Raw genomic sequence first — 69,634 nt, 5'->3', positions numbered from 1 at the left:
GGCCCCTGGGGACAGCTGCAGCACAGGGAGGCACCATACTGTCTGGGGACTAAACCATGCAGTCAGATTTTCTCTGCTTGCAGGACAGCGTGCACAGCCTTCAGGGAGCAACCTGGCCCCTGCGTGCCCCTCCTCTGAGAAGCCCTCGTGAACCCCTTGGAAGACAGCGTTATTATACGGGACCCCACCCTATTGGCTGACGGGCTTACTCACGTGACCCAAGATAGACCAATCAGGTTCTATCTTGGCAAATCAACTCAGAACGAGTCTTCGCTGGCACGTGACCTACGTACCAAGGTGTAGCCGTCTGTCCCGAGAAACAGGGAACCGGACAGGTGGCCCTTGGCCCTAAGAACTCAAGATCGGCCTGCTGGTTTCCCAGGTCTCCGTTCTGGTCCCCAGCAAGCCGGGCAGCTTTGCTTTCCTTCTCTCCATATACCAAAGGCCTTCTTACCCTTTAGAGCCAAGCGTGGGTGGGCGCCCCTTCCTTCGCCCACTCCAGCTCGTATTTGCCCGCGACACTTGCCCCGTCTCTGCAGAGGAAACCCTGCGGCCCCTTCCGCGGCTGATTTACCGGTCTAGCTCAGGCTGACCCCCGAGGCCTTCCGGGAAGCATCTGCAGGGCTGCTCTCGTCACTGCCCTGGGGGCCGCCGTGCGTGGGGACCAGTTCGCAGGAAGCCCTGGAGTCTGGGTCAACGCGTGCCTCGGCTCCGGCTGGAGAGGACCAGGCGGGGGGGTGGGAGGAGCTAGGCCCTGCTTAGGGCTCTTGTTTGGTTTTCCTTTTGCGAAATGGAAATTGTTTTACTTATTATAAACACAAATTCAGACGTGTGGTTGTACGCAGACACAGAAGAGTTTAAAGAAAAAAGTCTACTTCACGTCCGATCTGTCACCCAGTAAATCACACACACACAAAGGCTTTCCTCGCACACCCCCACGCCCCCGGAAAGGAAGTCAGACTGTATATACAGCTGGAACCTGCTTTTTTTTTTTTTTAAGAGGCCATCTTTCCTAAAATATAGCTTTATTGGACTGTGATTGACATGCAATCAACTGTACATATTTAAAGTGTATGGGTTTCAGCATATGTACATATGTGTACCCCCATCACCACATTCACAACGACAAGCTGATCTATCACTCCTGAAAGTTTCCTTATGTCGTTTTGGAATCCCTCCTGCCACCCCCTCCCCCAAACACACACACACACACACACAAACACACACACACACACACACACACACACACACACCAGCAAACCCTGATCCTGCTTTTTGGTCCTACAGATTAGTTTGTATTTTCTAGAATGTTATATAAATGGAATCACACACTTTTCTTTTTTTGTCTGGCTTCTTTTATTTTGAGATTCATCCCTATTGTGTGGATTGGTAGTTCCTTTCTTTTTACTGGTAAGTAGTGTCCCATCGTGTGAATATACCAGTTTGTTTATCCATGCACCTGGTGATGGACCTTTGGGTTTGTTTCCAGTTTGGGGCTGTTAGAGATAAAGCTGCTGTAAACATTTATGTATCCGTTTTTGTATGGACCTGTGCTATTATTTCTCTTGGGTAAATACCTTGGAGTGGAACGGCTGAATCACATGGTAAGTGTATGTTTAACTTTTTAAGAAACTAGCTGTTGTCTAAAATCATTATCCTGTCCCACAAGCACTGTATGTGATTTCCAGTGACTCTACTTCTTTGGTAGTGTTTGATATGGTCACTCTTTTTCATTTCAGGCATTCTAGTAGGTGTGTAGTGGCAGTAACGAGGGCTTTATTTTGTAATCCCTGGTGACTATGGAGTGGAACTTCCTTCATGGGCTTCTTTGAAGCTGTCTTTGTATACGGGTAAATGGAGATCTACATTATTCTTAATGACTATGTAGTACTCTCACACTGGATCCATTTTCTATTTCATCAAGACCCTACTGGTGGGCATCTTGGTTGGCTTTGATGTTTTGCTGTTCCACATAATGCCTTGGTACACCTTGTATATGCATTGCTGCATGTTTGTCTATTTCCATCATGCGGCATTGATGGGTAAAAGGAAAGCGTGCTTTTAAGGCATTTGAAATACATTGATAAATAGCTCCCCTGGAAATCAGCGCCCGTTACAGCCCGCCCCATCGGCAGCATGGAGGAAACAGTCCCTGCTTCTAATTCAGGCAGACGTCTCCAGAGCAATGACTTGCAGGGTTTGAGGAAGTCTTTCAAGTATGACCCCATGACTTGTGGCCACAAGCCAGAAATAAGGGCTGATCGGCCACAAGCCAGAAATAAGGGCTGATCGGCCACAGGACTCCCTTGCCGTGCCCTTGGAAAATCATTAAGATGGTCTTGGGAGGGGTGGCTGTTCGTGGACCGTCTGAGAAGGAGGGGGAAAGCTCCGTCAGGCTTGGGTTTGAGCGCAGCAATATTCATTCCTGACCTATGACCTTGGGACAGCCATTTGATCTTTCTTACCACGGATCTCTCAGATGTGGAGTAAAACAAATGATACCAACCCCCGGGAATGTGAAAGCCCTTTACAAACTCAAAAACATTCACAGAGGTGTGTTGTGAGGAGACTTTGTTTCCTCTCCAGAAATGGGGCGGCACACACTTCCCTCTGGGTTCCTACCTGAATGATGGCTTCCTGGTGAGGAAGGGCCGGACCTGGAGAGGGAGGAAGAATGTGGTGGGCAGAACAATGACTCCCCCTATCAGAGATGTCCACATCTACATCCAGGGATTAGGGTGAATGTGTTAGGTTATGTAGCAAAGGGGATTAAACTGGGAGGTGGGATTAAGATTGCTAATCAGCTGACCTTAAAATAGGGAGATTATCCAGGATTATCTAGGTGGGCTCAATGTAATTACAAGGGTCCCTCAGCGTGAAAAAGACTGAAGGAAAAACAGATGGCAGCATGGGAAGGACCATGTTATGTGGTTGGCTTTGAAGATGGAGGAAGGGGCCATGAAGCAGGAAGCTTCTAGAATTTGGAAAAGATAAGGAAATGGATTCTTTCCTAGAGCCTCCTGAGGAATGCAGTCCTGGAGACACCTTTGATTTTAGCCCATTGAGATTCAGTTCAGACTTCTAACCTCCAGAACTGTAAAATAAAAAGGTTTATGTTGTTTTAGGCTGCTAAGTTTATGGCGAGTTGTTACCGCAGCCATAGGAAACTAATCCAGGAGGACAGGTGGGCTCCATGGGGAGCAGAATGCCTGGAGAAGGGATTGGAGTGCCCCCACTTCCCAAATTCCTCAGTGGGGAGTGACACCAGCAAATGCATAGCAGCAGGGGCGCCTGGGTGGCTCAGTGGGTTAAAGCCTCTGCCTTCAGCTCAGGTCATGGTCCCAGGGTCCTGGGATCGAGCCCCGCATCGGGCTCTCTGCTTGGCAGGGAGCCTGCTTCCTCCTCTCTCTCTGCCTGCCTCTCTGCCTAGTTGTGATTTCTCTCTGTCAAAGAAATAAAAAAAAATTAAAAAAAGAATCTATTTCAAAAATGCATAGCAGCAGGCTTCCTTGTGTCCTCTGGGGAACATCGAACAGTATTTCTTGCTTTGGTGGGGATTCGTGGCAGGTGACAGAGAGGTGACCCTGAACAGGAGGCCTTGAAGACCAGGCTGTAGGTATTCTGAAGGTAATGTGGGGCTGTTGAGGGTTTCAGTCAGGGCAAGGAGATGATGAGAACTTGCTAGGAATGGGGTGAAACAGGGAGCACTGGGCTTGGAGTCGGAGAGCTAGGTTCAAATACCAGCATTGCCTCCCCAGGCAAGCTTGGGGCAAGTTACTAATGATTTCTAGATTGGGATTCCATTTCCTAAAAACACCAGGGCTATTTTTGGAGTCCTTTCCAGTCAAAGAACACAGCTGGCCCAGACTAGTCAGGGCCTCTTGGGATCAAAGGGAATTCCCTGGCCTATTACCCAGAGGATATAGAAAGTTTAAAATAATAATGATGATGATGATGATGATGATGATGATGATAAAGCAACATGGATTGAGCACTAACTATATTAAGAACTTTACATAATGAGGACGCCTGGGTGGTTCAGTGGGTTAAGCCTCTGCCTTCGGCTCAGGTCATGATCTCAGGGTCCTGGGATCGAGTCCCACATCGGGCTCTCTGCTCAGCAGGGAGCCTGCTTCCTCCTCTCTCTCTGCCTGCCTCTCCACTTACTTGTGATCTCTGTCAAATAAGTAAATAAAAATCTTTAAAAAAAAAAAAAAAGGTGAACCCGGAAGGCTCCTCTCTTTGCAAGAGGGGGGGGCTGGCGCCAGGACCCATCTGAGCCAAAGGTTCACTGCAAGAAGGGGTCAAGGCTGGAGGAACTTGGGCTTACCATGAGGCAGGTCTGCTGGGGAAGCGTCTTCAAGGGCAGCACTCAGAGCGGATGTGCTGAGCACAGCTGCCTCAGCACAAGAGGAAGGAACTGGCGGGAGGCAGTGGGGGAAGGGGGTGTGGGCTGGGGCCCCAGGTTCTGCTGCCTGCAGCCACAGCAGATGCTCCCCACGGTCCGGACCTCCACCACCCCCCAGCCCCGCCACTTCTGTAATACTCTCACACGCTCACTCTTATCTGCTTCTCTTTAGCTGACTTTTCAAGCTGGATCACGCCAGGTCTGGACCAAGGTTGGAGGCCTCACCCAGTTAGCCACCGCAAGCTGGAGTATACACTGCTGCGATCACTTTGGAGGGTGACTTGAGCAGTATCTGTGCAAACTTCCAAATGTGTACCCTTTGACCCAGCGGCTCTACTTCTGGGAATTTATCCTAAAGACACTCTAATGTCCGTTGGCGGTGACCGTCACACAAGGAGGTAGCTCTGTTTGTCACGGCCAAGAACGTCCATCAGTAGGAGACCAGTAAGAAAACTGTGCTTCATGGACTCCCCCCATGGAAAGTTATGCAGTCACCAAAAAGAGGTCCTCATCCGTAGGAACAGACGTAGGAGGACGGTCGTGATATATGCGTGTATTAGGATTTTTTTTTAGTTGTCTATATTTCTTAATATAGTGTCTATTTTTTAAGTGTCTATATTTCACAGTCTATATTTCCACTATCTATAGCTGAGTAACACGCCCTCCAGAAACTGGCCATTTGCACCGAGCATCAGCAGGACTCACGCATGGGGCTGCCTTCACTTGGGAGCTTGGCTGGGCTGAAGCTTCCAAGATGGCCTGTCCTCCACCAGGGCCTCCAGGCCGCTAACCATTCTGCAGTCTGGCTGAGCTGCCGGACAGCATGGTGGCTGGATCCGGGGAGTATTTCAAGAGGCTAAGGTTCCAGGTGCGAGTACTTACCAAGCCCCAGCTTGCATCATGCTTGCTCACGTCCCCTTGCCCAAGGCAAGTCACGTGGCCAGGTCCAAAGTCACTGTGAGAGGGGCTATGCCAGGGCACGGATGCTGGGAGGTAAAATGCATTGGGGGCCATCCCAGTAACTATCCAGCATGATACATGGAATTAGATAATATTTTATTAAGAAACTATGTATGTCCTCACTAAAATGTCATCTCATGTATGTGCTGGATAATACACGCGTGTATGTGTGTGTGCTTACATGTCTGTATGTGCACTGGCGTACGCTGAAGGTTCAAGAAAATGCTGCCAGTGTTTAACTTTCAGGAGTAGCAATGGGCAGATAAAGGGGGACCTTTTGGTTTTTCCTTTATACTTTCCTAATTTGAATATTTTAAAAGTGAGATGTATTGTTTTTTTCCTTAAAGATTTCATTTATTTGAGAGAGAGAGAGAGCAAGAGCAGAGGGAGGGGCGGAGGCAGAGGGAGAAGCAGACTCCCCACTGAGCAGGGAGCCTGATGCAGGACTCGATCCCAGGACCCTGGGAGCCTGACCTGAGCTGAAAGCAGACACTTAACTGACTGAGCCACTCAGGCGCCCTGAGATGTATTACTTTTGCAGTGAAATGTGTGTGAACGTGCTGTGAAAATCTTTGCGGTCTCCAGCAGCTTTCAGCCAACTCTTGCCAGAGCAGCGCTGGCTAGCTTGGTTGGCCGATGCTGATACTCCCTTCCATTGTTCTCTTTTGTTCTGCTGAACGTCTTCCCAGCCAACTTTCTCACAAATCCTCAGTTATTATCTCAGGACAAGTTCTGAGGAAAGGAACTGCTGAGTTGAAGGTTAGGAACATCTGAAGGATGTAATACCTTCTGCCAGGTTGGCCTGCTGACGGACAGAATGGGATTCTCCCATTCCACCAGCCGGCTCGGGGCGCACAGTGGGGGCCTGTCTGGTGTCCACCCTCCTAAGAACCCAGTACCCATTTCACAGACAAGAGAACTGAGACCCTGGCCCGAGGCCCACACAATCATAGGCAGTCCAGGAGGACCAACTCGAGCAGGGGCTCCTTTGCTTCCCATCCCACCTCCAAGCTCCCTGCCAGGCCCTGTCTCCCCTCCATCCTCCCCCTCCAGGGAAAGACCAACCTCCTCAGGACAGTGAATGATCTGAACCCTGTTCGCCCGCCTATCCACCCGCCCTTGCCACTTCCTGCCCTCACCCTCTGGCTTCCACCTGGATTAACCTGTTTTCAGTTCCCCGAAGGACTAGAATGCTGCCTCATCTCTGAACATTTGTACATGTTGTCCCCTCTGCCTAAAACATCCCCTTGTCATAATCCCCCCTCCCCCACTTCCTCCTGGAAGCCTTCCCTGATCACCTGAGGGGAAGTTCAGTAACATGGTCACATGGGGACTGCCAGAGTTTCCGTTCGTTCAGGTCTTCGTGTGTCCGTGTATTCACCAAATGGTTACAAAAACGTTTATCTGTGCCAGGCTGCACAGCGGGGATACCAGAGTGAACGAACCTTCCCTGCCCCGGCCCAGCTCACATCCCAGTCTGATCGGGGGAGGAGAGGGAACTGGGAGTGGGCAGATGGTGGCAGTCCACGTGTGAACAGTGCTGGGCTGGGCATGGACCACAGGCAGGTGGGAGCCCAGTGTTCCTCCAGCTAGAATCACAGAAACACCCATCTAAAAAGGGAAAATCCCTCAGAGCTCCAGAGGTGACATAGATGATTTCAATTCCTCTGTTTCCTAAATATGTATGAACTTGAATTTGATAACCATAGCAGCCCCCATTTATTGAGCCCCTGCTTTGTGCACCTGACCTGTATTAACTCACTGAGGTCCCCTTGGGGGAGTATTACTGTCCCCATTTTACAGAAGAGGAAACTGAGGCTCAGAGAGATGAGTTCCTTGCCCGCGGTCATCCAGCTGGGAAGTGGCGGAGCCGGGATTTAGACACACACAGTCAGGCTCCCAAAGCCCTTATGCTTGGCCACTACACCACACAGCTACAAATTAAGCACAAACCATTCTACAAGAACAACACTGAAACGGCTGCCCAAACTGTGTGTGACATGGTTGTTGACAGGCGATGATGTTTTGTGGGAATGAGGTTGCCCCCTGAGCAGGGCGGAGTTCAGCCCGTGTGTTCCCCATGGGGCCTTGGCCTGTCTACTACTATTCTCTTTCCAAACCACAGAGAAATCATCAGCTTTTGTCCTCTACTCAGCATAACAGCACCTTTTCTCGGTTTTACTTGAATTTTTGGAACACAAACTACTTTCACATTGTCCCAGAATTGTTGAAATATTAGAGAGGTATTAGATAAGTAGATGATAGAAATCTAGACACACTTCCTACCCTTCTTCTCTAGAAGTCAGCGTTAGGAGCTTCTTGTGTGTCTTTCCAGAGAGTGCATATTCTGTTTTCTCTCATGAAGAAGAGGAAAGGCTCGCACCACATTCGAGGCTCTGCTCCTTGCTAGTTCCACTTAACAGAGGATCTCGGAGATCACTTCATACAGACAGGGAAAGGGCTTCCTCATTCCTGTTCACGTTCTATGAACGCATGTTGTGTCCCGGCCTGTCCTCCGCTCGTGCACGTGAGGGCTGTTCTTGACCTTCGCAGTTCCCCTGCTGCCATTAGTCACGGCAGGAAGCAGCCTCGAAGATGGCCCCCAGTGATGTCCCTCTCCTGGACTCAGGCTTCGCTGTCATCCCCTCCCCCGAGAGCGGGCAGGGTCCAGGATCAGCTTCTGATGAAGAGACCTAGTGAAAGTCACAGGATGGCTAAGGCAGCCTAGAAGCAGTGACAGTCTAGCAGCAACAGGCCCCTAAGACCCAGCACCCCATGGGGCCCCCAAGTGGCTCAGTTGGTTAAGCATCTGCCTTCCGCTCAGATCATAATCCCAGTGGGATTGAACCCTGCGCTGGGCTTCCTGCTCAGTGGGGTGTCTGTTTCTCCCTCTCTGTTGCTGCTCCCCCGCTTGTGTTCTCTCTCTCTGTCAAATAAATAAATATTATCTTTAAAAACAAAAACAAAAACCCAGTGCCCAGGTCTGGGTTCCTAAATACTATTCCCCAATACAAGACATTGAACGCTCCTTCAAGAAATGTCTGATTCCAAAGTTAAGACAGGAAACATATGAGCCTGGGGCACGTTGTGGTGCCAGGAAAGCAAGGAAAGGCTCGAAAACCCCAAAGAACAGGGGCAAGTCAAAGGGACACAGGAGCCATCCTGAAAGATTTCCCAGCGGCCAAAGCGGGAACGATTTCAGCAACAAAATGCACAACGTAGTATTGTATTATAGCTCAAAGTATAAAATAAACACGCATGAGTCCACACCGACATAAGGAAATGATTGAACAAACACGTCCATGGGAGAGAAGAGACAGATTGTCCCCACAGAAGAATTCCAAATAATTTACGATATTCCTCCCAGGACGTAGACTTTCCTTCTGCACCCCTTCCAGGATGGGTGGGCTCACCAACTCGTTTCCAGAGAATAAAGTGAGGGAAAGGAAAACGTTATCCCCTTACAGTGAAGAAACCTATCCCACACTACCTTAATCAAGAGGTGAAAGTAAATAATCAAGAGGTGAAAAAAAAAAGAAGAAGATTCATCTTACAGGTGATGTCACATAGGTACCATGTGCCCCCAATATAATGGAAGGAGGAGGGCACTTCATCCCATTCTGTGGTATCCTACCCCTACCTTCGTAACCTTAACACAATCTGAGAAAGACAGACAAACCCAAACTGAGGGACATTCTACAAGATCCTTGGTCTTTGTTCTGCAAAACTCAAAGTCATGAAGAGCAGGCGAAGACTGGGAAACTGTCAGAGACTGGAAAAAAAAATCAAGGGGACAGTCAGATCCTGGTACAGAGAAAAGATATTAGTACAGAGTTGTGTGAAACACAGACGTTGGACTCCAGTCTGTCATGACGTAGCCGACCGGTTTCACTTGACAAAATGTTCCGTGGTAAATGAAGATGGTAACATTCAGGAAAACTGGGCAGGGTGGGCAAGTACAGAAGCCCTCTGCATTCTCTTTGAAGTTTTTCTGTGAATCATAACATTATTCCAAAAATGTTTTAAAGCTTATTAAGAAACAAGTGATGGGATGTCACTTCCGACATTAGGTACCAGAAGACGCCATCTTGCATCCTGCTTGTGTCCTCTGGATTTCTTACTTGCTGGCTCTGATGAAGATCCTGCCGTGTTGTGAGCTGCCCCGTGGCAAGGCCCACAAGGCAAGGAGCTGAGGAAGGCCTCTGGCCAACAGCCGTGGAGGAACCGAACGCTGCCGGCGATCAGGTGAGTGAGCTTGGAGGCAAATCCTTCCCCATTTGAGCCTTGAGATGGGTCCCCAGCCCCGGCTGACACGTTGATTGCAGTTCCGTGAGAGACCTTAAGCTTAAGGCTCCTGACCCCCAGACACTGTGGGATGGTAAATGTTTGTTGTTTGGGGCGCCTGGGTGGCTCAGTAGGTTGAAGCCTCTGCCTTCGGCTCAGGTCATGATCCCAGGGTCCTGGGATCGAGCCCCACATCGGGCTCTCCACTCAGCGGGGAGCCTGCTTCCTCCTCTCTCTCTCTGCCTACCTCTCTGCCTACTTGTGATCTGTCTGTTAAATAAATAAATAAAATCTTTAAAAAAAATGTTTGTTGTTTGGCGGTGCTGAGTTTGGGCAGTTAATACATTAGACGTCAATAAATAACTAATATATTTACCCTCTCTGTTATTTTCTTACTGGCCTATGGTCCTTGACATAGCCCTACTTGGCTCAGCCACAAGCAGAATGCTGACTCGGCCCAGGCTCTATGTGGTCCAGTACGGAGGATGACACTTTTAGTGGAATATTGAGATAGTTCAAAACTTGCAAATGCTCAGGACTGCAGTTTGGAAAATATCACTCCCTTGCTTCAATCCTCCAAGAGCGTCTCACTGTTCTTCAAGTAGAATCCAAACTCCTTACTGTGGCTTACAAGGCCCTCAGGGTGTCCCCCACCCACAGTCTGAGCTCACTTTCCATATTTCCCCTTACCCTTGTTTTCTAGACCCCCTGATCATACCAGCCTCCCTGTCCCAGCCTGTGCCTGCCTCAGGGCATTTGCACATGCCATGTTTTCTGCCTGGTATGTCTCTCCCTGCATCTTCCCATTGCTGCTGGCTCCTAATCATTCAGGCCTCAGTTCAAATGTCACCAACTGCTAGACACTGACCCTGATCACCCACATGGAGTAAGGATTAGAAATACTGCCTTTGAGGGTGCCTGGCTCACTCAACAAACACTGATCTCGGGACTCCTGATCTTGGGTTCATGAGTTCGAGCCCCACATTGGGCAAAGAACTTACTCAAAACAAAACAAAAAAAGAAACACTGGCTTTGGAGTCAGGCAGACCTGCCTACACTCTCTTTCTAGCCTTACACCTTAGGAGCTATGTAACCTTGGGTAAATGATGTTACTTCTCTGAGCCCCATCTAGGGGCTCCTCGAAGAGTAGCTTGGAGGGTCCCACACCCCCCTGCGGGGCAGGCCTTTAGCACAATGCTTGGTGTAGGGCGCAGCCCAGGAAACACCAGTCATTCTACCTCTTGACCTTGGCACAGCTGGCTTGCAAATTCACACAGATGCACACGGCAATTTGCAAACAACTCCTGGGGCTCTGTGACCCTGGGTTCATCCTCAGACAGCTCCACCCTAGGTGATGGGGCCCTGCCCTTGGGAGGGGGCGGCGGGAGGGGCAGAAGTCGAAGGCTGTGTTCCTGACTGGCAGACCACACTGGACAGGCTGAGCCATGCTCAGCAGAGTTAACATTTCCAGAATGTGCTGCATCAGCGCTGCCTTCCTCTGGGTGGCCAGCAGCATCTGGAGGAGCCTGACGGCCTGGCCTTGACATTCCTGCGGCTAAGGCTCTCAGCTAGGGGGCGTCTGGCTGGCGCTGTCAGTAGAGTGTGACTCTTGACCTCAGGGTTATGAGTTCAAGCCCCCACACTGGGTGTAGAGATGCCTTAAAATAAAATCCTGGGGGGAAAGAAGGCTCTCAGGTAGGAGAACACAATGACATGGATGGCCAGCCAGGGGCGCGGGGTGGCAGGTGGGCAGGGGTAGATAGACGGCCCTGAGGTCCTCAAGCAGGAACCATGACCAGAGGGTGATGGAATTTTGGGCAAATGGAATGTGAGCAAATGTGACTGAGCATCATTTCAGACCTGTCCCACCAAAAGCCTGTCAATCCATCCTCTACCCTCTCACTTCGGGTCTGCCGGCTGGAGGTCTACCTGCGCCTTGGGCCTGGATCAGCCAAGGAAGCCCCATGTTAAGACAAGGCAAGAGCAAAGTCCCCATCGGCCAGATCCCGGATGGTGCAGGGAGGAGAGTCCTTCCCACCCTTCCCTTCAGCTGCCGACTGAACGTCACAAGATGAAGAAATTAACTCCTAATCTGTTAAACACTGAGATTTCAAGGACTATTGGCTATTTAAACCAATTTATTATGCTTTTCGGGGTGCCTGGGTGGCTCAGTGGGTTGAGCCTCTGCCTTAGGCTTGGGTCATGATCTCAGGATGCTGAGATCGAGTCCCGCATTGGGCTCTCCGATCAGTGGGGAGCCTGCTTCCCCCCCCCGCCCACCGCCTCTGCCTGCCTCTCTGCCTACTTGTGGTCTCTGTCTGCCTCTGTCAAATAAATAAATAAATAAATAAATATTAAAAAAATAAAATCTGCAGGGTTAGATATTCCTCCTCTCTGCCACCCTCTCTGCCTACTTGTGATCTCTCTCTCTGTCAAATAAATAAATTTTTAAAAATCTTAATTATGCTTAATATGCTTTTCTATCAGGCCCATCTTAGGTAAATCTTTAAAAAGTTACTGTATTTTTCCACTGGCTTACCAAAGTAAGACATGGTAAAAAGTTCAAACATCACAGAAATGAACGAAGGTCCCCTGTGCCCCCCCCTTCAAGGAGAGATAACTACAATTAATAGTGAGACATAGTCTTCTAGATTTTTTTTTCTTTTTGCCACGCCATCACGGCATCTTTTTATGCAAAAAGCAGCATTTGATAGATACCACTCTGCAAGATTTCCTTTCGCTGAGCAGCATACCTTGGCTATCTTTCCATGTTTGGATAGAGGGATTTATCTTACTCTTTTTTTTTTTTTAAGATTCCATATCTTATTCTTTTTAACATCGGTCTGACATTCCAGAACACATTTATAAATGTATTTAATGGGGCCCTGGATTCCTTATTTACTGCCGTTTAACAAATTACCCTGAAAGTTAGCAGCTGCGAACAACAAACATTTATCACGGGAGAGATTCTGAGGGTCAGGATTCCGGGAATAGTTCAGCTGGGCCCCTCTGGCTCCGGGTCCCCGGGGTCGCAGAAAGCCATTGGCTAAGGCCACTGTCTTCCGAAGGGACCAGAGAATCAGCATCCGGGATCATTCCTGTGACGGTCACAGGGCTCGGTGCCTCACTGCCTGTAGCAGGAGACGCCGGTTCCGTGGGCCTCTCCATAGGCTGTCTGAGTGTCCCCAGGATATGACAGCTGCTTCCCCAGAGTGAGTAATGAGAGAGCGCAAGATGGAAGCGGCAGTCTTTCATAACCCACTCTCAGATGGGACATTCACAACGGCTGGCCACTCCGCCACTGGTCACTCAGACCAATGCTGGTACGTGTGCGAAGGGCTTCCCAAGACCATGAGTACCAGGCACAGAGGAGCACTGGGCTCTCTCGGGGGCTGCCACCGTCGGTGCCCACAGGGGAACGAGGCAATCTCCCCTTTCCTTCGTTGCAAATCCTGCTGCAGTGAACATCCTTGCTCACCTCCCCGTGCACCCTTGTGGGAGGGAGGTCTTCTGCCAGATGAGCTCGCCTGGGCAATCTATGGGCCTCGCTCACTGAGTTCTCACTGCACTGCAGTGAGATATATGCGGCTGTGGTGCCCACTTTGCAGGTGAAAAAAACAGGATCATAGGGACCCCTTGGCGGGATCCCATGAAGATGCTTGGCACCCTCAGGAACAGAGAAGTCTTAGTAGGAACTTTCTAGATGGGCTTTTCTGATGGGAGAAGAGGGTCAGTGAAGCTGACCGTGAACCACAGCAACATCAGTCTCCCCTGGAAACTACTTTAGGTAAATGAAAGGTGGGTCAGGGCCACTGCCCCCATCATACAGACGAGAAAACTGAGGTGCAGAATCACAGGGACTTGCCTCCAGTTGCACAGCTGGTCAGTGGCACAATCAGGGATCACATCCATGTCCCCTGACTTCCAGGCTCTCCTCCCAGACTCTCCCACGAGGCACAGTCCCAGGCGTGGAACACAGATCAGCTCATCCAATCTCCAAAGAACCCTATGAAGTCAGCATTATTCTTCCTCTCATTTGACAGAAAAGGAAAGCGGGGCTCTGACCCATGAGGCGTGGAAATGCTGCAAAAGTCACAGGCAAGCCATGGCCATATGCAGGCTGGGGGCTGGGGAGAGAGGAAGGAAAGAGGAGGCAGGGTTGTACATGAGAGATTAGCTCCTGATGCCGCACTATCGAAAACTCATCTCTTTGAGGCAGAACCGGAGACAGGATGTGGGTTTCCCTTTAAGGGGCTGGTGCCCCAGATAGGCATGAACGATCAGATGTAAACACTGGGGAAGAAGCAGTATTGCTAGGCGGGGGACGGCATGGGCTCTGGGGTCAGATAGGCTCCTGGCTGTGTGACTACAGATGCATGGCTTGATCTCTCTGGGCCTTTGTTAGAAGGGCGGGTGAGACAGTCTGTAAATGGGGAGGCAAAGCCCATGGACCACATGGCTGGCTTTACCCGCCACACCCTCTTCCATCAAAATAAGTACCGACAGCCCTTTCCCCTAGCCACCCCAAACAAAGACACCATTACGTAAAATAGTGAGCTCACTGGGTGAATAGAGCTTCCAAACAAGCAGGGAGCCTGCTTCTCCCTCTCCAGCTCCCCCGTGCTTGTGTTCCCTCTCTCGCTATCTCTCTCTATCATAAATAAATAAAATCTTGAAAAAAGAATAAAGATTTTATCTGTTTATTTGAGAGAGAGCGAGAGAGAGCATGGAGTGGGGAGGGTCAGAGGGAGAAGCAGACTCCCTGCCGAGAAGGAAGCCCGATGTGGTACTTCCTTCTGGGACTCCAGGATCATGACCTGAGCTGAAGGCAATCACCCAACCGACCGAGCCAGCCACGCACCCGGATTGAGCTCTTTCAAACTAATCAAAACAGAGGTGACCTACCCAGGAATCAGACAGCCTCTAGTTTTTGACTTGTGTCTATCACTCGCTGGGTGACATTAAGGAAGTCACTTAACCTCTCTGAGCCCTTATTTCCTCTTCTCAAAAATTTGAGTTATAAGGCAGGGTTGTTTAGAATACTAAAAAATAGGGACAGGAAGCACAGTGCTTGACCCACAAGAGGAGCTCGATAAACAAGAGCTGTTCCAACCGGCTCATATTTTCTTTTAAATAATTATTTTATGAAAAGAATGCCAGGCTGGCTTAGTCAGTAGAGCATGAGATTCTTGATCCTGGGGTCAGGAGTTTGAGCCCTACGCTGGGTATAGAAATTACCCGAAAATACAGACATAAATACACAAATGAATGAAAGGAAAAAGAACGTCATACTGCAGGGAACCCAAGACATCACCCTTTGCAACGTGCACCATTTCTTATGCACCATCAAGAGAAAACACTGCCAGTTAAAGCTGCCAGGAGCGCGCTGAGTGTAAGAAGATGTACCTTGATTTTAAATATGTTAAAATGTGAATAAATGGGCATCGGCCTCGAAGAGATACAGCATGCACACAGAAAGCAAAATCAGCATGAGCCGAAGGGGGATAAGACACAGCGGTTTCCTGTCTGCCGCTCCCTCTCTCCCCAAAACAACCACTACTGACTCTCTCAGATGGTTTTTTTTCCAGCACTTACACATCTCCTATTTCTACGTCACAAGTACATATGGCTCTTTTGATACATTAATTTTAACCACTATCTACCATCTACCCTGTCTCCCTGTCTACCCTATGCTACCTACGGACCACCTGTTGGGATGGAGGACTTAGTCCCTCCTGCATCACCCCTCCCCCCATTTCCTCTCCTCTACCGTCTGTTGTGGAAGTAACATTGCAGTTACAGGTTATATCACACCATACTTCGGATTTGTACACTTCTTTTTTTTTTTTTTAGTTTACTTATTTATTTAAGTCATCTCTATACCCAACATGGGGCTCGAACTCACAACCCCGAGATGAAGAGTCATGCACGCTTCCGACTGAGCTAGCCAGATGCCCCAGATTTGTATGCTTTTTTTTACACAACTCACCCAATAGATTTAGTTTTTGCCTGTTGTGAACAATGCTGCTATGAACATTCCTGAACAAGCCTTTGGGCAGACATATGTGTTCATTCCTTTTGGGTAGATACCTAAGAGTGGATTTTCTGGGTGTGTAGGAATGTAGGTTTAATTTTATAAGTTTGTTTTCTAAAGTGGTGTTCCAGGGAACCTGGGTGGCTCAGTTAGTTAAGCATCTACATTCAGGTCATGATCCCGGGGTCCTGGGACCCCTGTGTTGGGCTCCATGTTCAGCAGGGAGTCTGCTTCTCCCTCTGCCTCTCCCTGCCCCCACCCCCCAGCTTGGGCTCTCTCTCCTTCTCTTTCTCTCAAAGGTCCTTAAGCTCAGCAGGAAGCCTGCTTCTCCCTCTCCCACTCCCCCTGCTTGTGTTCCCTCTCTCTCTCTCTGTCAAATAATAAATAAAATAAAGTGGTATTCCATTTTACGTTTCTATCAGCAGGATATGAGAGTCCCAGTTATTCCACACCCTCACCAACACTTGGAATTTTCGGTCTTTTTAAGTGTGGACCATCAAGTGGGCATTAGAGGTCTATCTCATTGTCGATTTAATTTGTTCTTCCCTTACGACGAATGATGTTAAGTGAAGATGCTTATTGGTCATTCGTATATCTTCTTTTGTGAGGTAGCTGTTCAAATATTTTGCCCATTTTTTTAAAGATTTTATTTATTTATTAGACAGAGATCACAAGTAGGCAGAGAGGCAGGCAGAGAGAGAGGAGGAAGCAGGCTCCCTGCTAGGCAGAGAGCCTGATGTGGGGCTCGATCCCAGGACCCTGGGATCATGACCTGAGCCGAAGGCAGAGGCTTAACCCACTGAGCCACCCAGGCACACTTATTTTGCCCATTTTTAAGTTGAGCTGTACGTCTTATTATCGAGTTGTAAACGTTGTTTGTATATTCTCGTTGCAAGTTCTTTGTCAGGGATAGGTATTGGAAATATTTTTCTCCCAGTGTGTATCTTTCCTGTTCACTCTCTTGACAATGACTTTTGAAGAGCAAATTTTACATTTGGATAGAGTCTAATTTATTAAGCGCTCCTTTTTATACTTTGAGCTTTCTGTGTCCCTTTTGAGAAATTAAAAAAAAAATCTCTTTACTGTGGTTTTAGTAGGGAGACAAATTAGGCATGTATGATGGATCCATCATCTTGCCAAAGAACCTCTCCTCGCTCCTTTCTTTGGTGGGAAACTCACTCCCACCTGGCTTTGTATTCCCGTCTATCACAGGACATCAGACGGACATGGTAGAAGCAGCAAGCAGATCGAGCTTTCACTCCTGGATCCAACCACTCACAGTGTTGTTGTTGTTGGTTTTTTTTTGTTTTTTGTTTTTTTTTTTTAAGAGTTTATTTATTTATTTGACAGACAGAGCTCACAAGTAGGCAGAGAGGCAGGCAGAGAGAGAGGAGGAAGCAGGCTCCCTGCGGAGTAGAGAGCCTTATGCGGGGCTCGATCCCAGGACCCTGAGATCATGACCTGAGCCGAAGGCAGCGGCTTAATCCACTGAGCCACCCAGGCGCCCCCCACTCACAGTTTTATAGCCTTGGGAAAGTCACTGAATCTTTTGTCCCAATCCAGGGAGAAGGGGAAACATCATGACCTCAGGGGAAAGTGGCAAGGTCACACAAGGTGAGAGCTGTCCCTGGGTTTTGGCAGGTAAGCCAGTGGCAGCCTTTCAGCCACCGCAGACCTTTACTGTCTGGTCAGGTCTGGCAGGCTCTCAACATCCTCACTGCAGGGGAGGGAAACCGAGGCCACAAAGGGAAGCGGAACCAAAAATCACATAACTTGTCCAGGCAGGGCAGGGTCCCCAATTTCTGTTGGTTCCTAATCTCTCTCCACACCCAGAGCTTCCTCTGGGCTAGATGGGCTGGTAGAACTGGCTATGTTCTCTCCCCGGGGTAGCAAAAGAGCCTGCTCCTTGCCAGAACAGGACACTCCTGAGGTCTCCCTCCAGCCTAGAACTCTCTGGGCTGCGCCTGACTGTGGTTCTCTAGCGCCACCTATAGGGCACATGGATATAACCACTTACCGCTCGGCTTCTCAGAGCCCAGATTCCTCCAAGTTCGGGCTGGGAGGGCGCCTGGGAGCAGAGCGCCCCCAGTGGCCGCCCGGAGACCTGCGCCCTCCTCTGGTCTCTCGGGGAATTGCCCCACAATCCCACCAAGGTAGGAGCCGGCGATATTGAAACAAATCTGAGACGGCTTCAGTAGGAAGATTCAGCATTGATTTCTGTGCCACTATAAAAGAAAAAAAGCACTAATAAGTAAAATATGACAATGCATTTATCCCTTCGAAATTCATTTTCTATTTATTGATGGCACTCTTTTAAACTTAGGCTTTTTTTGGGGCGCCTGGGTGGCTCAGTGGTTTAAGCCTCTGCCTTCGGCTCAGGTCATGATCTCAGGGTCCTGGGATCGAGTCCCGCATCGGGCTCTCTGCTTGGCAGGGAGCCTGCTTCCTCCTCTCTCTTTCTCTGCCTGCCTCTCTGCCTACTTGTGATCTCTCTCTGTCAAATAAATAAATAAATAAAATCTTTAAAAAAAAATAAATAAACTTAGGCTTTTTTAAAAATCACATATCTAACATTGTGCATACATACGATCCAAATAATTTAGTGAAGATATTCCTGAGACTTTTGCACAGGCAGAGTCTGACTTTTCTGCATCACCTTTTCCTTCAGAGTCATTGAGGTCTGTGTTGTTTCAGACATTATTGTCCTTGGTCGTTAAGAGCCTGGGCAACACCGGTTTTCTCCAGGGTATGCTACTCCTGTCTCAGGATGTCCTTGCAAGCGCCAAGTTTTGATGCATAGGCATAGGTATTGATGAATATGTCATAGTTGCTACCTTTTCCCTTGCCGTTGTAAAATATATTCAGACTTCGGAGATGTTTAAATGTGTGGGGGAGCTCATCTTAGAATGGATGAAGTCTGGTGTTCGCATGTTCAACAAAATTATAGGGGTCCCTACCCCATGCCCAGGCCTGTGCAAGGGGCCCAAACAAGACTGTCTCATTTCTGCTCTCAGGGAGCTCGTGATGTTACTGAGAGACAGAAATCAGACAAATAATCATGCAGACATAATTGTTTAATGACCACAGTTGTGTTATGAAAGGGATAAGCAGCAGGAGTGACTGTGTCTGGGGTCAGAGAGGGCTTCCCTGAGGAAGTGGCATCCGAATTTTGATAAAAGAATAGGACCCAGCTGGGAAGAGAGGCCAAAGACATGCAAGGCAGAGGCAGCAGCGTGTGTAAAGGCCCTGGGGTCAAGAGGAGGAGTTTCGGGGGCTCCAGTATGGCTGCAGTGTGACAAATGATGGGGAGAGTCATGGGAACTGGAACTGAGAGGTGGGAAGGGGCAGATCATGAGGGCCTTTTCCCAAAACACAATAGGAAGCTGTTGTAGGGCTTTAAGTCGAGATAGAAACTGAGGTTCAAAGAGGCTAGTCACAGAAAGTGTTAGAGACAGAAACGAACTCAGGTCTGGCTGGTTCTGGCACCCATGATTTCACTCCTGCTGGAGGGGCCAAAGGGGACTATCTGCTCTACCTCCTCACTGTCCGGCTGAGAAGACGGGGGCCTAGGAAGGGAAATAGGCTGCCTCTACCTGAGTGGCACAGTAGGACAGGGACTAATCTAGAACCCAGATCTCCAGCCCCCAGCTTCCTTCTCACACCCAGCTCTTCCTGTCCTGACCCAGCTTTAGCCGAGCCCCACCTTCTCCCACCCCCGGGGAAACTGCTGGTGGTTGGAGAGCAAAGGTCTGTCTCTTCTTCGGCCCCAAGGAGCTGCGTCAACCAAGTGTCCCCGTCTCCTGGGTTGTGCTGGCGGTGGTTGGTTAGAACCTGAATCCTGGAGCTTCCAAGGCTGTGCCAGCTCTCCGTAGACCCAGACTCCTGATGCAATCGAGTGAAACCTGCATTGCACTTTCCTCTGGCCACTCTGCCAGGGATGGGTCAAACTCCAGTCCTGCTGACCTCCCACCCAGGCTTGACAGCAAAAGGGCTCTGAGCACATGGGGGCACAGTTCCAAGATACGGGGCCGACCAGCCAGGCATGTCTGCAGCCCCACCTGTCAGTACAAACCCCGGACAGAAGATCCTGGGACAACTTAGTGCTTTTGATTTTTTTATTTTCTTCCAGGAAAAATTCCTGGAACTGAACTTCCCAAGTCAAAGAAACCTGCATTTAAAGATGTGGTGAATGATCAACAACTAGTCCGCCTAGGATTTGGCACCAGTTTCCACTCTTTGTAACAGAGAAGAAGAGTGTTGTCCATCATCCATCGCCAGGAAAGCCTGAGAGCTCTCTTTTTGATTTTTGCATGTCGGAGAGCTGAGCCCCTCTCGTTACTGTTTGAATTTGCACTGTTTGTCATTGAAGAGAGGTTCTCAGACTCCATGTTCTCAAAGTAACCTATGGCATGTGTTATGAGAAGAGGAAAAGGCATGCACAGAGTGAGAGACAATATTTGCAAAAACTGAGTTAGCAAAGGACTTGTATCTGGATATACAAAGAATTCTAGGGGTGCTTGGGTGGTTCAGTTAGTTAAGCCTTCAGCTCAGGTCATGATCCCAGAGTCCTGGGATTGAGCCTTGCATCAGGCTTCTGGCTCAGTGGGGAGCCTGCTTCTCCCTCTCCCACTCCCCCTGCTTGTGCTCTCTCTCTCTCTTTCTCTGTCAAATAAATACAATCTTTTAAAAAAAGAATTCCAAACACTTATTAATAAGAAGACTATTTAAATAGAATAGATACCCCATAAAAGAAGATCTACAGATGGCAAGTAACCACACCATTGGTCTTCCTTCATGCAAATGAAAACCGCAACGAGATACCACTTCACACAAACTAGAATGGTTAAAATGAAAATGCCACCAAATGTTGGCAAGAATATGGAGCGCTGGAAACTGTCAGACACTGTTTGTGGGAATGTAAAATGAGGCATTCGCTTTGAAAAACAGCTTGGCAGCTTCTTAAACCATGAAACACACACCAACCATATGATCCAGCCGTTCCACTCCTAGATATTTATCCAAGGCAACGAAAGCATGTGTATCTACAAAGACTTGTACACAAGGGTCCCCGGCAGCTTTCTTTGTGATACTTGAATATCGGAAACAACTGAATGTCCATTGGTATGTGATTAGATAGATCAATTACTGTATAACCTAGTCAGCAGTAAAAGAGAAAGCTCTGGATAAACACATCGATAGGGATACATGCCCAAATAATTAGACTGAGTGAAAAAAAGCCAGATAAAGGGAGAGTGCATGCTGCATGATTTCATTTAGGTAAAATTCTGGAAAATGCACACCATCTACAGTGGCAGAAAACTGACCAAGGGTTGCCTGGGGAAGTGGTGGGAGGGAGCAGGGAAGAAAGGATGATTATAAAGAGGAACCAAGAGACTTGGTGGTGATGGGGATTTTCATGGCAATTCTCATTGTCTCAATTATGGTGATAGTTTCACAAATACACATGCATACTCATCAAATTGTTAGCTCAGTGGAAAGAGCATTGTGACTTTTGGTCTCAGGGTCCTGAATTCGAGCCCCAGATTTGGCGTAGAGATTACTAAAAAAAAAAAAAAAAAATTAAAAATTAAATGAATTAATTAAAGATAAACTTTAAAAATTGTTAAATATATGGAATTCATTGTCTATCAGTTATACCTCAAAAAATCTCTAAAAAAAAAAAAAAAACAGGGGCGCCTGGGTGGCTCAGTGCCTTCCGCTCAGGTCATGATCCCAGGGTCCTGGGAACGAACCCCGCATGGGCTCTCTGCTCAGCAGGGAGTCTGCTTTCCCCTCTCTCTCTCTGCCTGCCTCTCTGCCTGCTTGTGATCTCTGTCTATCAAATAAATAAATAAAATCTTTAAAAAAAAATACAGATAATTGGGCCCTATCAGACCTACCTAGTGATCACAGATTGCGCATAGGGGGAGTCCAGGAATCTGCATTTTAAACAGATTCCAGATCATTTTTTTCCAGGTCTTTTCAATGCACACCAAAGTGTGAAAGGCACCGACTGCTACAGCAAAATCCTTCCGCCACCTATACCTCACATTACCAAGACCTCTCCTACAGGAAAGACTCCTTGAAGAGGACCTCTTTGATGAGAAACTGCTGCATATGGAGAGAGGGTGTCCTGAATCATAAAATGTTGGTCATTTTACAGATAAGGAAACTGAGACCTTGAGAAGTAAGCGAATTCTCATGTAAGGGTCTCTTGGCTCCAAGTAATAGACATCACCCGAGTTAGTTACCCAGGAAGTCGAAGGGGCTATAAAAACACAGGGGCCCCGCAGGCAATGGGCAAGGGGAACTCACGGAGCCCAGATCAAGAGGAGGAACAGTACGAAACATCGGTAATTTAGGTCAGACTCTCCGACTTGACTCTTCGGGCTCCTTCCCTCCTTCCTCTCCCTCTGCTGAGCACCCTTTTCTAGAGCTTGGAGTGGGAGGTGGAGTGAGGCTCAAACAGCCACAAAGACTGATTGGGTCCCTAAGTCTCAATTCCAAATTTAGGGGAAAGCAAGCTGATTGGCTCGGTTTGGACCACGCCGGGATTGCGTGGTTCAGCCGGGGCGGAAGGAGAGCAGAAACCAAGAGCAGGGGTCGGCAGGTGTTCGCAAACTGGAGACTTAATAAGAACCACCTGGGAGCTTGTTAAGACACCTCACCTGCCCCACTCCCGGCTGACACCCCAAGATCTGTTTCAGTTGGTCGGGATGGGGGCTCAGAAATGTGCATTAACAGCGAATGAATGAATGAAGTTCCTCGGGTCAGAACTTGAGAAACAGCTAGTCTAGGCAGAAGCGCTGAAGGTATTTTGACCTACAGTCTGAATCCCAGACCTTTAGGGTGGGACCCCGAAGGGCTCTTAGCTGCTTTTGACAAACGACAGAAGCAAAACTGGAGATTTGCTTATACTGTGCCTGGAGCCTGGAAGGTAGATGCGGTTTCAGGAACTGCTGGATCAAAGTACTGAAGCCCCAGCTGAAATCCTTCTCCAACGGCTGCTTACCCTTTCTGGGATTGGTTTCATTCATAGGTAGGCTGTCTCCATGGGGTGACCTCCCCAGGGCAGACTCTCATAGGTCCAGTTGGGTCACGTTCACACCCTTACCCAACCACTGTGGCAGAGGGACGCATTGCTCTAGGGGACCGGACCGGGGCCGCAAGCTTTACGGCTGAAGCCAGAACTGGGATCCCTCCCTCATATTGCCCGAACTCAGAGTAGAAGAGGATTGGTTCATCAGAACCAGACCAGAGTGCCCCAGCCAGAAGGAGCCCTGGGTGCCGAGCAGGCCCTGAAACCAGCCAGAAGAGATCGTGGATGTCTCTTGACCCAACCTCCCATCCGGAGGGACCCTCTTGGAGGCCTGCCTGGAAACTGTTTCTGCCAGTCTCGCCCTCGGCAGCCGTTCCCTGCAATGGCCAGTACCCATTTGTGTTTGGTTCTTTTTCTTTTCTTTTCTTTTCTTTTTAAGATTTTATTTATTTATTTGACAGAGAGGGAGAGAAAGAGCACAAGCAGGGGGAGCAGCAGAGGGAGAAGCAGGCTCTCTGCTGAGCAAGGAGCCGATGTGGGGCTCCATCCCAGGACCCTGGGATCATGACCTGAGCGGAAGGCAGATGCTTAACCAAATGAGCCACCCAAGCACCCCTGAGCTTGGTTCTTGACAGGTGGGTGGTGTCTGCATATCATCACCACAAATCAAGACTGACTCAGCTTCCAGCAAAGCAAAGAGCCCAACCCAGACCCTCCCAGTGAGTCAGGCCCAGCCTGGGCAAAGGAGGGGTGTCCAGGAGGGGTGTTCACACTGGGGACCATTCCAGCTAGGACTGGCAACCCCATCATGTGGATGGGGAGACTGAGGCACCAGAGAAACAGGGACCTGGGACCTAGGCCTCCTGCTTACCAACCTCTGCCTCCAGCTGCCTTCCCCTGGCTCCTCCCGCGGGGTACAAGCTGGCCCCTAAGGGGTTAAGTACAGAGCTCACAGGCTGATTTCCGTGGGCTGACTGCAGCCCACAGGTGTGTTTTATTTGGCTTGTACAGGGTTTACAAATATTTAGTCGTCAATATGTTTAAACCGGGAGATTTCACATAAAAGCCCAGATTTCTGGCTGGTTTTGTAAAAAGGAAATCCCTGGCAGGATGGGCCCTGCATTCCACTGTCAGGCTTGCCTGAAGCCGAGCTCAGCCTCCAGCCAGCCAACCCTCTGCAGGCCGGGGACAGCTTATCTGAGCCAAGGGACTCTCATCGGAGTGGCTGTAGGCAGGAGTCCAAGAGCACGGGATTAGCAGAATCTTGGAGAACATGTTAGCAAGGGGTCCTCAGGTGGGCGCCTTCCTGCCTTCTCATTTCTTTATATCCTTTACCCCGCTGTTAGCCAGGCCCTGTGTGGAGCCCTGGGGCCTCCCTGTCACCAGGCACTGCCCTCCCTGATTCATCCACTTCATTCTCCTCACTGAATCCTCTCGTTACCCGCCACGGGCAGGGGCTGTGCTGGAGAGGAAGCGTCACCGCTCTAGTGGGGTGATGCGACCTGCCCAAGGTCACAGCCCTCAAATGAGGCAGGGCCTCTTGGGCGGAGCTCCTGATGTACCTGTCCCCAGACCTGGGTCCAGGCCACAGCTCTGGAAGGCTGATTCACGCTCACGTTCTCACGGAACGTTGACTCACAAAGAGGAGCCTGTGTAGACAGGGACATCTGGGGCGATCACCCAACTCTGCCACTGACAAATTATATGCCATCAGGTGAGTCTTGCTTCGGTGTCTTTATCTGTCCAATGAGGGAAATGCAAAACATCTTACACTACAATAAAAAGGGTTATCAGGGGTGCCTGGGTGGCTCAGTGGGTTAAAGCCTCTGCCTTTGGTTCAGGTCATGATCCGAGGGTCCTGGGATCGAGCCCCACATTAGGCTCTCTGCTCAGCGGGGAGCCTGCTTCCTCCTCTCTCTCTGCCAGCCTCTCTGCCTACCTGTAATCTCTATCTGTCAAATAAAATAAATAAAATCTTTTTTTTAAGTTATCAAATACCCACTGGGGGCTGTGCCATGTGCTTGAAAAGTAACTACGAATAAGACCGGTGTTGTAGCTATAGGATAGTGGTTCTTATGGGGTGCGGGGCGTTCCACAATGTCTGGGTGCAGTTCCGATCCTCACCACTGGCTGAGATGTGACCCTGGCATCTAGCATGTACAGCCTGGGAAGCCGCAAACATCCTCCAGCACGTAGGCCAGCCCCCTGCCCCGCCATCAAGAGGAATGATCCCATCCAAAAAAATAATCGTGGTGAGGTTGAGAAATTCTCCAAAGGCAGGACCCAGACATTTAAACATGCTATTGGAGTACGGTGTGATAGACAAGGGAGAAGGGAAGCTCACCGTGTAACCCCAGACGACTGCCCGGAGGAGGTGACGCCCACACTAAATCTGAAGGATGAGTAGAAGTTAGGAAAGTGATGAGAAGGAAGATTGTTCTGAGTAAGAGGAACAGCAAATGTAAAGGCTCAGAGGGTAGAAAGAGCCTGACTGATTTATTTATTTATTTATTTATTTGAAAGAGTACAAGCAGGGAGAGCCTCAGGCAGCAGGAGTAGCAGGCCCCCTGCTGTAGGGCTCGATCCCAGGACCCCAAGATCATGACCTGAGCAGAAAGCAGAGGCTTAACTGACTGAGCCACCCAGGCATCCCCGATTTTTTTTTTTTTTTAAAGATTTATTTTAGGAGAGGGTTGCCTGGGTGGCTCAGTGGGTTAAAGTCTCTGCCTTTGGCTCAGGTCATGATTCCAGGGTTCCCGCATCAGGCTCTCTGCTCATCAGGGAGCCTGCTTCCCTTCTTTCTCTGCCTGCCTCTCTGCCTCCTTGTGATCTCTGTCAAATAAATAAATAAATAAAATCTTTAAAAAAAAAGATTTATTAGGAGAAAGTGCATGCACACCCACGTGAGCAGGGGGAGGGGCAGAGGGAGAGGGAGACAAGCAGACTCCGCCATGAGCGCAGAGCCCGCTGCCTCGGGGCTCCATCCCAGCACCCTGAGATCATGACCTAAGCCGAAACCGAGAGCCAGACACTGAACCGACCAAGCCACCCAGATGCCTTGAGCCTGACATTTTTAAGGAAGTCAACTTTTTTTTTCCTTGCAGTTTATTGAGATATAATCAAATGATAAGGAAGAAAACTTTCACTGTGGCTGGAATGAAATAGCATCAGGCCATGGAAGGTCCCCTGTAGGTCACATTCAGGAGCTTATACCAGTCTGAGAGTTGAGGGAAGTCACTGAAAAGATAGAACAGGGAGTGGCCCGGTTACATTTGCTTTCAAAGACCCTCCTTGGAAGGACCTAGAGGCAGCGAGGCCGCCTTGCGGGGGGGGGGGGGGGGGGGGGGGGGGGGGGGGGGTGGGTGGGGGGGGGGGCTGCTGTGGGTAATGCAAGTGAGAGAAAGGTGGATGGATTTGAGGGATATCGGGACCCTTAACACCTGGAGGATACAGGGGTGAGGCTGTGGGAAGAAACAAGGATGTCACCTGGGCTTCCAGCTTGGGCATCTGGGGCGTGGGGTGGGGGTCACTCTCAGAGCTGGGCTAGAGCCAGGAACACAGGGGACAAGGCTGTGGAAACCACGTGGCTCCCAGTGAAGGGATCTGTTGGAAAGCAAGCAAGTCCACATGGACAAGAGTTAGGGGGACGGTGTGAGGAGCTGTGGGGGTGCACAGCAGGGGAGAGCCTACCCTGGTGCATGGGGGGCTGGGAAGGGCCCCGCTCAGACAAATGACTGTCGTTTTACGCTCCGACCACTTTCGACAAAGCTCCCGTTGTCATCTCAAGAGACCACACACTAGGTAGCCCTTTGGAGGATCAAGACAGTCATAATGACGACAGCCAGTGTCTGTTGAGCACATGAGAACATGGGATGCACATGAGAACATGCTAAGTGTTACGGACACGATCTCATAAAAAGACTTCATCCAACAGGGCTGCTCATGGTCGGTAGCTCTTTCCACCGATGAACACCTTGTGACACCCCTAGCAAGTAGGGGCTGTTAGTCATCATCCCCATTTTGACTTTTAAAAACAAATTTCATTTTGGGGGGGTTCCTGGGTAGCTCAGTCGGTTGGGCGTCTGACATGAGATCGAGCCCTGCACTCAACAGGGAAGTCACCTTGCAATTCTCTCTCCCTCTGCCCTTACCCTGCTTGCTCTCTCTCCCTCTCTCTAAAATAAGTAAATCTTAAAAAAATAAAAAAATTGGGGTGCCTGAGTGGCTCAGTGGGTTAAGCCGCTGCCTTCGGCTCGGGTCATGATCTCAGGGTCCTGGGATCGAGCTCCGCATCCAGCTCTCTGCTCAGCAGGGGGCCTGTTTCCCTTCCTCTCTCTCTGCCTGCCTCTCTGCCTACTTGTGATCTCTTTCTGTCAAGTAAATAAATAAAATCCTAAAAAATAAAAAATAAAAAAAAATAAAAAAATTTTCATTTTTAAGTAATCTCTACCCCCAGAGTGCGGCTTGAACACACAACCCCAAGATCAAGAGTCGCAAGCTCCACCGACCGAATCAGCCAGGTGCCCCTTTCACCCCTGCTTTAGAATTGAGAAAACTGAGGTCTAGCAAAGTTAAGAGACACAGTGTATAAAGGATGGAACCCAGCTCAAGCCCAAACCTGCCTGAGCCCAGGGCCTTTCCTGGCCTCTCCATCCTTCTCAGCCGACTCTATATAGAGTAAGAAACAAAAGGATCCCTTCGTGAAAGAGTTCCATCAAAGTGGTTTAAAATGTAAAAGGCTTCACTACCTTGCCCTGGCTTGGAGGATCTCCTTTATGTAAGATTCCACATTTTAGGAAGAACTCTTCAAAAGGCATCCCAATGTAAGTGACAGCTCTCCAGTAGCACCAACAGGGAGAGAGTTCAGTTCTGTTGAGCCACCCTTTTCCCTCTTAATAGGAATGTCCAAAGCCTGAAGAGAGTTGGAGAGGTCATTATTTCCATTTCACGTGCTTCCTGGGCCTCCTCATTCGACCCAGAAACTCAAGGCCAGGTTCAAATGGTTGCTAGGTGGTTTCACGTCCGACTGGTAGCAAGCTCAGCACTGTTAAGAACAGGAGTTAAGGAGCATCTGGGTGGCTCGGTCGGTTGGGCATCTGCCTTCAGCTGAGGTCAAGATCCCAGGGTCCTGGGATTGAGCTCTATATCAGGTTCACGAAAGCCTGCTTCTCCCTTTCCCTCCGCCTGCTGCTCCCCCTGATGTGCTCTCTGTCAAATAAATAAATGAAATCTTCAAAACAAAAACAGGAGCTAAGAGCATGGGCCACCCCAGAGAATAAGGTAGCTGTGTGGTTTTAGGCAAGTTGTTTAACCTCTCTGATCCTCAATATCCTCACCTGCAAACTGAGAATAGCATTATTACCTAATTCATGGGGCTGTTGTAAGGAGTAAATGAGGTAGGTAATGCTTATAAGGTCTAGACAGAGCAGGGGCTTGATAGTTCTCAGCTTTTATTATTGCTAACTACGGGAGAGAGTCCTGACTATGTCCCGGAAGGTTAGGATCCCTCCAGAATGAAGGCCAATCTTATGTGAGACTCTTTGCTGGGCAGGACTTCTCAACCATCCGAAGCAACTCCTGGGAACCAGCCCTCAATGGGGCACGATCTATATGCTCCCATGATCCATGATTCCAGCTGAGTTTAAGTCTTCCAGGCTCTAAGTCAAAGTTCATAACCCTCAGGAAATACCAGAATCACCCAGAGAGCTTGTTTACGAAGCAGATTCTTAGAGCTCTTCCTCCAGGAGTCTCTTCTAGGTTTTTAGGTGGTTGGGTTTGGGATATGTTTACCAAACAGCCCGGGTAATTTTCATCCAGAGTCTCAAACATTACTCCAAACCAGGGAATAGGCAGGCTTTTCTGTAAAGGGCCAGAGTATATACCTTTGGTTTTGTGGGCCAGAGGTCTCTGCCACAGTTACTTAACTTTGCTACTACAGCACAAAAACAGCCACAGACTTTAAGTAAATAAAGGGGTGTAGCTGTGTTCCTATAAAACTTTATTTACAAAGACAGGTCGGGGGCCGGTTTTGACCCATGGGCCTTGTTCACTTCGGCAGCACATGTACTAACATTGACCTGTGGGCCATCGTGTGCCAGCCCCTGGTCTCTGCCAGCCCACATCTCATCTATATATAACCAGTAAAGACAAAGGCACAGACACAGATATGTGTAAAAAAAGTGATATAGTTTTAATTTAAAATTATGACCTGAAAGAAGCAGTGAGTTTAAGAGATCCAGGCCTCCTCTTTATACCCAATTGGAACCAATGCAATAGTGGCTCAGAATGCCAACCCCAGAGAAAAGCCAAACCGAGCAGCAAAGCCTCAGGAAGGCCCCAGAGCTTCCCTGCCAGGGGCATCAGGCTCCACAGAGGGAGGGAGCCCGGGCTGTCAGGGGCTCCTGCTTTCCAGCCCCACTGGGGAGCTTTCCTTCCATCACCCACCTCCTCACCGGCCTGATTCCTCTCCATTGCTCCCTAGCTGATGCGACACCTGTCCTCCACAGAGAGGCTGGCCATACGACAGTCACCTCCCAACCATCTTTGGGGGCATCTTCCCGCAATGGTAACAGTGGAGTGAGCCACGATGCCCAGAAGGGCAGCACCTTGATCGTTCAGCTGAGATCTGGAGCCTCGAGCTGTCACCACTGGTTACGTGCAGCCAAGGCACCGGCAGCAAGATGGCAGTCCTGGGGAATGATCTGGGAAAATGCAAGGGTCTCCGTGATCCAGGGCGATTCGGAAAATGAACCGGACAAATGCCACCTGGGTAAACTCCCTACAGACGGGGACAGAGCGTCAAGATGGAACAGGGCACGCTACCTCCTTCGGCATTCCGAGGTCAGTCTGCTCTTCCCCGAGCACAGAAGTCAAGGTCCCGCTTCTTAGGTCAGCTTCGGCTCTCCCCCCTCAAACATTCGGGCCCAAGCAGGGCTTGAGGCGCACCTAGCCAGTCAGTGGGGGTCTCGCAAGAACACGAGGCGCCGAATAATGTGAGAGGGAGTCCGGGGCGTGATGCCTTTTCCCCCCACTTTTTTTTCTTTCTCCCCCAGCCAAGTGTCAGAATCGTGCAGTCAGTAGAGAGAAGAGGACAGGTGTGGCCGGAGCTGCCACCCCTTCCCAGGAGGGGTAGGCGTACAGAACTGGCCTGAGCAAGCCTTCCCGAAGAAGCCACCTGGTCACCTCAGACCCACTGCAGGGGAGCAACAGTGATCCACGCTGGTCTGTTTTCTCTCAGATTCACAGCACCCGGAGCCTAACGCTCGTCCTGAGGTAAAAAGCTGTCAGGCTGCCCCAGGACGCAGTGGAAGAACGGATGGGGGCCAGGCAGTCCCCAGCACGCCCAGCATCCCTGAGCCCAGCGGGCCGCATCCTGGGTGCGGCTGCAGAGCCAGCCGGGGGGTACAGCGAGGGCCCCCCTGCTAGGCCCGGAGAGGTGCGGGGGGTGGAGAGAGCACAGATGGACCAGAGTCCCCTGAGAACGGAGGCACAGTGGGAAGGAGAAAACGGGGGGAGCTTCCTGCTCAGGCCCAGTCACTCTGCCTCCCAAGGCAAGAAGAAGGTACTGGGCCACTACCCGCTCCGCGGACATTATCACATTACGACACTGTGGGGTGGGGGAGCCTTTCAGCACAGGACACCCCCCCCTCCCCTGCTGTGAGACAGCTCCCAGTGAGAACCTCCCTTCCAGGCATCCTAGACAGAGTCTGGCTCATGTCACAAGCCCTGGCGTGTGACACCATGTGTAGAATCACTGGCGCCCAACCCCCACCCAGCCAACCTTCAGGCTCTTCGCCAGGCAGCTCAAGGGGCGGGGGGCGGGGGTAAGAACAGTTTGGGTCCCAGGAGCCCAACAAGTTCTCCTCAATCTCCTTCACTTCTCAGAAACAGTGGACCCCTAACGGTCCATCAGAGAGAGGGCTGGCCATGTGGCCTAAGGCCAGTCACAAAACCCACTTCCAAGACCACAGTGGTGTCATGCAATCACAGCAGAAGGTCGTCGCAGCCCCTGCCCTCACGGGATGATGCTATCGGGCTGCCCGTTCTGGGCCACCTGTCCGGGCTCCGAGGGGGGCGTGGGGTTGGGCGTGTTGCTCTGCAGGTAGCGGCGGAAATCTTTGATCATGGGCCGGAGGACCTGGATGAGGACGCTCAGTGCTGCCTGGGTGCCCTCCATGGCCTGGGCCTGGCGCTCCTGGGCGCAGGCCTGCACCTCCTGGGAGCGGCGGATCATCTGCAGCAGGTCATTCTGCTGCTCCAGGTGCTGGGCAATCTCCTTCACGTGCAGATTGGTGACCCGCTGCTCCTGGATCAGCTTGGCCGAGTTGAGGGCTATGCGGCTCTTGAGCGCTTGGGGTTTGACCGAGGTGTCAGCGTGCTGGGCCATCATCTCCACGGGGGCCTCGGCTGGCAGCGGTGGGGGGGCCTCCGCCGTGCAGTACTCTACCACTCCCTCCTCGAGCGTGTGATAGGTGGTCTCCGTGGGGACTGTGGGGAAGAGCAGAGGCAGTGGCAGGTCACCTTCTAGAATGAACGAAGCTGGCCACATGGGGGCCGGGGCAGGGGGAGAGGAGGCCATTAAGCCCTGTTCCGGGGAAATTCTGGTCTCCTCTGGCTTTATAGCCTTCCTCATATAAATCTAGAGTCTAAAGCATTTAGAATCTGCTTGGTAACCAAAGGGCCAGCCCCGGATCTGGCAAAAGCAACGCTGCTAATAACAATACTAGCAAAAACCTGAGAGCACCCACTGTGTGTCAGGCACTGTGCTAAGCCCTTTGCCCTCGTTAACTCCTCACAATGTCACCAAGAGGCAGGTACTGTCGTGTTCCTATTTGGAGAGGAGGAAACAGACTCAAAGACATGCCGTGACTTGCCTAACTAACATCAGTTTATTCAGCAGGTCCAGGAAGCAAACCCAGGTCTCCGGAACGCCAGAGCCCCCCACTGGCTCGTAACCACCCCAGAGGGATGCTTCCAGCTAATCAAGGCAGGGCCACACGCTCCCTGCAGGGCTGGGACGCAGCTGCCATCTTGGGTGGGACTCTCCCAGAACTGATGGTAGCCGCACCAGTCCTATCTCCCTCCTTTTCCACCCAAACAGAAAAGGAGGCGGGAGTGGGACGGCAGTTGCATAAGGGACCAATAAATGCCTCCTGTCTGCTTGATTGCCTTGCCCAGTGGAATACCTACAGGTCACAGGTCCTTCCTGTTCTAGAACAGCAAGTAATTTAGACCAGTGTTTGATCCTCTTTCCCCCCTGGATAGCCTTAGAAAATACGACTGCAGGGGGACGGCACTCTCTCATACACCCAATTCTCTCCCATGCCCCACTGAGAATCACTGACCGACACGGGTCATAGCCCAGCACAAGGAGCAGTTAACGGTTGCTGGTACAAACCCTTATCTGAACTAAAAAGGCCAACCAAACCATTGTCATTCATAACAGAGAAGCTTTGAAAGGAATTCTGGGTCGGCTGTTTGGGCCTCCGTGGTTGTGGGAAGGGTTAATTTTCTCCACCCTTCAATGCCAACATCGGCTCTGATCCCCACCCCAGCCAGGAAGCCCCTTCCTCTCCTGAGCCCTTAGGTTCTCCTGACAGTCCAATTATTTGTGCGTGTGCCTTATCTGTCCTATTTTGAACACCTTGGTAATCCCAGTGCCAAGCACAAAGTCTGAGGAGGAAGGAAGGACTAGATTAACACAAGGAACCATGAGATTTCTAGGCAGCGCCTGATGAATGATGCCCGCACTAAAAACCCAGAACGTCTTTGTCCAGATTCGATGTCTTACTTGGGTATTAATATTCCCATCTGTCTAGTCATATGACAAGTATGACCTGACTGCCTACTATGTGCCAGGCGCTGCGGTAAGTCCTGTGGGGACACGGACAGGTCTCTGTCTTCAAGGACTACATCGTTCGGTCAGTCATGGACACGAATGGCGGCAAAACAGTTGAGAGCAATCCAGCTCAGCAGTAGCCCAGACCGCATGCCGAGGAAATCCCAGAGAGAACAGGATCGCTTCTGTCCGGGGAGCTCTCGGGAGGCCTCGCGGTCTTCCAAGACGCCCATCTGACCTTTGACCCCTGGCAGCCAACCTTCCCCAGGCCGCCCCAGCTCGGGGCTGGCCCTTCCCTTTTATGCACGACAGACTGGGTGGGAGAGGTCACTCACTCTGTGTCAGGGTGACCGTGGCTGCAGCTGCAGTGGCTGTGGGTCCGAGGGCCACGGGGTGAATCTCTGTGGTAGTGGGCAAGCTGATGATGGTGGCCTCGCCCAGCAGGTTGCAGATGCGCTGTTGCATGGGGGTGAGCAGCACGGGGGCTACGGCTGGGCCACCGCCACCACTGCCACCACCTGTCCCAGGCCCACCGGCTCCATCCTCCTCAGTGGGCCCTGGGGCCTCGCCACCCTCCACCGCTGCCCGGACCTGGGCAACCTTGCGACGGACCTCGGTCTTGAGGTCAGACCACTTCTTCTTGACCTCAGGCAACTCCCTGCGGCAGGTGGCCACAGCGTTGACCCTTCTCAAGATGCCGTGCCAGGCCGCACTCTTGGCAGCCAGAGGGACCCCGGCATTGAAGTGGTTCACCAGCAGGTGCTTCTTCAGTTCCAGCTCCTCCACGATGATCTCCACCTCTCGCTCAGAGAAGTTCATCTTCCTCTTCTTGGCTGGGACGGCCATGGCCTCTCCCCACCCCCCTTTTTAAAGAAATTATAATCCTCTCAAACGCCCCAATTCCCCCTCTCTTCCTCCCCAGCCTCTCCCCTCATCCACCCTGCCCTACAGGGGATAGGCCGGGCTTGCCCCAGGCCAAGCACCAGGCCTTTGGTAACCCCCCTCGCTACGCAAAATGCGTAGGGCCCAGCCCCGACCGGCCCGGCCGCTACCAGCCAGCTGCGTAATGGCTTCCTGAATCTGCCTCTTCCGCCGGGGTGTGCGGAGATCCGCCCACTTCCCCTCTTCCCGCCTCCCAGAGCTTCCCCGGAGGAACCCGCCCTCCTGGTTGGTCGGGGCTCAAACGTCACTTCGATCACTGGTTCTTTTGATCTGTCTTTCAACTAAAGAGCACGCCTACTTACTGGAATTGGCCTCGTCATTGGTCTAAAAGTGTCTCTGTCGCTACAGAGCGCTCCGCCCACCTGCCTTTATTCACTTCCATTGGAAAATCTTTCTGTCCTTCAATCGTCAGCATTACGACTATTACGCCGTTAAATTCAGCTCTTTTATTGGTGGTTTAGGGAGTTAGAGTACCAAAACCCGGCCTCCCGAGGATACCTGAGTGCTTTCGGCCTTGAGCCATCGGCCAATTTTTAATTCCACTCACGGAAGCAAACTCTGCTTCGCAGACGCAGCTCACGGTTGCTTCTCACACAAACCCTATTTCCCACCGGAGACTACGAGGTCTCTGTACACGACCGCTCCTCCCATCCTTACGATTGCCTGAGTCCAAACAGCGTTTCTCAATGGAAATTGGACACGGGGCCTTCCGCCGGCTAATCACAGAACTTCTGCCTATCGCGGCTTGATTTCCTCTCACTCGCCAGCTCAGCCAATCCCCGCCTCCTTCAGTTTGAATCGGCAGCAGGCTGAGCAGGGATCGCTCCGCCTTCCCCATTGATCCAGGCTGTCCGGGGCGGCGTGGGCGGTCCTCCAGGAGGCTCCGCCCCTGCCGGGTGGCCATCCGGGCCTGTGACTGGCCCCCGTCCCGCCTGGGGGCGTGGCCAACGAGGCGGCGGGCGGCGGGGCGGGGCTCCCGGAAGCGGCTCCTCCCGCCAGCTTGCCGGCTTCTAGCAGCCAGCGCTCGCCGTCTGGGGACTCCCGCGTGTCTTCCGCGTTCTCCCCGCCGGCCAGCCGCCCCCGTTCCGCGCCCGGCGCCCCTGCCTCGCGCCCGATGGTGAGCAGTGTGTTGTGCCGCTGCGTGGCCTCCCCGCCGCCGGACGCCGCCTCCGCCGCCTCGTCGTCCGCCTCGTCGCCGGCGTCCGTGGACCCGTGCGGCGGCGCTGTCTGCGGGGGCCCGGACCACCGGCTGCGCCTGTGGAGCCTGTTCCAGACTCTCGACGTCAACCGCGACGGCGGCCTGTGTGTCAACGACTTGGCCGTGGGGCTGCGGCGCCTGGGACTGCACCGCACGGAGGGCGAGCTCCGGGTAGGCTGCGCGCACAGTCCGCGCGAGCTGGGAGGGGTCCCCTTCGCGTCCCAGCTCCTCCGGGCGGTCGGGGTGACAGGTCTGGGCTGCTTGGTGATAGGTGTGAACGACCCGGCTTCTTGAGCAGCCCCTGGAGCGTGGCAGGTGTGGTGGACGGCCCCCTGGGCTGGGAGGGACGCCCTAGGTATATACCCTGGTGAAAGTGGAGCTGCTTTTTGACCTCTGTGGGCGCTTGGTCTGGGGGAAAAGGCTCTTCCTAGGCACCGGTGGGCGCTCTCTGGGGCTATCTGATGGACGAATAGCTTTTTTGCTCAGGCTTTCCCCAATGTAGAAGGCCAAGTCTCGGCAGTCGCCTTTAGTCACCTCCTGACCTCAAGAAGCTAAGCTTAGTGCCCCCGCATTGACTATTTCATCCATCCTCTAGCGGCACCGCTCCCTTCCCTTCTCGTTTCCATGCCAGCCGTGGGCCCTGATCTGGTTGCTCTCACAAGCATGTGGGAGTAGAAAAAATGGGAACTGGGGTTTCAGGCAGATCTGTGAGGAGGTGGCTGAGGACTGAAAGTTCTCCTGGTTTAGGCTCATCCCCAACGACAGGCTTATCTAGAAGATGGGATCGTGATCTAAAGTGAAAGAATCCAAGGCAGGGGAATTCTTCCTAAACATGGAAGTATTGCACGCCTGGAAAGGGATATTGTTACTCCTGTCCTGGAATGGGGTTTGGCCAGGAGGTATGGGGAAGCAGAGAATGGCCATCTAGGCCTGCCAGAAAGGGAAGGGCTGTCCTTTCTTTTTTATTTTTTTTAAAGACTTTATTTATTTATTTGACAGATAGAGATCACAAGTAGGCAGAGGCAGGCAGAGAGAAAGTAGGAAGCAGGCTCCCTGCTGAGCAGAGAGTCCGAGGCGGGGCTCGATCCCAGAACCCTGGAATCAGGACCTGAACAGAAGGCAGAGGCTTTAGCCCACTGAACCACCCAAACGCCCCAGTGCTGTCCTTTCTTTATAAGAACCTCAAGCAGAGACTCATCCCTTCCCCTTCTGTCTCTACTGGTGTTTCTCCAACCTGGCTTGGCAGCCGCAGGTACCCTTCCCAGATATTTCGTTTATTGTGGCCTAACCTGATTTCCAGCCTGGGCTAGAACCTCCAAATAGTTGACCTTGTCACCTGTTTCTCTTCTGTGTTTGTTTGGTTCATTTGTGCATTCAACAGAGAATCTCTCATAGCCTAGTATGAAAAGAATCTGATCAAACACCAGTGAATTTGAACTCATTTGTTGGTCAGGTGGGTGTATCTCAGGTGTTCTTAACTCCTGCCCACAGTATATTTGATCAACATCTAAAGTATTTAACTTATTTGGGATCAGCCTAGAAGACAGAGAGGAACTCTGTGTAAGATAGAATCTTTGGCCAAATCCAAGAAACTTAGAGACAAGTTTTTTCTCCTGCATTTTACACAAAACAGTGTTGTAAGCTAGAAATTTTCTTTTTTAAGAAGTTATTCATTTGAGAGAGAGCATGAACAGAGGGGAGAGGGGCGCCTGGGTGGCTCAGTGGGTTAAGGCCTCTGCCTTCGGCTCAGGTCATGATCCCAGGGTCCTGGGATCGAGCCCCGCATCGGGCTCTCTGCTCAGCAGGGAGCCTGCTTCCTCCTCTATCTCTGCCTGCCTCTCTGCCTACTTGTGATCTCTGTCTGTCAAATAAATAAATAAAATCTTTAAAAAAAAAATTAAAAAAAAAAAAAAAAAGAACAGAGGGGAGAGAAAGAAGGAGAAGCAGACTCCCCACTGAGCAGGGAGCCCAACGCAGGGCTCGATCCCAGGACCCAGAGATCGTGACCTGAATGGAAGGCAGACACTTAACTATCTGAGTCACTCAGGCACCCCTGGATATTTTTCCATATGTATCTGATGAATAAGTCGCCTGAAAAGATAGAATGGCTAAACTCAGAGGGTCTTTGCTTTCGGGGCTCGGGGAAGTTGAGCTTAGGTGAACCTTTCTGCGTCTGTGAACCCAGCACCTGATACGCTGCCAGGCATATCAAGGGCATCTGGCTGCAGGCGTTATTCAGTATTTATGCATGCTTTGTGCCTCAACTGTGATTCATGATACATCTAATAGTGATGCTAATCCTTTTTTGGGGGGGCAGTAAATCTGTAAGGGCAGATCAGGAGAAAGTGATCATTTATTTTTCTTTCCAGCGTTAAAAGGAAGTTTTTTTTTTTCTAATTAAACCAAAGGGAGCTTTGCCCCTTGGGGTCACATTGGCTCTAAAGTCCTCCACTCTGTGACTGATCTCAGTTCTGTGATATGAAACAATTCTTCATCATTCTTTTGGTGTGTGGATTTCGTATGGATTCTGTTTCTACAACTCGGCTTTTACATAAGTTAAATTCTTGTACAACTCGAGAGAAATTGGGGATGATCCATTGTACTCATTTATACACAAGTTAGCCCTTGTGGCAAATAGTTGAAGTATTAGACAACCTGCCTTTTTGTAAATAACTGGGCCACAGGAAGACACCCTCCCTCACGAACCCCCCCATACCACTTCCTGTTGAAATTCTATCAGTACGAGCTACGCACAGAAAGAGCAGTGCTGGAGTTGAGCGGAACTAGCAAAGCCAAAAGGGAATGTGGGGGCCCTTCGGTTTGAAATGGGTCATCTGCTGTGGGACTAGGCACTGAAAAACACAACGTCAAACTTGTGGTAGCTGTTTCTTGAGACCCAGAGGACCAGTTCGAGATGCCAAGGTTTGCGCAGGAACCCACTGTGAGTGCTTCTCCGTGGGTGGTGTGTGAATCCAGGCCATGTGACCACACAAAGCCTCTGGCTAGCCTACAACAGGTCAAGTCAAGGTTTCTTTAGACAGGAACCAGCTGCTTTGGGCACCTGCCTTTATTTCGGAAGAAATTGGGACAGTTGAGGAAAGATTACTTAAAATGGAAATGGGCAGAGAAACCCATGGCAGCGAGCCAGGGAAATTTTCTTTGTGAAGGGCATGTGAGCCAGAAGCCCGTCCTGGGACAAAAGAGGGGCAGGGCTTATTAAAGAAAGAAAAGAGATGACGACACCGGTAGTGACTTTGGAGTTGAGGCTTCAGCTGGAGCTAATTATAGATTGCCTATTTAAGGCAGTTTCATGTGACCAAACACAATCTTTGTTTTAAAACAAATTTAAAAACCTAGGCTAGAACTCAGGCGGCCAACCGGAGAAAGAACGCAGGCTGTGTGACATGTAACAGTTGTCCCTTTAGCTGAGGCTCACGGGCCCTCTTAAAGGACTGGCATTTAATGGAGATGAGGATTCTAGAAGACGGTTGAGTTTGCTCCCTCAGAGATTTGCACATGCGCCATTGAGTCTGAGCTCCACGGTAACTTAGTGAAGGAAACAAGACTATTTTCATGCCCATTTTACAGAGGAAGGAGCAGAGGTCCAGAAAGACCGTGAAACAACCTCAAAACCAATTTGGCCACTAAGGAATCACACTAGAGAAGCAACCAGAACCGCCTTCAGATTCCTGCTCCACTCTGTAATTATACCAGGTGTTTCTGAGGGACACGTGCAGAGTTCCAGCCCGGGGCTGTGGGAAGAACTCCCGAAAGATCCAGTTAGAACCATATCTGTTATTCCCAAAATAGATTTCAAGATTATCTGGAGATTATCTTATCAAAGACTGGGAATCCTCCCTGTCCTAATTCTCTCCTTGACCTGTACAGGAGGCGATCTCTGTTGACTTGAAAGAACTGAAAGAAAGATCTTTAATGTCAAGTTGGTGTTGCTGAATCAAGACAGTGCTGTTGAACTGTATACTTTGTAAATGTCTGGCCATTTATGGGGTTGGTGCTCACCTACATAGCCAGACTTAGGTAAGACCAACTGCAGAACAAGGGATAGGCAACATTTGGTGAAATATAATGGCCCATTAGAAAAAGAAAAATGCTACTCGCGGTTTGGATTGAGTTCATAGATTAAAGTAATTGTGTTGTATGGTTGAGAAATTGGTTCCTGGCTTGAAGTAATTGTCAAGTCAACTAGAAGGGTTTTTTCCGTTAATTGATGTTTGGAAAGGCAGAATCAGGTATCCAATCCTAAGACCAAATGGTAAGTGGGAGTATACCAGAGCCGGCCAGGTCTGGAGCTTCAGCGGGATGAATTCCTGTGATGTTCAAGGAGTCATTAATTGTTGAAGCCTCACAGAAATCACAGGGGATTGAGAGAAACAAAAGCTTTGCTCGTTCTCATTTTCAGTCCTGCTGAGTACAGCCCCAGGATGAGTTTAATTAACAAAACTGTACTTATCCATATCGGACTAGTCTCATTAAACTTAAGTCTGGGTAGACTTTTCATTTTTAACCCTTTCTTCTTATACTAATGTGAACTTGGCAGAATCAAAGAATTTAGTCTTGGGAAAGGTCACCGGCCATCATAGGCCAGCCTCACACCCAGTGTGGGGAGCTTTCCTCCTGTGGCATCCTTCACAGTCGGCCATCCAGCCCGTTCCCTTATCTGAAAACTGCTATCGTATCTTCCTGTAATCTCTGCAGCTGCTCGAACCAGATTTCAGCATGAATTTCTCACATGATATGCTGTGCATACCTTCTGGGGTCCCTCATCTGAGGCAGGATGTCCTGGGAGTACAGACTTGCCATGGAAACATGACACTAAGTCAAAGAAGCCAGTCGCAAACACCATGTATTACATGATCCATTTATATGGAAGTCCAGCATAGGGAAAGCTGTAAAGACAAAGTAGACCAGTGGTTGGTTGCCTAGGCCTGGGAGGGGAGGGGAGGAGATAGGGAGGTGATAAGAAGGGCTTGAGGGTTCTTTTTGAGGCAAGAAAATGTTCTACAGCTGACCATGGTGATGGCTGCATGTATCTGTGAATATACTAAAAACCATTGAGTTGTATAAATGAGTGATTTGTACCGTGTGTGGATTTTATCTCAATCAAAATCCCAGTGCCGGGGCGCGGGGCTGGCTCAGTCAGAAGAAGACAGCAGGCGACCCTTGATCTTGGGCTCTTGAGTTGGAGTGCCCTGTTGGGTGTAGAGATTACTTAAATAAATTAATTAACTTAAAAGCAACAACAAAACCCCCAGTACAGGATCTGTGGTATAAATCTGGGTTCGAATACTGTTTCTGTGGCTTGCCAGCCCTGTGACCTTGAGCCCATTACTCAACCCCTCCACGCCCCAGTTTCCTTTTTTTTTTTTTTTTTTTAAATTTTATTTATTTATTCGACAGGGAGAGATCACAAGTAGATAGAGAGGCAGGCAGAGAGAGAGAGAGAGCCACCCAGGTGCCCCACGCCCCAGTTTCCTAATCAGAAACGTGGCACAGAAGACCCACCTCATAAGGCGGCTGTGGGATGAAATTAGACAGAGTATGTAACGAGCCTGGGGCCGTTTCTGGCACCCAGGTGTTCGACGCAAAGTGACTTTTGCACCCCATCTTTGGAAATAAGATGACCAGAATTGGTTCTAATCACCTGCAGTTTTTCCCGGATGGTTTGGGTGAAGAGTGGGGCAGAAGGAAGGAGAATGTCTGGCGGACCATGGTGGTCAAGGTTGTGTAGCAACCTTGGACTTGTGGGGTGGGGGTGGAGGGTGGGGGTCTCCCGCCAGCTGGGAGGGCCTTTGGCAGTTGGGGAGGACAAGTGTAGGTTGTGGAAAGTCTGTCCCCTACAGACATTAGAAAGATGGAAACAAACCCTATAGCCAAAGATCCCTGGAGAGTCTCTGAATGGGTAGACTCCCAGTAAGCCGGAGCTTGTCTTTGTGTTTTTGGCCCTGGAGCACCTCTGGGACTCAGTTACTTAATTGTCCTAATTGTCTGGCTCTTTTTTTTTTTTTTTAAGGTTTTTATTTATTTATTTGACAGAGAGAGATCACAAGCAGGCAGAGGGAAGCAGAGAGACAGAGAGGGAAGCAGGCTCCCCACTGAGCAGAGAGCCCAACGCTGGACTCAATCCCAGGACTCCGAGATCATGACCTGAGCCGAAGGCAGCGGCTCAACCCACTGAGCCACCCAGGCACCCTTTTTTTTTTAAAGATTTTACCCATTTATTTAGGAGAGGGAGCATGAGAGGGGGAGGGTCAGAGGGAGAAGTACACCCCCCCTCCCCCCACCCCCGTGAAGCAGGGAGCCGGATCCCGGGCTGAATCCTAGGATGTCCCAGGATCATGACCTGAGCCAAAGGCAGTTGCTCAATCCACTGAGCCACCTTGATTCTGGTTCAGGTGATCTCAGGGTCTTGGGAGCCAACCGCCATCTCGCCCCCCCTCCTTCCCTAAGGGTCTCTGTGCTCAGCACGAAGTCAGCTTGTCCCTCTCCCTCTGCTCCTCTTCTCTCTCTCTCTCTCTCTAATAAATAAGTAAAATCTTTAAAAAGGATGTCTTTGGTCCAAATGTTTCCCTGGATGGGCCTGGGCCATCTCACGAGCCTGTTGCCCTTATCACGAGCCATGGATGACCTTTTCTCAAATCTGAAAGTTACTTTGAAGTTGTAAAACTGGAAGCTTCCAGTGGCGCTGCCTTCCTGCCTTCGAGGATGAGCTCACCAGCCTCGTTATTTTGCAGAAGCGGGACTGAGACCCAGAAGTCAGGCTGGTTAGAAGCAAAGGCAGTCTCGGAGCCCAGGATTTCGTCTCTGCCCAATTTCGCTCCGCCTGCCCTCCCCCCTCGCTTCTGCGGCTGTAGATACTTAAGCCCTCAAGGTTTTGCAACTTTTATTTTCACAGTTTCTGACATTGACACCAACTCAGCATTTTAGGGTCCCCTATAGTGCTCAAGACGCAGAGACTGAAGTGATAGGTACAGTCTTCCTAAATATGGGATAAGAGACCCAACACAATACTTAAGACAAACACAAAGTTGTCTTAAAGGTGCACCTTTCTGGGGCGCCTGGGTGGCTCAGTGGATTAAGCCGCTGCCTTCGGCTCAGGTCATGATCTCGGGATCCTGGGATCGAGCCCCGCATCGAGCTCTCTGCTCCGCAGGGAGCCTGCTTCCTCCTCTCTCTCTCTGCCTGCCTCTCTGCCTACTTGTGATCTTCTCTCTGTCACATAAATAAATAAAATCTTTAAAAAAAAAAAAAAAGGTGCACCTTTCTTTAAAGTAAATAAATGAATAACAAAGCTAGAACCCCGGGAGCTTCTTATCTCCTTTAAACTCTAGGCACCAAAGCTTGAAAAGGAGGTGGAGTCATGACTCATTTTCTAGGGCCAAAGGGGAAACTGGAGACGGTGGCTGTCCCTGTTCCTGCCGCTGCTTTTGTAAAGCATTTCAAGCTGTTACCGTTCACCTCGTGCCTTCTCTCCTCCAGCCCTGCCTCCTTGGCTGGAATCAGACATGAGACTTCTTACCAAAACACAAAGAAAACCACCAAAACTCTCAAAAGCTATTGAAATGCCATTGGTGAAAAGGGGGGAGGCGGGCAGAGGAGAGTTTAGAATGAGCACAGACCCGGTCCTGCAGACACACGGGGTGGGGAGGGGGAGATAAGACCGTTTGAGCACCCTTAGTGATGCATTTATGGACTCAATTAATTTTCCCTTTTTTCATTCACATGGTGGGCGGGGAGGTGTATTCTTTTGCTGGAGGCTCTTTAACCTGTATAAGGAGTAAAGATAGCATCTAATAAATCTACAGCTTTAAAAAAAAAAATAAAGGCCTTTCTGAATTGTTTTTAAGAACTGCCCTGATAGAAGCCAGTTATGTTCCATGGGATTCTGGGCCGCCCTTCACACCCACAGCATCTCTGACGGGCATGTGCTGAAGGCGGCCGTTTGGGTGGGTTTCCCACCCCTGTCCTGGCACTTCTCTGCAGTCCGTCCGCTCAGCACAGAGCAGACAGCTGGGGAGAGCTATTTTTGCACTGTTCCTTCGATCTCAGTTTTAGACTGTGTTCCTGAAACCAGCTTTAAGAAACTGAAAACATTTAGTGTTGCTTTAATAATAAATCTGCTGGTTTGCCTTTTCGAGGGGGAGAAGGGAAAATGTGAATGAATGAAGAATAAAGTGGGTACAGAATTAGGCTCAGTGTGTGGGCTGGGTTTGGCTCCCACTGGTCCCTTTTGGATTGGTCAAGAAATTTCTGATCATTTCACGTGATTGGGTTTAAACCTGCTGGGCTCAATACCACCATACTCATTCTGTCCCTCCCCTTTATTCTGCCCCTCCCCCTCCCCCTTATCGCCGGGCGCACATCAGAGTTGAAGGAGAACCAGGCTCCTTCACGCGGGTGAGAGCACGCACACAATCATGCCACAATCATGCCGTGGTTCTACGTGGCCTAGTGCTCCTGCACACCCTTTAGGCGTCACATCTAAAATTCCCACGCTTAAAATTGGGTTAATTTTGTATGCCCCTGACTTTCTTTTAGAGAAAAGAGAAAGACATCTAAGTAGGCATTGACCTTGAACCTGGGCCTCTATGGGGAATGGCTGGTCACCAGGAGTAGACAGAAACCTTCCCCAGGAGTTTTCTCCAGAGTGCACTTCTCTTTCCCATGGTCAAAGGAGTTTCCTTTGGGGACTTTTGGCCAAAGCTAGAATTTTTTTTTTTTTTATTCTGCTTCCAAAAATGGAAATAAACTAGGGGATTTCACCTTCCTCATCATTGCAGAATGCTCATTGATGCCTTGGTTTCACTGGGGCCAGCCAATGTGCCTGGCTCCGTCTCCTTGCCTCCATATAACCGACTTTGCCCAGCCAGTCCTCATTTCAAAGCAACTCAGTCTGGCTTTCTGTCACAGAAAATCTGGCTTCATTTTTCAATGTTAAAAAAAAAAAAGGTGTTGGGGCACTTGGGTGGCTCAGTTGCTTAAGCATCCTCCAACTCTTGGTTTGGGCCCAGGTCGTGATCTCACACGACAGGCTCTGCACTGAGCTTGGAGTCTGCTTGAGATTCTCTCTCCCTCACTGCCCCGCCCACTCTGAATGAATGAATGAATAAAATTTTTTTTAAGTGTTAATATTCTTCCATATGACTACAGCTCTTCCGAATGGTAATAATTCTAAAACAGGTAGAAGGTAGGTAGACACGTAGGCATGAGACGTGGGTCCTCACATTGGACTCAGTCCTGGGAGATCTCGCCACCTTGTTGTAAGACTCCTCAGTAATCTCCTGCTGTCCTTCTGTGCCCTGTGCCCTGCCCCGGGGCTTTTGCACCCTGGGCAGTTCCTCAGGGTAATTTGGAGTGGGTTCCCACGGGGCGGGGTGGGGACGCGGTGGCCATTCCCTTAGAATCCCACATTTTCTGTGCAAAGGACCAGAGATCCTGTTTTATGGGCAAGTCTGTTTCCTGGATTCTTGGAATAGTGGGTAACTTCTGCTGGCAATTAACCTTATCCTACCCAGGTTCTGTTCTGTGTATAAGCAACAGCTACGGAAGGGTTACACTTGCCAGCCCTGTCTCTGGCCCTGGGTGATTTCTCATATGCCAGAAAGCTAAGTGTGGGAGAGTTGTATTACAGGAATTGCTTTTATCCCAAAAGAAAGCAGTGGTTCCCCAGATAACCACTGGTTTGGGTGATGGTGTGATACAAGGAAAGAGAGGTACTGCATTAAGCCACAGGGAAATCAAAGATACAAAAGAAGGTATTTCAGAATAACAATATCGACAAAGTATGCAATTGAACAAGTTTCCGTGTATCTCTGTCTTTTTGGTGCAGATTTTAAGATTAATAAGAGTTGGTTATTTCCTTGCCTCTGTTTATTTCCTTTCTTCTGCCTAGTTTGGGTTTACAGGTTTACATTGTTTTCTGCTTTCTTGAGGGGGAAGTTGAAGGCAGAAGCTACTGGCCACAACTTTTCATGCGTTCTGCTTTCACACCATTGGAAATACTTTCTGATTTCTCTTTTGATTTCCTCTTTGGCGCATAGATTATTTTGAGTTGGGTTAGTTTCCAGAATTTAGGTGTTTTCCAGGTATCGTTCTGTCATTGATTTTTAATTTATTTCCATTGTGGTCAAAACCCAGATTCTGCACGTGTTGAATCCTTTGAAATTTAGTGAGACCCGTTTTGTGAGCTAGAATCTGTTCTGTGTGTACTTGAAAAGAATGCATCTGCTGGGGACGCCTGGGTGGCTCAGTGGATTAAGCCGCTGCCTTCGGCTCGGGTCATGATCTCAGGGTCCTGGGATCGAGCCCCGCATCGGGCTCTCTGCTCCGCAGGGAGCCTGCTTCCTCCTCTCTCTCTGCCTGCCTCTCTGCCTACTTGGGATCTCTCTCTCTGTCAAATAAATAAATTAAAAAAAAAAAAAATGCATCTGCTGGTCCGCACGGATAGTGGCTTAGAAGTGCCAGTTAGGTCAAGGTGGTTGATAGTGTTGCCCAGGTCTTCTGTGTCCTTACTGACTTTCTGTCTTCTTGTCCTACCAGTTATTCATTCAGAAAAGGGCTTGTCTCCTTTTCCTTGCAGTGTTTTTGGTTTTGCTTTGTGTATTTTTGAGGCTCTGTAATGTGGTACACAAACATTTAAGATTATGTCCTCTTTCTGCATTGACCCTTTTATCATTATGAAATACCCATGATAACATTCTTTGCTCTGAAATCTACTTTGTGAAATGTCATATAGCTGCTCCATTTTTCTTTGGATTAGTATGAACATGGATCTTTGTCCTTTCTTTTCTTTCATTCTTTTTTTTTAGAGATTTTATTTATTTATTTAAGTGAGAGCGAACATGAGAGAGGAGAGGGTCAGAGGGAGAGGCAGACTCTCTGCTGCGCAGGGAGCAGAATGTGGGACTCGATCCCAGGGCTCTGGGATCATGACCTGAGCCAAAGACCGTCGGTTAACCAACTGAGCCACGCAGGCACCCCATCCTTTCTTTTATTTTTAACTTATTTGTATCTCTCCATTTAAAATAAGTTTCTTATAGGCAACAAAGAGCTATATTTTGCCTTTTTAATCCAATCTGATGTTCTCTACTTTTTATTATTTTTATTTTTTTAATAGTTTATTTATTTGATGGAGATCACAAGTAGGCAGAGAGGCAGGCAGGGGTTGGGGGGGAAGCAGGCTCCCCACTGAGCAGAGAGCCCAGTGCGGGATTGGATCCCAGGACCCCAGGACCATGACCTGAGCCGAAGGCAGAGGCTTTAACCACTGAGCCACCCAGGCGCTCCCTACCTTTTATTTTTAATTTTAAATTTTTTTAAGATTTTATTTATTTACTTGACAGGGAGACAGCAAGAGAGGGAACACAAGCAGGACAAGCAGGAGAAGAACGGACAAGCAGGCTTCCTGCCAAGCAGGAAGACCCAATGCAGGACTCAATTCCATGACCCTGGGATCATGACCTGAGCGAAAGGCAGACACTTAAAGACTGAGCCACCCAGGCACCCCCATTTTCTACCTTTTAAATGGGATGTTTAGACCACTTATATCTATTGTTGTTACTGATATGGTTGGGTTTTGAATCTACCATCTCGCTATTTGTGTGTGTGTGTGTCTGTGTGTTGTGTTTTTGTTTTTTGTTTTTTAATGCTGTTGTGCTCTGTTTGTCTCATCCGTTCTTTGTTCCTTTTCTTTCTCCCTTCTTTTTGGTCAGTTGAGTATGATCTATGATTCCATTTTGTCTCTTTCCTTGGCTTACAAGCCAACTCTCTCTTTCCTACCGTAGCTTTAGAGATTATAATAACGTATACATCTTTAACGTATCACGGCCAAACTTAACTGATACTATCTTAATAGTTTAAGAATCTTAGTATACAGTTGAGCCTCGAACAAGGTGGGTTTGAATTGCACAGGTCCACTTCTATGTGGATTTTCTTGAAAAAAATAAATACAGCATAGTACTTTGTATTATCTCTTCCTTACAAGTTCCTTTTTTTTTTTTTTTTTTTTAAGATTTTATTCATTCATTTGAGAGAGAGACACAAAAAGCCCCAGCAGTGGGGAGAGGCAGAGGGAGAAGCAGCCTCCCCGCTGAACTGAGAGCCCCATATGGGGTTTATCCAGGGACCTGGAGATCATGACCTGAGCCCAAGGCAGATGCTTCACCATCTGAGCCACCAACGGGCCCTCCCCCAAACTGTACTTTCGCTTCTATTCTTTCTCTTTCTCTCTCTCTTTTTTTTTAAAGATCTTATTTATTTATCTGTCAGAGAGCACAAGCAGGGGGAACGGCAGGCAGAGGGAGAAGCAGGACCCCACTGAGCAAGGAGCCTGATATCCCCAGGACGCTGGGATAATGACCGGAGCCAAAGGTAGACGCCTAACCAACTAAACCACCCATGCGTCCAATGCACGTCAGTTCTGGGCCAGTTCCAGCTGCTTGATCTCTGTCCTCATAGTGGGTCATTTCCTGCTCCTTTGCATTCCTGTTCATTTTTTTTTTTTAGTGGATTTTATCTTGTTGGGTGCTAGACACTCTCATATTCCTATGAATATTCTTGAGCTTTTTTCTGGAATGCAGTTATTTGGAAACCATCTGACCTTCTCAGGACTCGCTGCTTAAAGCTTTATTCATGGGGCCAGAACAGCATGTAGCCAAGGGCCAGTTTTGCCCCAGTACGGAGGCAAAGTCCTCTATAAGCCCTTCCTGACCCTCCCTAGATTATGAGGTTTTTCCTCTCTGGCTGGTGGGAACAGGATGCCTTTGGATATTTCTTCTGCCACCCTTGATCAGTGCCCTCACATACCTGCATCACGACTGTAGGGCGCTCCAAGCAGCTCCCCAGAGCTTGCTGTCTGTGCATTTCCTTCCTCCCCAGTAGCTGTCCTGCTCTGGCTGCCCAGGGGGGACTGCTGGGCTGTGCCCGGGTACCCACTCCCTGTACGGTAGCCTGGAAACTCCAGCCAGGAAGCTGGGATGGTTGCAGGGCCTGCCTCATCTATGTGGGGATCTCTCAGGAGTCACTATCTCTGGTTCCCTGTGGACAGAAAGGTGACTCCTCCGTCCGTGTTACTCCATCTTGGCTGGAAGCCCCCGAGATTTTACTCAGTTCTGTGGGATGAAAGAGTTTGTTAAATGAAATGCCAATAATCTCCTACGAAAGGGATTTCTCTTGTGTTAGCAGATGGGGGCCCAAAACACCACCATGTCCAATTCACCAGACCATCGGTGCCTAAAAACAAGATCCATCTTCATGAAAGGATTACTTGTTTAGGGCTTGGGGCTCTGGGCTGACTCTTCTTTGGTATTAAAATGATGTAATTGCATAATTATGTATAATTAAAACTACAAAATGAACTCACAATCATTTTCTAGATAATAAAATAGCTAGTAAGGGAGCGCTGGTTGACTCAGTCAATAGAGCATATGCTACTCTTGATCTCTGGGTTGTGAGTTCAAGCCCTATGTTGGGTGTAAAGATGACTTAAAAATAAAAATCTTTTAAAAAATAGAATAGGGGCACCTGGGTGGCTCAGTGGGTTAAGCCTCTGCCCTTGGCTCAGTCATGATCTCAGGGTCCTGGGATTGAGCCCCGCATCAGGCTCTCTGCTCAGCAGGGAGCCTGCTTCCCCCCCCCCCCCCACCAGCCTGCCTCTCTGCCTACTTGTGATCTCTCTCTGTCAAGTAAATAAATAAAATCTTTTTTAAAAAATCTTTAATAAAATAGCTAGTATGTACTGTTTTTTAAGATTTATGGGGGGGGGCAGAGGGAGAGAATTATCTAATTTAGTCTTTAACCAATTCTGTGAAGTAACAATACAGTTCTTTTACTATCCCCATTTTGCACATGCAGATATTAAAGCACAGAGAACTAAAGTAACTTGACCAAGGTCATTCACACAACGAGCAAGTGATGCCAGGATTTAAACCTGGGCTCTGGCTCCAAAGACTATACATCTAGTCTACGCACAGAACTACTTTGAGATGATGTCATTCTGTATGTCCATGAAGGGGCGGTTGACACTGAGCCCTCAGTTTTCAGACCAAGCTTGGCCATCTTGCTTTCACTTCTCATGTTTTTTGTTTTTTTTTTTAAGTAACTGTATGTCTGTTCATATGTATGCATCCCTGGTCATACATGTGTGTGATGCGGTTTCACAAGATCTAAGGCTATTCATTGAAAATAAATCTCCCGGGGCGCCTGGGTGGCTCAGTGGGTTAAAGCCTCTGCCTTCCGCTTGGGTCATGAGCCCAGGGTCCTGGGATCGAGCCCCGCATCGGGCTCTCTGCTCAGCAGGAAGCCTGCTCCCCTTCCTCTCTCTGCCTGCCTCTCTGCCTGCTTGTGATCTCTGTCAAATAAATAAATAAAATCTTTTAAAAAAAGAAAATAAATCTCCCACCTGCCTTTCTCCCCTCCAACCCCCAAGGGCCCCAGACTGTCTCTTCAATTTTTAGTGTGTCTTTCCAGAGATAATTGTTAAATACACATTGAGAAATCAATGGTAGTATATTATCCCCTTTCTTCTGCACCTTTTCTCATTTAAAAAGATATGCATATATTTTTAAAGATTTTATTTATTTATTACTGAGAGAGACCGAGCCCATGTACAAGCAGGGACAGAAGCAGGCGTCAGGCAGTGGGAGAAGCAGGCTCCCTGCCGAGCAAGGATCCCAGTGCAGGACTCGATTCCAGGACTCTGGGATCATGACCTGAGCCAAAGGACTCAGATGCTTAACTGACTGTGCCACCCCAGGTGCCCCCGGTGTTTTTGTTTTTAAAATAATGGTTGTGAACACCGTATCAAAGAGTGACTTTTGGGAGGGATACTGGTCCCTGCATTTGTCAGCTGGTAAATTAAGAAACAGACGCCCAAAGATGAAGTCCCTCTTATTCATGTTCATCGACTCAGTCCAGTCTACAGACTGCATCTGTGCCTGGTCCTGGGTCCTAGGGGTAGAAGGATGTGTGACTCGGTCCCCCAAGCAGCTCATGGTGCAGAGGAAGACGCGGGAGAAGGAGTAGCTGGTCTGGCTGCATTGTGTTCCGCACAGTTGGAGAGAATGGGATAATGGAGCAGAGAAGAGTGTCGCTGGATGGGTCAGGAAGTGTTGCCAGGGTCTCCTGATCTGGTTAACCTTAAGGGTGAATGTCGCGGGAGAGGGAGGAGTGGGGCTCCTGCAGGGCGCCAGCGCAGGGAGGATTCCAGGACCTAGGAGGCTCGGCGACTGGAGGTTGCCATCGGCACCTCCCTGCAGAACTGCCGGCCGCATGCAGGGAATCGGCGGCCCGTGATTGGAGGGACGTTGCCGGTGGGAGAATGAACTCGGCAGTGTCGGCCGAGGCGATTGGCCGCGCCCCGCTGCAGTGAGAATGCGGACGGGGTGCTCTGGTCCCCGCAGGGGTGATGATCATTAGTGGAGCGAGGACTGCTGCATAATTGGGAGCTCCAAGTCGCTGCTGCCTCCAGGAGAGATCAGTAAGGCTATTGCTTTTTCCTTTTGGAAAAAAAGCCACACATTTGATCACCGTCCACCTGCAAAAGGGAGTTTTTACTGAAGAAGCTCCAGCCGCGCTCTCGTTGACAGCAGCTCGGTGGCGGGGCTCTCGCAGAGTGAGCGACTTCTCGGGCCAGGCAGGACAGCCGTGCTAGCAAATCTGAAAGAGCAGGAAACAGCCACTGCATGCAGAGCTTCCAGCCACACAGCTCCCCAGGCTAGCCTCCAAGCAGCCGTGTAGCCAGAGATCCTTGGTATTGTGGTCACATCCTTCCTCCAAAGTGGACAGTCAGCGCCGGCGACACTGGGAGGAAGCCGTGATGCTGCAGCTGCTGTGGCATTTTCTGTCTAGCCTTCTCCCTAGCGCTGGGTGCCAAGACTCCAGAGAGGGGACCAGTAATGAAGTCAGAGGCATCCCGGCTCCAGCTCGGGGAGACCAGATGTCGAGCTTTTTGGGGAAACAGGACGGAAGGGCTGAGGCCACAGAAAAGAGACCCACCATTTTGCTGGTGGTCGGACCCGCAGAGCAGTTTCCTAAGGTAATGGCAAACTCGAGGACCTCCTACTTTAGGGGCTGGTCCAGGATGGGTTTCCTGGAGAAAACTGGAGTGTGGGGAGGAAGAGAAGACTTAGAGATCAATCAGTTTGGTATCGGAGGCTGGGCAGAAGTGTTAGACAATGAAGAAGCCCAAGTCTTCAGTCTAGAATCTTCCTGCGGCCACGGGAAAAGCTTTATCACCCTACCATGACTGCTTCGGTGTAGCCATTTGGGGGAAGGAAGGCTGAAGGCACTAGAGGATTAACGCTAGGATTTGTCAGTTTGGTCCCAGAGAGCCTTTTGAAAGGAAGAGACAAACGAGGACAGTGTGTCTTGTGTCTTAGCCTGTCTGAACAATGCAGGGAGGATCTTCAGAGTTGAGCCCAACTGCCTGCAGCTGGGGAGGGCCAGCCTGTCCTGCATCCCTAAGGTCAGACCCCTTGCCTTTGGGTCTGCAAGGAAGGCAGTGGGAGGAGGAGTCAGAGGAAAGGCTGGAGTCTCAAGGTACCGAGGCCAGTGCCCCTCATGGGTCTGCAGGTCCGCTGAGCGCTAGAACCTCCCATTCATCTCACGTTCTGAGCGTGGGTTATCTCCCCTCATCTCCCCAAGAGCCAAGGTAAGTAGTAAACACCCCTGTTTCATGGATGAGGAAGCAGGTGCAGAAAGGTTGGGTAGTTTGCCCAGGATTAAACAGTTACAGAGGGGTAGGGAGATGTCACCCCTGATCTGTGTGGGACTTTGTCCTGCACCTGCCACACTTCGCTTTAAGAAACCAGTGGCGTTCTCGGGATTAGACTGGGAAGTGCAGTTTGCCCTGGATGTCTCCTGCCTGCATTAGGAGCGACCTCGCTGACCTCCTGAGTTCTGGTTATTTTGAATCTATTCTCAGGACAAAAATTGACTAGAAGAGGGAAAGAGGTTCTGCCCTGTGTCTGGCACATTGTAGATTCCCCCAAAATGTTGGCTTGAGTTGAATTGTTATCCTTTGCTCAGTGGGACGGACTTTGGATGCCACAGCTTCTGTGGTCGTTTAGGTGTGAGCTCAGAAGAGAAGCCTCCGTGTCCGTGTGTCCCAGTCTGTTGTCATTGTCGTTGCCCTCCCCTCCCCCCACCTCGTCCTGATCAGCGTGGATCTCAGAGTCTGTGTTCTGCCTGAGGTGTGCTTGAACCCTGTCACTTTCTACCTTTCTGTCACCCTGGGATGAGCGCGGAAATGGCAGGGGTGCTCTCCTCTGTAAGGAGCTTTTATATTTCCAGACCTGCTTGCCTTATGGCCAAGGGATCGAGGGATTGGCTGGCTCCCTTCTAAATTCGCCTACTCTGGACTTTGGGACTGCTCCATTTCCCAAACTCATCCTGGCATCTCTTGCCAGCCCTCACCCGGGGTGGCCTCACATCAGTACTTTCTGTTCTGAACAGCTTCACTCCTGGCCTGCCAGTCAAGGGCCATGGGGCTGAGCCAGAAACCCACACCTTTCACTAACCCACTCTCCCCAAGAGAGAGATGGATCAGCTTGGAGGGTGGGGGTGGGGGACGGCGACAGATCAGCAGTTTGGTTTGAAGCAAGAAAGTAAGCACGTCTGGGCAATGTGGACTCTTTACAAGCAGATAGACCCAGACCTGGGATAGCAGGAGCATTTTGCGGATAAACTGACAGTCAGACTAGCATGTCCCTGCAGTGTGTGGCCTTGCCTGCCGCCTGCAGTGACTGTGAACGGTGGGCTTTGGGGTTTGTGATCACTGGCCGAGGAGACCTGGCCTCGCTGTCTCCTTCAGGAGAACGCTGCGGAAACCTTATAGACACGTCCCCCTGGGTTCTCAGCTTCCCCCCTCTCCAGCCGGCGCTACTTTTGTTTGCCCTCACTTCCCCCTTTGAAATATGTCTGCTGGTGAGTCAGGTTCCTGCAGGCTTTCATTCTAGGAACTGTTCCAGTTTTCCCCCTTTATCTTTGTCTTACAGTTAATCTGCAGTTGGAGAAGAAAGCCATTAGTGTGGAGCGAGAGGCGCCCTCAGCGGCATTCAAGCTTGCAAATCCTGAGGGGCTGTCTTCTCAGGAGCTCTGAGCATTTTGCTCATTGTGCGTCTAATTGCCAAGTGTAGGCAGGTTTCATTGGAAACCGGCTACCCTGGGCTGTCATGGCAACCCGATCATCAAATGACACTCCCGCGGCACTGGCCAGTGAGGTTCGAGAGCCTTTCGGGTGGGTGGGGCTCCAAAAGCCGGAAGCTGGCAGGGCTCCCTCCCATATTAATATTTTTGGCTTGGTCTGAGTCATTGCAGGGGAGGGGGAAGATACCTTATGACCTAATGCCACACTCCCAAAGGTGCTCTACCTGCCCTGTTCTTACTCATGGTGCTCCGCACTGACGGGAAGCACCTGTTTCGGCGCCTGAACCAGCGTGGTAGAACAGGGATGACTTGTAGTGGCGTTGGCGGATTCAAGGGGGACAGGATGCCAGAGAGAGGACTTCTGTCTTAACAGAGACATGGAAGCCGATAGCACTGGATCCTCAGGGATTGCTTCTGTATGTTAGTTGTTACAGGAATGGACATCAGCAGAGACCAGCGAAAGTAGATCTGGGTCACGAAATTAGAATAAGCAAAAAGAGCAGAAAAGAACAGTAGCCGGCAGGACGAGGACAGGGACGACACAGGACGCCGTGAGCTGGCGTGAATCGGGAGGAACCGAACTCGAGCCTTGCTTTAATCTTTCGTATTGGTATTTCCCCTCTGGGTGGTCAGAAGCTGTGGCACTGATGGGCTCTTGTGTGGTTTGCTGGCTAAGCCTAAGCCGGAACCTGCTCCGGTCACACGTTTCCCACATACCTGCCACCTTTCGGTATGACGTTTTGCGTACTTACTGTAATTCTCCGCATCAGGCTTACAGGCATTCTTTGGAAACCGACTTCAAAAGTCTTTTTGGCATTATCGGGTTTGGGTGCCGTTTTACATGGATGTAACAAGAGCTGGGTGAGCCAGGTCACCTCTCCAAGTCTGTTTGGTCATCTCAGCTTAGGGGGCGACCCATTGAACCCCCACTGGGCCCCGCTGTCTATAACTCCGGGAATACAGCACTCACTGTCGATCCCAAGTACCTAGAGATTGGCTCACTTGGACAGAATTTCCAGTTTGTGTGCGCAAGTGGAATTCTGCATGACCTATGAGACTCAGGAGGAGGGGTGGTTTAAATAAATAAGCAAACATCAATTCACGTTTGTCCAATGAAGACACTCTGTTGGACTCCGTCTCAGTTGCACAATGAAAGTACGTTTGCACCCTTAAAATTAACATTGGAGTAGAATTAACGTTAGCATTGTAAAATAACATTTTGACAAGCACACACACAGCTTTGCGGAGGACATGATGCCATTGGTCTGTGGAGTAATGAGCTTTGTTACAGTCAGGATTTCATCCTGGTCCCCCCCCCCCCAGAAAACAGATGCTCTTATCTGATAATGCTTTGATAAGTTTCCCCCAAAGTACAGAATATAGGTTTCACTTTTATTTGATATTGTGATCTCTGTCTGTCAAATAAATCTTTAAAAAAGAAAAAAAAAAAAAGCTCAGTAGTACACAAAGAAAAATTCAGCGTTGTGGTTCTGTTTACCAGAATGATTTGAAAAATACTTTATTAAGAAACAAGCATCTCGGGGCGCCTGGGTGGCTCAGTGGATTAAGCCGCTGCCTTCGGCTCGGGTCATAGTCTCAGGGTCCTGGGGTCGGGCCCCGCATCGTGCTCTCTGCTCCGCGGGGAGCCTGCGTCCTCCTCTCTCTCTGCCTGCCTCTCTGCCTACTTGTGATCTCTCTCTCTGTCAAATAAATAAATAAAATCTTTAAAAAAAAAAAAAAAAAAAAAGAAACAAGCATCTCCAAGTTGAAACAACTTTTCAGTCAGAATGCTTGCCATATTGTGTTGAAATGACTGTCGTCATCAGTGAAATGAGATACCTTCAACATCTCTCTAGCTTATTTTATTTATTTATTTATTTATTTATTTATTTGACAGACAGAGATCACAAATAGGCAGAGCAGCAGGCAGAGAGAGAGAGGAGAAAGCAGGCTCCCCGCAGAGCAGAGAACCCAATGCATGGCTCAGTCCCAGGACCCTGAGATCACAACCTGAGCCGAAGACAGAGGCTTTAACCCACTGAGCTACCCAGGTACCCTCTCTGGCTTATTTTTGTTTCAGAGGCAAACAAGAATAATTTAACAAAGGAAGATCCACATTTCGAAATGTAGCTCTTTTATTTTTAAATGTGAACCTTCTTTTTTCTTCAATTTTATTTTTAAGTAATCTCTCCACCTGACACGGGGCTCAAACTCAAGACCCCAAGATCAAGAGTCCCATGCTTCAGGTGCCTGGGTGGCTCAGTGGGTTAAGCCTCTGCCTTCAGCTCAGGTCATGATCTCAGGGTCCTGGGATCGAGCCCCGAGTTGGGCTCTCTGCTCAGAGGGGAGCCTGCTTCCCTTCCTCTCTCTCTCTGCCTGCTTCTCTGCCTACTTGTGATCTATATCTGTCAAATAAATAAATAAAATCTTTAAAAAAAAAAAAAAAGAGTCATATGCTCTACCAACCCAGCCAGCCAGGCGCCCTATAAATGTCAACCTCCTTTTTTTTCCCCTAAGATTTTATTGATTTATTTGAGAAAGGGAGAGGGCAAAGCAGGCTTCCCACTGAGCAGAGTGCCCAGTGTGGGGCTCGATCCCAGGACCCTGAGATCATGACCTAAGCTGAAGGCAGATCTTTTTTTTTTTTTTAAGATTTTATTTATTTATTTGACAGACAAAGATCACAAGTAGGCAGAGAAGCAGGCAGAGAGAGAGGGGGAAGCAGGCTCCCTGCCAAGCAGAGAGCCCGATGCGGGGCTTGATCTCAGGACCCTGAGATCATGACCTGAGCCGAAGGCAGAGGCTTTAACCACTGAGCCACCTAGGCGCCCCAAGCTGAAGGCAGATCTTAACCAACTGAGCCACCCAGGCGAACCTCCTTTAAAATAAAAATAACAATACATGATCTTGTTGAGGTGGATAAAATACCCCGGCAACTGCAGGCACTCAGGAAAACACACTTTAGATCTTCACGGGGGGGGGGGGGGGGGGGGGTCAAGTTTGTTTCCTGGGGTCTTAAAGGCCTGCCACTGGCTTCACTCATTCAGAAGCTCCTTCTCAGCACCCTCCGTGAGCAAGTCAAGGTACAGAGGTTCAAAACCATAGCCTTCTGCCTTCAAGGACCCCCAGTAGCAGAGATAAGTTGTACATGAATATAGCCCTGAACCAGAAGTTCTGGATGGGGTAGTTGAAGAGATAGCAGAGTGCCATGGACTTGGGTGGAGGCTGAGCAGAGATGTGGATAACCCCCGCTGTCTCCAGATTCCTCACTGGCCCCTCCCTGGGCAGCCCAAGACCTTTCTTTACAAACTCATCATCAAATCTCTTTCAGAAGGGGTGACATGTCATGTAAGTTACTCAGATGTTTCATAATGCTGCATTTAAGCATCAACATCTTATTTTTTTAAGTTTTATTTATTTAAGCTCTGCACCCAGCGTGGGGCTCGAATTCAACAACTCAGAGATCAGGAGTCACCTGCTTTTCCGACTGAGCCAGTCAGGCGCCCCAACATTTTTTTTTTGTTTGTTTTGTTTTTTTAATTTGAGAATGAGCAGGAGCAGGGGGAGAGGCAGAAGGAGAGAGAAAGGGGGAAGCAGACTCTCCGCTGAGCAAGGAGCCCCTTGCAAGGATCCCAGGACCCTGGGATCATGACCTGAGCTGAAGGCAGCTTAACCAACTGAGCCACCCAGGTGCCCCATCCAACATCTTATTTTAAAATCCTTTTTTCTAGTTCTTAACAAGAAGCTTTTAAGCGAATTAAGAAGTTCCTTTTACTTCGGTGATTTCCAAATTATAACCATCCATTTTTATCCATCCCGGTAGTGAGATTTAGTCTATATTAGGAAGTGGTTCACCGTAGAAGGAACATCTCTGTGACGCGGTCTGCCTCCGCAGCACAGATCTCCTGACATCTTCCGTGGAGAAGGGATGATGTGGAGATGGTAGGCTGGCTTGGAGAGGATCACCCTTAAGTGATATCCCAAACATGACTTTCCAGGACCTGAGATTTTTCTCTTGTCCTCACGTCAAAGGGGTATTGTGGAGCCGTTGTTGCCCAATAGAACTTTCTGTGTGGTGGTGATGCTCAGTGAGTCCGTGTGCTGTGGAGCACCTGAAATGTGGTCACACAACTCGGGACTAGATTCTTAATTTCATTTAATTAATTTAAAATTTACAACTTCCCTTCTGAATAGCAGAGACGGAGACCAGAAAGCTTGTACTGTACTGAACTTCAAAGTGTTCTGAGAGCGGGCTCTGAAGGGTGTCTGGAGTCTTACAGGAGGGCCCGGCTGCCCCCAGATCAGTGCTTCTAGGGAGTCCCTCCACACAACCACCTTTGGTGAGGGGCCATTCTGCCCCCATCATGTCAGCTCCTGGGTGCTTGCAGGACCCCAGGGGAAGCCTGCAGGGGAATCGGTTGCTTCCGAGGTGCTCACATTGCGGAGTGGCCTGGAAAAAGACTCTGGAACCAGCTAGAAGGCTGGTGGCCCAAGCAGTCCGAGTCCAGGGCTCAACCGGCTCTGAGGCAACTCCCCTGCGGATGAATGGGCCCACGGCCCCCGTGGGGCCACTTGCAGGATGACTGGGGCCCCAGGTCCCAGGCAGCCACTGCTCCCGCCCGCCAGCTTCTACCCTCACAGCTAAACTGGGCCCCTTTCCAGGGATCATCGACTTGGTCTGTACTTCCACGGCTGGGAAAGATTGACAAAGGGGAGAAAACCATTGTATTGTGTGACGTGTTTGGGGGCCTTGTGGAAAAACAAGCTGAGGGCTGTTTGTTCATCTGGAGGGCTTGGCAGCGGAGGGTAAAGGTTCATTGGGGCCGAACTCTCCCTCGGCCTGGCCTGTTTCGGAAGAGTTAACTTGGGGCGCCCGTGACGTCAGTCCTGATCTTTACACCCCACCCTCCCCACCCCGGCTTGAGCAATCTCCGCCTCCTCGCGGGGCTGGCGCTCATTGGCTGCGGGCAGGACTTCCCCGGGCCGGCTTTTCTCAATTAAGTAGAAGGGCAGGGCCTGAGTCGCCAATGACAGCAGCGCCCCGGCTTCCCTGGAGCAAGTGTGCGGCCCCGGCTCCGTTCCTCGGCCCGCGCGCCCGGCTCCCGGTCAGCATGCTCTGCCTGTGCCTGTACGTGCCGCTCATCGGGGAGACCCAGACCGAGTTCCAGTACTTCGAGTCCAAGGGGCTCCCCGCCGAGCTGAAGTCCATCTTCAAACTCAGCGTCTTCATCCCTTCCCAGGAGTTCTCCACCTACCGCCAGTGGAAGCAGGTCTGGGGCGGCAGTGGGCGCCTGCGGGGGTGGGCCGGGTGCATGCGGGAGTGGTGGTAGAGTGCGCCTGCGCGAACTGAACCCCTCCCCAACTCCGCCAAAGGGAAAGAATGTCTGAAATGTGCAAGTTCTTTCCCCACTTGTCCTGTGGCTGTAGCCCGGAAGGGGTTATGTCACGTCACGTGAATGACTGGCTTTCTTATGATTTCCAAGGAAGGCCGGAATTACTGGGAAGATACCTGTGGGAGATGGAAAGGAATTCTGCCTCGGATTGGGAGTGGGGGGAGGTTGATGGGCGTTCCAGAGAAATACAGGGCCTCGAAGCGGGGCACAGCCCATCCGCTGTGGGGCCGTTTCTCAGCGCTGGGGTAGGGAGAGGCAGAGAAGCTCCTGTTGGAGGCCCAAGGCTTGAAACCGGAGCCACGGAGGCTGGAGCTGGCCTGGCCGGACTGTGTCCTGGGGAGGGGGAAGCCTTCCCAGACTAACTTTCAGAGCGGGGTGGGGGGAGGGGTGGCAGCAGAAATCATGATATTTTAAAGATGGGGAAATGGCTCCAGGGTCTGTGGGGGGGGGGGGGTCCCTTGCCCCAAGTCAGAGGTACCCTGACTTGTCTGTTAATCAGATCTCCTGCTGTGCACCACTGCTCGTGATGGCAGGGAAGGTGAGATGGTGTGCGGGGGTTGGTGGTTCCCATATCCTAGGAAGAAGACAGAAAGTAGGCCAGGTGGTTCTGAGGTAGAAGCAAGGACTTTGAGAATGTCTTGAAGTCAGCTGCAGTGAACGCATCCTTGGGTTCTCTGCATACAGGACACCCACCCCTGTGAAGACACGTGGATCGCGTTGGTGGCAGAGCAGCCCAGATACTAAAGAGCTCTGTGCCTAACATTCGCCTCCTAGATTCTATTTCCACTCCTGCCATAAATCTAGAATGATAACCCTATATGTAATTTGTACCATTCTTGGCGGAGAGCACAGGTGTCGGCAGGAAGTTAACTCCAGATAGCAGATAAAATATGTGCCAGCCTCTGTCTCACATTCCAGCCACACCCCTGGCGTTGTTCTTTGGATCATGTTAGGTGACATGGTGTCTGTCCAGACCTCCTCCTCGTACTCTTAGTGGCTGAGCAGTCATACGGGGCCATCAGCTGGCTCAGAGAGTAACCATGATCATAATCCTTGGAGAGCACCGGCTCACCAATGGTCCATCCATTTCCAAACCCCCTGGCTCAGTCACTTCTAAAGCCATACTGGTTTGTGGCTAGTGAGCCCGTTTCTCACCGAAAGAATTGGGCAACACAGGAAAACTATGACCGTTTTCCTTAGGAGGTTCTCGGTCCAGATTTTGGGGTGTTGCTAGGTTGCAATGACTCATGTGTGTCACCCACCTTCTTGAGATGAACTTCTAGGGTGGCAGCAGGATCTCCAGGGAGGTGGCTCTGGAGTCCCAACAGGCCCAGCTTGAATCCCGCCCACCACCCTGGCTGTGTAACCTTGGATAAATTACTTAACCTCTCTGAGCTTGTTTCCTTCTCTGTAAAAATAGGGGGAATGACAGTATCTGCCTCCTAGAGCCGCTTGAGAGGATTCAGCAGGGTACTAGGGGTCAAGCCTGTATTTAGCAGGCCCTGTGGCACAGGCCAAGGGCTTATGGGTTTGGAGAGAATTTCCAGGGGCTGAGCATACAAAACTGTAGCCGCTGCACCAAGCTCACCTCTAAGACCAGGCACAGAGTACTGTCCAAGGGGTCTCTTCAAGCCTTCTTGGGTCCGGAAACTACGAAGAGCTGGCCTACTTTTTGATACCTGCTCAAGGGAGCTGAGGTCGGTCATGTCATCTGGCTCCCCTGTGATCAGAAGCCGGCAGTGCCCATAAGCCCATGCCCAAGAATAGCCTCTCTTGGCTCTTACTGGGGTCCTCTGGCAGTGTTTCTGCCACACAGGCATTGGCAGGGGCCAGCTCTGCCCCCGTACCTTTTATCCTGGTCACCCGTTTGTTCTTGGGCTGGTGCCACATTGGGGATAAAAAGCAAGCGGCAGCATTCCTGATGGCCTCTGGAGCGCCCAAGGCCGTCCCCACGTTTGGGCAGGGAGCATGCAGGCCGAGGCTGGGCGCCAGGGACATGGCTGCAGGGGAGCCACACGGCCGACCTTGGTTGTACAGTAAGTTAGTCTTCAGGACACCTGGGATGAAAACATGCCAAGCTGGCCACTGCTGGCCTGTGTCTGAAGGGCACCTCCCGGGGGTGCTTTTTTCCTCTTTGCTTATGAGGGAAGCAAGGTGGACTCTTGCCTTGGGTTCTGGTCAGGCCTCGGGGATCCAAATGGTGGCTTGGGGAATAGAGCAGAGGAAGCGCCTCAGGTCCTCGGGGCCACCTCTGTTCCCAGGTTGGCACAGTTTCCTGGGGACGGGGCACCCTGAGGAACAAGGAAAAGCTGGGGCACAATCTCAAGGATGAAACCTTAACTTCTGTTTTGTAGAAAATTGTGCAAGCTGGAGATAAAGACCTCGATGGGCAGCTCGACTTTGAAGAGTTTGTCCATTATCTCCAGGATCACGAGAAGAAGCTGAGGCTGGTGTTCAAGAGTTTGGACAAGAAGAATGATGGTGAGGGGCGCCTGGGTGGCTCAGTGGGTTAAGCCTCTGCCTTCAGCTCAGGTCATGATCTCAGGGTCCTGGGATCGAGCCCCGTGTTGGGCCCTCCAGCAGGGAGCCTGTTTCCTCCTCTCTCTCTGCCAACCTCTCTGCCTACTTGTGATCTCTGTCTACTTGTGATCTCTGTATGTCAAATGAATAAAATCTTTTTAAAAAAAAGAAAAAAAGACAAGAATGATAGTGAGCGCTGCCTTCAGGGCCGGCCGCGGACTCGGGCCTCTGGCAGGCCTGGCCCCTGGCTGAAGCCTTTCTTGTCGGCAGGCCGGATCGACGCCCAGGAGATCATGCAGTCGCTGCGGGACCTGGGAGTCAAGATATCCGAACAGCAGGCGGAGAAGATTCTCAAGAGGTAAGAGCTTCGTCAGCCTCTGTCTGGTTTAACAAACGTGTGATGAAAGAGACGTTCTTGGACCAACCGTGTGGCACCGTTCACTGTGTTCACCCAGTTGCTCTGAACTTTGGCTTCTGGTGGTTTGACGCCAGGAGCAGGCAGCCCCTCCCCAGAAGCAGCCGCTCCCTGAGTCCCAGGCCAGGGTCACAGGTCACCTGGAAGTGTGCCCGCTCACCGGGGACCCGTGAAGGGAAGAGACTAGTTGGGGGGATTTCAAGTGGGTGAAAGGCGAACAAGGAGCAGCCTCCGCCTGGTGGGGAAGGGGAAGGGGCTAGGTTCAGCACCCGCACCGGGCCGACTTCTCCCCGAGAATGCGGACTTTTTCCTCCACCCTGTAGTCAGGCGTGCTGTCCCCCAGAGAGCTCCCCTTGGTCCCCCGGGAGAGCAGAGTGGTTCTGCCAGGAAATAAATCAGCGCAGATTTGCTCTCAGAGCGCTGCGTCTGCGGCCTGCATCTTCCCAGCTCCCTGGGGCCGGAAGCGGCTGGTAGGGGACAGCTGCCTCTTGGCCGCCTCCCTGGGCACTGGGCCGTGGTGTGTGCCTGCTTCACTAACATCTGCTCCGAGCACTTATCTGTGTTTCTCCTCTCTCCTCTGCATCCTCCTTTGTCTGTCTGTCAGAATACGAACGGGCCACTTCTGGGGCCCTGTCACCTAGTAAGTATCCGTGTCACCCCGGTGACTCCCTCCCTCCTTGACCTCCGTGCCTGATCACAATGGGGTTCTCGTGGGCCAGGGTAGTCCTGCTTTCGCTTTGGTGCGAAGTGGGATGTGGAGTCACCTCGCCTCTTCGTTGGGGCAGAGGCACCTCCCGTGCTTTCCTCGGTGGCCCAGCGCCTGCCCTGGGCTCGTCTGGCAGAGGGGGGCGTGCAGCTGACACACGGGCGGGCCTGTTACCCCGGGGCAACCGAGCGCGCACTTGTCTTGCAGCATGGATAAAAACGGCACGATGACCATCGACTGGAACGAGTGGCGAGACTACCACCTTCTGCACCCTGTGGAGAACATCCCCGAGATCATCCTATACTGGAAGCATTCCACGGTGAGGCCCGGGGTCTGGGGTGCGGAGGCGCTTTCTTCCTCCTCCGATCACGCGTCCGCTCTCCGGGCATCAGCCCCCATCCCGGTGGGAGGCCTTGCCTCCTCTTCAGCAGGAGACTCCGCTCCTCCGCCAGCCCCCAAGTCGCCCTCCTTGTGTGCTCTCTGCTCCCACACGCCTGGCAGCCTGGCCACTTCCCAGATACGGGGTTCCCTCTGCCCCGGGGGCCCTCCTGTCCTGCTGTCCATCCTTCAGGGTCCACTCCAAAAACCCCCTTTCCCCAGTCCTGCTTGTTCTCCCAAAGTCCATGTGCGCCTGAGGCAGCGGGGACACTCTACTAGGACAAATAGAGCCATTAAGTCTCCTCCCCCAGCACCCCATTTTCCGTGTCCCCTCTCTCTGTTAAAGAAAATGTCCCCACAGTCCCGTACATGCTCTCTGACCCCCGTCAGCGCTGCTGTTCAGAAAGGCCCATCCACACCTCCCTGGTCATGGCCGCGTTGACCCCCCCGCCGGTGAGCCCCTTCACTCGGGGTACGCCCACCCCGTTTGCCATCTTCGCCATCCCAGACTCCCCGCTCTGGGAGGAGAGGCCGGCGGGCGCGCCTCTGGTCTGTCTGCCACCGTGCCCGGGGCAGGAGCTCACGCCAGGGCACCCCTGGCTCTCCAGGTGGCTGCAGCTCGGCGCATGTACCGGGCCTCGGAGCAGAGCAGGCTCTGACCAGGCAGGATGCCACCCAGGAGAGCAGCTGTTACGTAGGCCTCAGGGCCCTCTGATATTTGCCGAGGCCTTATGCAATGTTCTGCCAGTGTGATCTGGTTACACATCGGGTTTCAGAATTTTTAACCCCTGACTTCACCCTTTCAGCGCAGGCAGCCTGTGATCCTGGGCTGACATGCCTTTGTAAGCCGTTTGTGCAGGGGCAGTGTCTGAAAGACGGGCCAGATGGTCTGATAACCGCTTTCTTCCAGCCGTGCTCTCACATCCTCTCCCTGGGCCCCTGCAGGGCTCACGCAGGGATCCGGGATCCAGCACCTCCATGAAGTCCCCGCCCACCCGCCCCCCACCCTGGGCCCCGGGGCACTGTCACTATCGGCATGGCCCCTAGGGCCGGCTCTTCTGGACGGTGCCAGGTTCCAGAACTGGCTGGCTGCCAGCAGCCTGGCCACAAGTCAGGAGCTGCTTGTTTGATCTCTGCGGGTCTTCCTTGCAGATCTTTGATGTGGGTGAGAATCTGACGGTCCCCGATGAATTCACAGTGGAGGAGAGGCAGACGGGGATGTGGTGGAGACACCTGGTGGCCGGAGGCGGCGCGGGGGCCGTATCCCGGACTTGCACGGCGCCCCTGGACAGGCTGAAGGTGCTCATGCAGGTACGTAGCAAAACAGGCCTCAGACCACCCAGTTTCTACCCCGTGGGTCCTCAGTGGGTTGGTTTCCTTTTCCTTTGTCTTGCGCTCTTTGCGCTCCTACTTTCCTAACCCAGTAAGTTCGATCGGAATTACTGCTCAGATGAGGGCAACAGGAGATCCGGGTCCAAGTACCCTTTTGCACGTGGTACGTTTCATCGTATCTGGGGCACGAAAGCCAGGGGTCACATTACAGGGCTGAAATGGGGACAGGTGAAGCCAGTGAGAACCGGGGTGGCAGGAACCTGTTTCCTTGGGCATATCTTGCGTAGGCAGCACACACGGTGGGTGCGAGCGGACCCCGGCCTGGCCCGGACACCTTTACCCTGGCCGGGAGCCCACCTCCACGTCCACAGGGCAGAGATAAGCTGGGCCCACGTCAGGGACAGGCTTGCGAAATTGGCCTGCATGAGGACGCCCTGTTGGACTTCGGTGTCACCTGAACATGTCCGGCCACCCCCCTCCGTCCCTCGCTTGTGCGCCAGCGCCGGCGTTTCTGAGCCCTGTTCAGAAAAGGTGCTGTCCTCCTGGGATGGTGAGCACTGGGTCTTGTAGGGACGATTGTGTTGTATGTTGACTACTTAAAAAAAAAAAATTTTTTTTTTTAAAGATTTTGTTTATTTATTTGTCAGAGCATGCACAAGCAGGGGGAGCAGCAGGCAGAGGGAGAAGCAGGCTCCCTCTTGAGCAAGGGACCCCATGCAGGGCTCCCTCCCAGGATCCTGGCTGGGATCAGGGCCGGAGCCGAAGGCAGATGCTTGACTGACTGACCCACCCAGGCATCCCACTATCTAAAATTGTTTAAAAAGAGAAAAGAAAGGAAGAAAGAAACGGTGCCATCCTTTCATCGCCGTCTTGCCCTCCAGAGCCTATTAAACATGGACTCCCTTCTCTAGCGGAAGTGGGGAGGCAGAATGGTTTGGGGAGAAGAGCTTTAAGGGATAGGACCCGACTGGGGTCCTGCTGTCACAGCTGTGTGTGACCTTGGGCCAATCACTTCAGTGCTGGGACTTCGTTCCTCTGTAAAAGCCAAGGGACTTGAACAGATTGCCTCCCCAGTTGGTTTTTCTTCACCAAATTCCCGGGAATGCGGTAGGAGATGCAGAGCAGTCCGTGGGTGGATGACTGTACCAGGGATGGGCCTGAAAGTGATCCGTGATTTTAGGATTAGTGAAGCTGGTTGTGGGTTCATGAAAGCCCATTATGTAACTCTCGGCACCTTTGTACGTTTGAAATTTTTCCGTAATAAAAAGCTCTGTTGAGGGGTGCCTGGGTGGCTCAGTGGGTTAAGCCACTGCCTTCAGCTCAAGTCATGATCCCAGGGTCCTGGGGTCAAGTCCCTCATCGGGCTCCCTGCTCAGCAGGGAGTCTGCTTCTCCCACTGCCCCTCACCCCACCTGTGCTCTCTCTCACTTGCTCGCTCGCTCTCTCCCTCTCTCAAATAAACAAACAAAATCTTTAAAAAAAAAAAAGGGGGGCGCCTGGGTGGCTCAGTGGATTAAGCCGCTGCCTTCGGCTCAGGTCATGATCTCAGGGTCCTGGGATCGAGCCCCGCATCGGGCTCTCTGCTCTGCAGGGAGCCTGCTTCCTCCTCTCTCTCTGCCTGCCTCTCTGCCTACTTGTGATCTCTCTCTCTGTCAAATAAATAAATAAAATCTTAAAAAAAAAAAAAACTGCGTTGGAAAAAATGTGTTTAAAGTAGTGGCCACGTGGGTTTCTGGCACAGTGTCTGCACACAGTACACCGTGAAGACCGAGGGTGGCCATGTCGGATTCTCCCGGTGCCGAGTTACCCTTCAGAACCCCGACAGGAGAGAGCTGCCTGCTGACTCCCGAGTGCAGGCCTGCCGTAGAGGCTCTCTGCCCCATGATGGCCACCACCCCCCGGCTCTGGGGTTCTTTCTGACCACTCATCCTTCCCTCCCCAGGTCCACGCCTCCCGCAGCAACAACATGTGCATCGTGGGCGGGTTCACGCAGATGATTCGAGAAGGTGGAGCCAAATCGCTCTGGCGAGGCAACGGCATCAACGTCCTCAAAATTGCCCCCGAGTCGGCCATCAAATTTATGGCCTACGAGCAGGTGAGGACCCGGATTCCCCAGGCGAGTCTCCCGTCGTCAGCTGCTTCCTGAGCTACCGTGGCCCGAGGTCCCCGCCCTGCGGATGGCTTAGAAGCTGGAGCCAGCCCCGGTACCCAGGGGACACCAGGGTGAGGCAGGCAGCTGGGTCCACCCCCCACTCTGCTGCCAGCCCCAGTGTGGGCCAGTTCCTTCTATTTCTGGCCAGGGCCAGACGTGCCAGGGACACCGGGTCTTGGCTCTGGGAGGAACCCTGGGGTCGGGGCAGCTGTGCTGGTCTTTGGGGTAGAGCCGTTCGTTTGCTCTCTGCTCTAGATCAAGCGTCTCGTGGGGAGTGACCAGGAGGCTCTGAGGATTCACGAGAGACTCGTGGCTGGGTCCTTGGCTGGGGCCATCGCCCAGAGCAGCATCTACCCGATGGAGGTGAGGCCATCGTGGTCCTAGAGTGGGCAGGGCGCATGGGGCTGAGGGTGAGGAGGGGGCCGTGCTCATGATCCCGTTGCTCCTTTTCGGTCCTCCAGGTTCTGAAGACCCGGATGGCCCTGCGCAAGACAGGCCAGTACTCGGGCATGCTGGACTGCGCCAGGAAGATCCTGGCCAGAGAGGGGGTGGCCGCCTTCTACAAAGGCTACGTTCCCAACATGCTGGGGATCATCCCCTACGCTGGCATAGACCTAGCTGTCTACGAGGTGAGTCCCCGGAGGGCTCAGGCCCCTTTCCCCAGTAGCAGGGATTCAGAAACCCCTCCTAGCTGTCCCCCCGCCCCCGCCTGTTCTCACTCCCTGCTGGACACTGGGGGATGGCTGCAGACCCCTCTGTTCTCTGCTGTGAGGGTCTCCTGCCACACCCCCTGGCCTGGCAGCCCCTAGGTTCTGCACCCTCGGGGACTCAAGTGGGCAGACCACCAGACTACGATGCTAGGAGGGCTCATTGGGCCCCCAGCAGACCTTAGGCCACAGAAGTCAGGCTCTCTGGGTGGGGAAGGGGGTGTTGCCCCTGCCACATGCCCGCTCCTTGTCCTATCTGGGAATCCCCAGTGACAGCAGAAACAAAAGGCGGGCGGGCCAAGTGAATCAGGTTACAGTGGCCTCGAGGATCCCATGTGACAAGGAAATGTGCCCTGTGCCGATCCGATGACTGTGCCCCACCCCCAGACCCCGGGCTCTTTGTGCCTCATAAGCTCTTTCCGGAGCTCACAGGCCATTCAGCTCATCCCCAGTCCCCGGCCCCCCTTCCCTTCCAGACACTCAAGAACGCCTGGCTGCAGCGCTACGCGGTCAACAGCGCGGACCCTGGCGTGTTCGTGCTCCTGGCCTGCGGCACCATGTCCAGCACCTGCGGCCAGCTGGCCAGCTACCCACTGGCCCTGGTCAGGACCCGGATGCAAGCCCAAGGTAATGCTGCCTCTGGGCCAGTCCCCAGGGGCCCATCTCCCCTGGCGAGGCAGGTGGGGCTCTGGGGAGGAGCTGGCCCAGCCCTGATGGGTGCCTCTCTCACGGCAGCCTCCATCGAGGGCGCTCCGGAGGTGACCATGAGCAGCCTCTTCAGACAGATCCTGCGGACCGAGGGGGCCTTTGGCCTGTACCGGGGGCTGGCCCCCAACTTCATGAAGGTGATCCCAGCTGTGAGCATCAGCTACGTGGTCTACGAGAACCTGAAGATCACCCTGGGCGTGCAGTCGCGGTGATGGGCCAGGGGCAGCCGCGCCTCGCTCGGCGGACTCACGGATCCCGGGCCCGCAGCCCCGGGGTGCGAAGCCATCCATTCTGTGAATGTGCCAACACTAAGCTGACTGAAGCCAAGCTGTGAAAAGCCTGGGATGCGCCCGCGAGGGAGTGGGGGAGGGCCCGGCAGGTCCACCGGCTGCGTCCTGCTGACCCCGGCCAGCCGGCACGTCTGTCCCAGGGGCCAGCAGGACATGGGCACGTGCACGCAGGGACACAACGTCTCTAGCGGTGCCTGCCCAATGGCAGGGCCCTGAGCTGCCTTCGTTCTTCCATCGCGCAGCCAGACCACCAGCCGCGGGCTTTGCCCTTTGGCCTGCCGGGCGCGCAGCCCGTGCCCGTCTTGCTTCCTTCCTCGCTGCCGTGTTAATATGGTAGGAAGAGGGCACTAGCCCTCCCCCATGTTAGCACTCGCTCCTCTCCCCTCAGTACGAGGGGGCCTGGCTTCCTGGCCTGCAGGGTCCCCTCTGGCCAGGTTGTGCCGGCCAGAGGGAGGAGGAGTCTGGCTTTGTGCTCACCCTCATCTGAGCCCTGCTGTTGGCTTCTGAGCTCCCCGACAGACGGGCCCCTGGATGTGCGTGTGCATGCGGGGGACAGGGCCCAGCATCTCCACTGGCCGCCTGGCATCCCGGTGCGTGGCTGCCCAGAAGGTGCATGCCGGTCCCTTGCTGCTCCTGCTGCCGGGGGGGGGAGGGGGAGGCGGTTGGCAGGGGGTGTCTCGGTGCTCTGAGCTGACCCCAGACTCTGTCAGGACTGGAGGCGGCTCAGGACCAAAACTCCCTGTCCCCGCTCTGGAATGAGAGCAGAGCGGGCATCCCGGAGCTGCGGGAAGGGGCAGCCGCTGCCCCGCATCTGTGCGCCCCGATGAGAGAAGGAAAAGGTGTTCAAGGCCTTAACTAGGTGTCATTGGGCAAAGGTTTTTTGTTCAGAAGGACAAACTGGACAGATGGTACATTCTGTGCTTCCACAGGGAAGACAAAGGGGGTAGAGAGCCTGGCCGACTGCATTAAAAAGTCTGTTTCCGAGCCCCTGAGGATTCGTGTCCGATCCCAGTTGGGGCAGAGTGGGACCAACCTCACATTCCACTGATGCAGGGGGTCACACTGCTTGGAGCCTATTTATTTCGTATTTATTTGAACAGAGTTATGTCCTAACTATTTTTATAGATTTGTTTAATTAATAGCCTTTCATTTTCAAGTTCATTTTGTATTCATATTTATGTTCATGGTTGATTGTACCTTCCCAACCCCCTCCAGGCCAGGTGGGGAGAGGAAGGAGGGCCCGTGGGAGTGACCTTTCCCAGTACTGGCCACACTGACGTCAAGTCTGTCCAAAGAAATTCCACAGAACTGGCGACAGATAAAAGGTCAGGTGGGTTAGGGCCCTGGTCAAGGGGAGATGACCTTGGGCAGGTTGGGACAGGGCTCACACCCAGGAAGCCTTAGGATCTGAGGGTTCGAAAAGGGGCAGGAAGAATGGCAGAAATTTCAGTTCCATTGAAGATGGAAGTCCAGATCATTCCTTGGGCTGGGAGGATCTCTTCATTTCATCCTTTCGAATGATAAGGCGCTAAGGGGCCTATCACTGTGAGTTTGGGGTGGGGGCCCCAGGAGAGGGCGGCCAGTATCCCGCCCTGCCTGTGCAGCGGGCTCCCTCCCCGGGCCCCTCTCCCCAGCGCCCCCCCCCCAGCCGCTGCCACCCCTGCTCAGCATGCTGGTCAGCCTGCGGCTTGCGGTCGCACCTCCATTCCACCAGAACGGCCTGGTGAGGACAACTCAAATAGGACGCAAAGATCAATGCAAAAATGATTGTTATATATAAATCTAGCGATAACTGGAATTTGTGAAAAAGCAAATTAAAGAATTGGAAGTTGTCATTTAAAACAGCCTTCTAATAAAGTTGTTTCAAAGCGGAGGACGGAGCCATGATCTTTCTGATACGGGCTTAGGTGGTGGGGGAGGAAGTGATTGCGCGGTCGAAGAGGAATCTGCATTTGTCATCAGAGAAAATGAGCAAGCTAGCCCATCTGGGCTTCTCAGAGGCACTCCCTCCTGAGCGCTGGTATCTGTAGGATTTGGGGTGCTCTACCCAGGTCACCAGAGCCCAACTCAGCCCTTCTCTGATTGAGCCTGTCTTGGGCGCAGCTGATCCCTCCCAACCGGTAAAACCTCTGCGGAGGCTGCACGCTGCACGCGCTGTCGGTTCCCGG

The 69,634-nt window shown here is 51.3% G+C and overlaps 2 protein-coding genes across 7 annotated transcripts; one reads left to right on the top strand and one right to left on the bottom strand.

Annotated features, from left to right (window-relative positions):
- Nucleotides 1–28,740: 28,740 nt before the first annotated feature.
- On the bottom strand, nucleotides 28,741–33,582 carry NAIF1 (nuclear apoptosis inducing factor 1). Its single transcript, XM_046021708.1, has 2 exons — nucleotides 32,899–33,582; nucleotides 28,741–31,212 (listed from the first exon to the last, which is right to left on the bottom strand). The coding sequence occupies exons 1-2, from the start codon at nucleotides 33,407–33,409 to the stop codon at nucleotides 30,740–30,742; spliced, it is 984 nt and encodes a 327-aa protein (XP_045877664.1). The 5' UTR covers nucleotides 33,410–33,582; the 3' UTR covers nucleotides 28,741–30,739.
- Nucleotides 33,583–34,510: 928 nt separating this feature from the next.
- Nucleotides 34,511–69,339, top strand: SLC25A25 (solute carrier family 25 member 25). 6 transcript variants are annotated; one of them, XM_046022337.1, is made up of 11 exons: nucleotides 34,511–34,874; nucleotides 60,613–60,739; nucleotides 61,049–61,136; nucleotides 61,798–61,833; nucleotides 62,107–62,218; nucleotides 63,430–63,588; nucleotides 65,552–65,704; nucleotides 66,017–66,124; nucleotides 66,223–66,390; nucleotides 66,945–67,095; nucleotides 67,204–69,339. In XM_046022337.1, exons 1-11 carry the CDS (start codon nucleotides 34,620–34,622, stop codon nucleotides 67,386–67,388), a joined length of 1,542 nt encoding a protein of 513 aa, XP_045878293.1. In that variant the 5' UTR covers nucleotides 34,511–34,619; the 3' UTR covers nucleotides 67,389–69,339. The 6 variants fall into 6 exon arrangements, with proteins under 6 accessions (XP_045878293.1, XP_045878295.1, XP_045878296.1 ...); XM_046022340.1 differs by lacking the exon at nucleotides 34,511–34,874 and adding an exon at nucleotides 50,129–50,754; XM_046022338.1 differs by lacking the exon at nucleotides 34,511–34,874 and adding an exon at nucleotides 57,845–58,135.
- Nucleotides 69,340–69,634: the final 295 nt, after the last annotated feature.

The sequence above is a fragment of the Meles meles genome, chromosome 11, assembly GCF_922984935.1.
Source record: "Meles meles chromosome 11, mMelMel3.1 paternal haplotype, whole genome shotgun sequence".
NCBI classification, from domain to species: Eukaryota; Metazoa; Chordata; class Mammalia; order Carnivora; family Mustelidae; genus Meles; species Meles meles.
This window is presented reverse-complemented; position numbering and strand designations above follow the sequence as displayed.

What these genes read in the sequence shown, in the direction of transcription:
- SLC25A25 (XM_046022337.1), top strand. Translation starts at nt 34,620, where the DNA reads ATGGTGAGCAGTGTGTTGTGCCGCTGCGTGGCCTCCCCGCCGCCGGAC. An exon ending in GCACGGAGGGCGAGCTCCGG is followed by an intron (nt 34,875 to 60,612) that starts GTAGGCTGCGCG and finishes TCTGTTTTGTAG; the next exon opens with AAAATTGTGCAAGCTGGAGA. An exon ending in TTTGGACAAGAAGAATGATG is followed by an intron (nt 60,740 to 61,048) that starts GTGAGGGGCGCC and finishes TCTTGTCGGCAG; the next exon opens with GCCGGATCGACGCCCAGGAG.
- NAIF1 (XM_046021708.1), bottom strand. Translation starts at nt 33,409, where the DNA reads ATGGCCGTCCCAGCCAAGAAGAGGAAGATGAACTTCTCTGAGCGAGAG. An exon ending in CACGGTCACCCTGACACAGA is followed by an intron (nt 31,213 to 32,898) that starts GTGAGTGACCTC and finishes TCTTCCCCACAG; the next exon opens with TCCCCACGGAGACCACCTAT.